The following is a 71,774-nucleotide window of genomic DNA, read 5'->3' as shown; positions in this document are numbered from 1 at the left end:
GAACAAGTCCAAAGACCTGCAGCCAGCCAGGTAATATACAAAGAGTGTGAGATATAAAGGCCTTGGAACACTCAGACCTAAATGAAAGGTCTCTATCAAACCCCTCCCCACTTAAGGTCTTAGAGAACTTTGAAGAAGAGGCAGAAAGAGTATAAGAGTCAGAGGGCATGGAACAAGAGAACAAGACCCTTAAACCAACAGAACCAACACAATACGAGTTCACAGAGACTGAGTCAGCATGCACAAGGCCTACTTGGTTTGCACCAGATGGGGTCCTAGAGCTAAAAAGCAAAAGTGGTCATAACCCAATAGCTCTCTCTAATTGATAGCCACATGCAAATGAAAATTTAGTTTTCTCTAAGAAGCCTTACTGGGGAAACAAAAGATTCTTAAGGGTAGGCTGCATGCCCTGCAGTGGATGGTTGCATGCCCTGCAGTAGATGGCTGCATGCCCTGCAGTAGACGACTGCAGGCCCTGGAGTAGACGGCTGCATGCCCTGCAGTGGATGGCTGTATGTCCTGCAGTAGACGGCTGCATGCCCTGCAGTAGACGGCTGCATGCCCTGCAGTGGATGGCTGTATGTCCTGCAGGAGACGGCTGCATGCCCTGCAGTGGATGGCTGTATGTCCTGCAGTAGACGGCTGCATGCCCTGCAGTAGACGGCTGCATGCCCTGCAGTGGATGGCTGTATGTCCTGCAGTAGACGGCTGCATGCCCTGCAGTAGACGGCTGCATGCCCTGCAGTGGATGGCTGTATGTCCTGCAGTAGACGGCTGCATGCTCTGCAGTAGATGGCTGCATGCCCTGAAAGCAAGCAAGCTCAATGACTTCTTTTGGAAGATTCTTGTCTCACAATGGTGTCAGGACACTTTTATTTTTCTTTCTAATTTTATCCTATTCTTATTTTTATTCATTAAAAAAAATCTCTCTATTTTACCCTACAAGTCCTTTGGGAACATACTATGGATTCCAGTTCAGTATTTTACGGGATTCCTGCATGTGTGAACAAGTGAGTCCTTACATCATCCCTGTTTCCTGCGCCTTCTCGTGGGCTCTTTTCCTTCTGTCTGTTTTGTTGTATTCCTATTCTGATGGGCTAGTTTTTGTTTTGTCTTATTTTATTTTTTATTATTACCTCCTAAAAGCTTGTTTATTTCCTAAAGAGAGGCAGAAATGGGGTGGATCTTGATGGGAGGGGAGGAGTAACCGAGAGGAGTAGAAGGGTAGTCTACTCCGGTAACCAGGATATATTACAGAAGAAAAAACATTTTCAATAAAAGAAAAAATTAGGTGTTTACAATCTCTTGAGATCATGAAAGAAAATGCTGTGATGATTCTGATTACAGGCTTCATGAAACTCACTGGGGCTCCATTGAGGAGAAGGTTGGGGTATGTATGGGGCTTAGACGGTCACCTTCTGGGGTTTGTCAAAGCTTTAACTGGTTCCAGGGTAGGCTCCCTCTGAATTCTCGAAGGGGGTCTTTGTCAATATAGTATAGTATATACAGTATAGTATACACAAGTATATACAACACAGTGTAGTATCCACAGTATAGTATACAAAAGTATACATAACCCAGTGTAGTATACACAGTATGGTATGTACAGTATAGTTTACACAGTATAGTACACACAAGTATACACAACCAAGTGTAGTATATACAGTATGATATGTACAGGTATACACAACACAGTGCAGTATACACAGTATAGTATATACAAGTATACACAACACAGTGTAGTATGTACAAGTATACACAATACGGTGTAGGATACACAGTTTAGTATGTACAAGTATACACAACACAGTGTAGTATACACAGTATAGTCTGTACAAGTATACACAACACAGTGTAGTATACACAGTATAGTCTGTACAAGTATACACAACACCACAACACGATGTAGTATATACAAGTATACACAACACAGTATAGTATACACAGTATAGTCTGTACAAGTATACACAACACGGTGTAAGATACACAGTATAGTATGTACAAGTATACACAACACAGTGTAGTATACACAGTATAGTCTGTACAAGTATACACAACATGGTGTAGGATACACAGTATAGTATGTACAAGTATACACAACACGGTGTAGAATACACGCGCCATCGTTCCTTCTTGTCACAAGATTGGGTAAATATCACCTTTGGTGTTATCCACAGAACATGCCTTCATTCTTGCATTGCTAGTGTGATCCCCAGAGTTCAGACTTTTATTTGGTCTGGAGACCCCTGTGCACACTGAGAACTACCAGAAAATGTAGAAGGCTACTGTTTTCAGGGATAATCCACATCTCTTGCACTAGGCTATCCTCATAAAATGGGATAGATGTTCTTGAGAGAGGGCAATGGTTATAGACCAGTCAAGAAAGTATTAAAAGGTGGCAGACATAAAGGAGTTCTTAGTGAATCAGGTTGTCCTGGGCTACAGTCTACTCTGAGATGACTCACTTTTAATTAATTCTTTTTGGTGTTTATATTGCTCATATGGAAACTGGGCTAATAATTAATTATATGAACCTCAGAGTGCAGCTGTGAAGATAGATGAATTAGTACTTAGAAATCAGATAGCAGCCAGGCATAGTGGACTCTCCTTCAATCCCACACTCAGGAGGCAGAGGTATGTGGATCTTTGAATTCAAGGCCAGCCTGGTCTACAGAGCAAGTTCCAGGACAGCCAAGGTTACACAAAGAAATTCTGTCTCAATAAAACCAAAAAACAAAAAAGTAAAGGCAAAAGTGGAATCAAAAATTGGATATCAAAACACTTGATAATGAACTCGGTGTTCAATAAAGATTAGCTACTTTTTTCATTAGAAATTAGTAGTATTTCATAATACTTTCTATTAGGTATTAGGATGTGGTTTAGGTGGCTATTCTGTGCTAGATTCCACTTCAACACATGCAAAATTTACACTACAGATGCAGAAATGAACGATTTGAACTGTAGGAATTTGGTGGGCTTGACATGGTACACCCATGGGAACCAGAAAAGGAACGTGATCAGATCCCACAACGCGAGGTGCTGTAGAGGGACTGGAAGGGCAAGAAAGTGAGGTGAACAATTCGGGCAGCAGACACAGTTTCGATTTCAAGATATTTGGCAGCAAAGGAGAAAAGCCCAGAGCCCTGCTCGAGGGAGGCTTCAGGATGAGTTTCCCCAAGGGCTGAGGTCCAGGCTGGCACAGTTGGTGTGATATGCCTTATCATGAACGTCATTCCTTCCCAGGGACACGGGCTGCTTCTTCTTCTTCTTCTTTTTTTTTTTTTTTTTAACTCTGGCCAAGAGGCTTGTAGTGAGAAAATTCACAAACCTGCATTTCCTGAGTTGACCCTAGAGAAAAGAAACAGGGAGAGATTCTTTGCTCAGACACCGCCTGTGGGTCAGTGTCCAAGGTCATGGAAATGCCTTTCCCATAGTCTTAAAATGCACGGTCATAATAAGCGCCTTCTCTCACTGAGGAAAAGACAGCCCCACCACGACCCACCAAGCCTGCTGTGCAGTACATACCTGTTTATTTGGGGGGCTGAACATAGCAATCTGGGTTTTCCTCTCTTAACAGCGCAAACTACAATCTGTTTCTGAGTGGTGTGTGAACACCTTGATGGCTAGGTCTCATGATAGGTTCATTTCTCTGGTGTATGACTGATGCATGGTCACAGACTTAAACTAGAAGTACTTTGTAACACAAGTTAAAAATTTGGTACCATGCATTTTTATCGGCCCATGATTGCCAGAGAAATAACACAGGCAGGAGAGTAATTGATGTTAGCCTCTGTCACTTATCTTTTTAAAGTCATGAGTCACTCTGGGCAAAGAAATATGGGGACGGCGAAGCTAAAGCCCTTTGCAGTCGAAAAACTCAAAGCGTGAAGATTTTTCAGCTGACGTTGACCGCTGGGAAACGGTAGAATTGGAGGGCTACAGGATTTGGCCAGGGCACCAACTTCAGGGACGTGTGGCAGGAATTATAGGTGATAACTTTTCTATGAAATGTGTCAACCAACCACTGCGCAAGTCATCCCACGTTCCAGCAACATTCTCTAGAAGGGGCAAGGTGGCAACGGGAAGATGATCAAGCAGATTAAGCAGTAAAACTCTCTTTGAGTGAGGTGAAAATGTGTCCAAAGTATATAGACAAGGAGAATATTAGAGTCAGCCAGAAGAGACCCAAGGAGCTCCGACTGTTTAAATAAAATTGCCATCTTATATCCACAATGGGCCAGGTTTTGATCCCAGTATAGCTCGGCAGGAATTCTTTGGAAAGATTCCTGACTCTAGAATTACTTGGTGAGCGTGAATTGAGGCCCTATGAAAACGATACTTGCTGATTTGACGCGACCGCCTTTAAACCACCTAATAGACAGAGAATTACTCTCCCTCTGGTTTCGCGTTGGCACAGCTCTGGGCCAGGTAAAGATGAACATTCAACAAATTCCAGTTAGACATGGAACTGGCTTCCCTTTCGGCTCAATAGCTTTAGTAAAGAAAAAAAAATCTCTTCAATGACTTGTGTATTTGTTCGACTACCCGAGCAAGCATATTAATGTCTACAGACTATGTGTGCTATGCAAAGCTGGCCACTTGAGCTACTATAGTCCAGCACAGGCTTTAAAACTCTGCAGGGAGTGAGGATGCTGAAGTCAGCCATGTTACTGTGTCTGTCACGGGCAGCAGATACCAAGGAAACTCATTCTGCTCCTTCCTGCTTTGCCCATCTGCTGTTTCTGTTGTTGTCACATTCTTTGCTCTGCTATTTTAAAATGTTCCAGTTAGCTTGGTCATTCCTTATGTTTTCCTCCGGGTTGGGAAGTAGTTGTCCTAGCCCTTAGTTTTCAACACCACAGACTCACTATCTACTGCAAACCTCTGTCTCCTTTTCCTTTATTTTCTTTTTAAAGCTTTTTAAAAGCTTCACCATCATTGTGTGTGTGTGTGTGTGTGGTGTGTGTGTGTGTATGCATGTGTGTGTGGTGTGATGTGTGTGGTATGTGGTGTGTATGTATGTGTGTGCTGTGTGTGTGCATGTGTGGGGGGGGTGTATGAGAGAAAGTGTGCACCTGTCACCGTGCACATGTGTGAGTCAGGATAACTTTCAGAAGTCAGTTCTTTCCTCCCACAGTGGATTCTGGAGGGTTAAGCTCAGGTCATTAACCTAAGAGGCAGGTGTTGTTACCCACTAAGCCATCTCGCCCGCCCCTTCCTTTCTTTGCTAAGTCCCAATGATATGGGGATAAATTGATGGGGACTTAGTTCACCTTTATTGCTACTATGGTTTGAATATTGGATGTCTCCCTGGAAGTGCATGTGCTAGATGCTTAGCACCCCGGTAGTGATGTTGAGGTGGGGTCGAGTGGGTTACTCTCTCACTAGAGGCTCTGTTCTCCCTAGCAGGTGCTACTTTAAGTCACACCCTTTCTCTGCTTCCTCACGGGAGATGTGGTACTTCCTCCCACAATGCTCTGCAACCTGCTGTGGGGCTCTGGCCAGAGCCTGTGCTGTGCTGTTTGGACTTAGAGCCTCCAAAACTGTGAGTTTGATCAGCTTCTTTATCAAATTAGCCTGTGTCGTGTATTTTATTGTAATGATTTTTAAAATGGACCAACGTGTGCCAACATTCAGGCCACAAACAGAAATGCGGAGCAACTTGTCTAGGCCAGCGTATTAGCTGCTTTCTCGCGGCTGTGACGAAACACGTGACAGGAAGCACCTCAAGGAAGGGTTCAGTTTGGCTCCCAGTTGTGGGGACAGTCTCCCAGCAGCAGGAGGAGAAGGTGGCTAGTCCCAGAGGATCTGCAATCAAGAAGGGGGAGGTGAGTGTTCGTGTTCCTCTGTGCTCCTTCTTAGTCAGTATAGGACCCCAGCCCACTCAATGATGCTGCCGACACTCCAAGTGTGTATTGGTTGGGCATTTCTCAATACCCTCTTCTAGACAAAAGCCAGCTGTGTGATTCCATCGGGAGGCTAAATTCCATCAAGTTCGCATTAAGATTAACCATCACAAGTCTCTGCCTTGCTGACCTGATGCCTAAGAATCTTACCCGGCAATTACAGCTTGGCAACCTTAGAGGTCAAAATCTCATTTATCCTATACTGTAAAATGAATTTGATCCAACTGTAAGATTCCTATAGTATTGAACAGTCCAAACCTGATTCAAAAATATGAAATCTCTGAGATTCAAGGAACTCTCTTAAATGCGAATTCCTATAAAACAAACCAAAAAAGTCACATGCTTTCAATATATAATGACACAAAATAAATGACCCCATTCCAAAGGGGAGGAATGGAAGAAAACAAGGAAAGACTGGGTTGAACAAAACCAAATCCACTCAAGGCAAACATAAATCTTGCAGCTCCTTGCCTTACATCTGGAACACACGAAGGAATCACCCAATGGCTTTGGATATCTCTCCCTCTCCAGTCTTCCCCAAGAGCACATATCCCTTCTCTCTTGGGCTGCTACTCCATGGCTGCAGCTTTCCTTGGCCAATAGCTTACAGTCCTGCCTTCTCTTACATCCTGCAGTTCCCATGGAAATGCAGACTTTGTCTTCTCAGCTGCACAGAATGGGCTTTCAGAGCCTCCTTAAGGCGTATCTGACCCTGGCACACATGCACACATTGCCCTAGTACCCGTTGGTGGCTCTCTAGAACCCTGGCACAAGATTCCATGACCCCCTTGCTCTTGAATGTTCATGCTCACAAAGCCAGTATCATGTGGACAGTTCTCAGTTTAGGCACTTGCCTTGCAATGGTTTTGCGTTTTCACAAAGGATCCTATGGGTGGGTAATGCCCATAGGGCATCTTTGTAATTGTCCCAAAGCAGAAGACTAATTCTTTTTGATGGGATGAATCCCTTCAACACCTGCAGCTGCAGTTACTGCTACTCATTTGGAACTTTAAACTCATTCATTCTTCTTTCCTTCCCATACCACACACTTCATATCTTTCTGTTCTGTCTACTGTGTGCTATCTATCTATCTATCTATCTATCTATCTATCTATCTATCTATCCATCCATCTATTATCTATCTATCTATCCATCCATCTATCTATCATCTATCTATCTATCTATCCATCTATCTATCATCTATCTATTTATCATCTATGTAGTATCTATTTTCTGTAGTTCTAGATGAGAGCAGTAAACAGAAACCATGACACTACCTAAGTATTATCCTGTTTTTAAATTCTCTCCACAAAACATTAGACTATTAATTTTGAGACCAGCTTCACTAAAGCTTTCAGAACAGTCTAATGCAGCTAGATTATTGGCCAGAAGATAACATGAATGACCCCTAACTTAGTCTCTTATAGTGTTCCTTTCTGATACTGGGTCTGTAGTATACATATTTTTCTTGACATTGTGGGCTTCTAACCTCCCAGCCAAATGCCTTATTAAGTTCTGCTTACAGCATTCTAGATTTCTCTATTTTTTAGATCTAAATTCTTCCACATTCCCTTTAAAAGCCAAATGATTGGGTTCATCACAGTAACACTGTCACTCCTAGTGTCCTATTGCTGTGACCAAACACTTTACAAAAGCAACAGAAAGAAGGAAGGAAGGAAGGAAGGAGAGAGGGAGGGAGGGAGGGAGGGAGGGAGGAAGGAAGAGAAAGAGGAAGGAAGAAAGGAGGGAGGGAGGGAGGGAGGGAGGAAGGAAAGAAGGAAGGAAGGAAGGAAGGAAGGAAGGAAGGAAGAAAGAAAGAAAGAAAGAAAGAGAAAAAAGCCCGACCTCCCAACATCCTGAAAATACCCAACCAGTTGGGTACAAACACCAGCCAGTAAATGGCCCTTGCAAGGACCTTGCTGCTGAAAGCCAGTTTTAGGATGGCTACAGTTGTGTCTCTCCCCAGATTATGTTCTACTGTGGAGAACCGGAGTGCAGGAGTCCTGGCAGGTTCTGAGCACTGCTATTGACGTGTTAATATGTTTGAATGAAGCAGACTCTGCTAAGTGATGATTCAATTGTTTTCTTTTACTCCCCTTCTCCCCCTCCTCCTCTTCTCTCTTTCCCTCCTCCCCCATTGTTGCTTTTCCTCCTCCTTCTCTTCCTACACCTCCTCTTCCGTCTTCTTCTTCTCTCCTTCTTCGTACTCATTTGGAAATAAATCCTATGTATTGTGATGATGACATTGCATTATAACTCATCACAAATCTTTTCACAGTCAAAACAAGACTGTTAAGCACATGGCCAACCTGCAAATTTCAAATCTCTCTGGAAGAAAGAATGCTGCCTGGCCCATCAAAAGCCATGGTATGGTTGACGTAAGTGTGTGGACCATGGTGTGCACCCCCGCCAATGGAATTTCTAATGAGGATGACTTCCTGTGCTCAGGGAAGTTTTAGAGCTATCTGGCCAATCCACTGTCCCGAAAGGAAGGATTTAGTCCCATCTTCTCATCCCACAGGGCCTGACCTATCCCTGCTTTTCATGCCGGTCCTCCAGGTCCAGGCAGCATCACTTAAAGGAACAGAAAAGAGGGCAAACACCTGAGCCTGGCTGTGTGGATACAAGGGACAGACAGACTCTCCCTCGGGGCAACTCTGTCAGTGGGGATTCCCGGATGTGATCGCTTGAAGCAGCAGGAATCATTGAACGTTCAAGCTTCAGCAGCCTCAGAGAGCCAAAGACATCAAAACATCTCCACCTCTGGTGTCCCTGAGTCTTCACGACTGTCACTACATTTGGTGGCTCTGGCATCCAATACCTCACTTCCTTTACTTATGGCTTTCCGTACTTTTCCCGTAGCTCCTGTTAGCATGGCCCGTGTTAGCTCTAAACCTTACATTTTTAAGATTTGCACCACTTCTGTTTCTCGGCTTCTAACACCCTGCATTCCTTTGCCTGGCACTCCCAGTTCAAAACTTTCTTATTGCCATCGGTTCTTTCAAACTACCAACCTTAGCCAGATTGTGGGGTGATCTTGTAGTCCTAGTGACTCAATAGGCTGAGGAAACTAGAATCAAGAGGGCAGCCCAGGCAACTTACCGAGACTCCATCTTAAAAAATCAAAATGACTTCGACACTTTTCACTTAGTCATTTAGTAATAGCGCTTCTTCCCAGCCCCTCACTGTCCTTTCCCCACTGTGAGCCTCTGGTTCGTTGTGGTGTCCTGTCCCTCCCAGGCCCATTCCCAGGCGGAGCTGGCCAACACAAAATAAACATTGTTTCGTGGGCCTTTTGTTTTGTCTTATTTTGTTCTGTTATTTTTCCCCCCTTTGGTTTCTTTGTTTTGGTTTTTGACTTCATGACATTTGTTTTGTTTCTGTTATTATAAGATAAGCATAAAGTTGGGTGGGCAGGGATCTGAGAGATCAGGGAGAAGTTGGGGAAGGGGAACAAAATACATGTGTGAAAAAATGAATTAAAATAAAACATACCCTCTTCTCTCTGGATTCCTGTTCCTAACCATCCTCACCTGGAAATCCCCAATTCCGTTTCAGCACTGCTCCGGCGACAAGGGGCCAGGGCTCCAGTCAGAGAAAGGCCAACTGTGTTGCGTTCTCCTCCTTTAAGCTGTGACCATCATCAGCCTCAGGTCAGCCACCTGTGCACCCGATGACACCAGCTCATCATCAAATGCAATGAGGTCTGGAACCTGGAGGCAAGCGCTGAGGCAGAGGCCGCGGAGGGGTGCTCGCCAACGCTTGTTCTGTCTGCTTTTTCTAGACCCCAGGACCACCAGCCCAGGGATGGTTTCACCCACACAGGACTGGACCCTCCCTCATCAGTAACTAATTAAGAAAATGCCCTACAGGCCTGCCTGCAGCATGGTCTTCTGGAGACCTTTTCTTGATTGAGGTTCCCTCCTCTCAGATGACTTCAGCTTGTGTCAGGTTGACATAAAACCAGCCAGGGCAGAAATGCTCTGAACACAACCTCCTCCTCTAGGCACAGCCTTGGAATCTTTTCAAACAGGGAGAAGTTCTGAAAGGGATTGTCTATGTGTGGGTTAGTTTGTCAACTTGACACAATTCTAGAACTATCTGAGGAGAGAGAACCTCAACTGAGAAAATGCTACTATCAGAGTGGCCTGTGGGCAGGTCTTTGGGGGTGTTTTCTTCATTAATAATTAATGTGGGGAGTCCAGCCCGTGTGGGATGGCGCCACTAGCCTTGGGCAGGTGGTCCTTCATTGTATATTAAAAATGGCAAACTGAAGGAGCCGTGGAGCACGAGTCAGTCCGTAGCGTTCCTCCATGTTCTCCAGGCTTCTGCCTTGAGTTCCTGCCCTGACTTCCACGGATGACAACTGACTACAAGATATAAGATGTACTAAAACATTTTCTCCCCAAGTTGCTTTTGGTCATGGTGTTTATCCCAGTGGGAAGCAAACCAAGACATGATGTCTGCTTGCTCATCACTCCCTTCCCCCTCAGCCCTCTTGGCTAGGGTTTCTCACTGTCACCTCTCCGGACAAGGTTATCATCACTCCCAAGTAGCCAACATAATCTCTGAGACTTCTCCTCCCAGTCTGGCCTCACTGTATCTCTTCACACTTAGGGCCGCATGATTCCATTGCTACAGCGGCATGATTTTACAGAATTTGTTGACATTTATTTCTATTAACATCCGTAGAGCTAGTGTTAGAATTCCTTTCCTGCAGTTTAGAAAAATGAGAGGCTGCATGAGTTTCCAAGAATCATAAACCAATTAGTAGCAGAGCTGGAAATGAAGTAGCCAGCTCGCAGCAGAAGTTTCTTGTGTTTCCCCGGGCTGCACTGCCTCTGTATCAAAGACCCTCATTGTCCTCAGGTCAGGAGTCTCCATACTCTGTGAAGCCCACCTCACATGCTTCCTTTCTCTGCTTCTTCTGCTAGAACAGCGCCCCTTCCTCCTTCAGCTTCCTCCTGAGCATTCTTGTGTGTCCGGCTTTCAGACCCATGCGTCTGTTTCAATAATCGCCGCCCCCAGGACCTTCATCTTTCCTCCTCGGTGCATTTAATGCATCGGTTACAGGCATGCCACTGTTTCAGAAGTCATTCAAGACAGGAAAGGATCGACCTAAGACAGTGGGGCTCCCTGATTAGACTGTGTATTCTTTACAGATCATATGCTCTTAGGGATAAAACAAAACAAAACATAACAAAAACCAAAACAACAACAACCACAAAACTTGGTATACTCTGTGGCCCTCCAAAGCTCCAACTGCTCTTCCTTGAGACTTATTGGGTCATCCTGAGTAGTACACCACCAGCCCTGCCTTTGAGGACGTGAGTAATTTACAATGCATGCAAGGTAATTCTGTGTAGGGTCAGGGCTGTGAAACCAGCGCATTCAATGGCTACCTGTGGATGTCTCAGGACTGATTTCATGCTCCTGTACTTTTGATAACTGATCTTGTTGTGCTCAATGGCTGCCCTGGACTGCTTTGCAAATATTGGTCATACTTGCTCTTCGATGTATTACTGGGAATTAATTAAAAACAGTTCCATATTATATAAAGGCATGAACTGGCTCCACCATTTTCATAGTCACTTTAACTTTGTATTGTGTACAAAACTTTGTATATATGTAAAACTTTGTATATATGTTTTAATGAACAGTGCATCAGTGATGTTAGGCTGCCACATTCTGCCTGTGCATGCCCACAGGCTGATCACCACTACCCAACTGCAAGCCATCCATTTGCTGCACACAAGCGTGGGACACAGGCACCACACCTTACCTACACTTTACACACTGCGTGAGTATGGTGCTGAAGGCATTAGTAAGAAGAGGTAAGTGGGGTGTGGATGTTAGAGTCAATGACACGACTGTTGTGACTTTGCCTTTATATTTCCTGAATGGCACAACACACTTTTAGGTGTCTGGGCATCCCCCCCTCACAAACCAGTGCACTCCCACCCCAAGACCTTTATGTTCACATTCCCTTCAGCCATGGAAGTTATTTCTGCTGGAAATTTATTCTGTCTGGGGCTCTGCCCAAATTCCTATCCTTAAATACATGCCCTTCTGGTTCCTAATGCTCTCCACCCCCAATGTATGTTTGTTTGTTTATCTTAACTTATGGTACATAGATCCACTGAACATTGGAGTGTGTAATATCTTTCTATTATTGTTATTTTGATTATTTTCTATTATCCTCAGCATATAAACATCACAAGACAGGGTGTTTTGCTAATTTCTCTAGCTACTGCATTTCCTAATGAACAGTCTGGTATTTCTTCAATGTGTGTATGACTACTAATGGAGATCAGGATTGAGTCTTGGCTTTAACGGACTGTGTCTTAAATCTTTCTTTTTCCTTGCTGTAGGCAACTTCTTTAATAATGGAAGCAAAGCACTCATGCAAAGCACCCCCTCTGCTCTCTTTCTCACTCTCACGGACCCCGTCTCTTTTCTCTCTCCCTTCCTTCGCTGCTTCTCTCCCTCTTTTCATGGTCTCCATGGCTGCCTCTCTTCCCTGCAAAGGCGCGTCTGTGGTGCAGAATCCCTGTGCGCTCTGCCTTGTAAGGGGGTTTCTCTTCCTGCCTGAAAGACGGGAGACGTGCATTGCTTGCCCCTGGGGTGACTATGGGCCAGCTGTCCAGCCTGCTGCCCAATCTACTGCCTAGGTGCCACCGGCAGGTGTGCATGACTGGAGACCTGCAGGTCCCATCAGAGATTCATGATAGTCTCTTCCAGCAAGGCCACACAAACCATTTCTCCTGGAGTATATCGCACTAATCACTTTCAGGCCTTGCCTTGGATGTCCCTGAGGCTTCCCAGGAACCATCTGAACATGCATTCCCTTGAGAGTCTAGTTCAGGACACAAGAGCATGTTGAAATTAAACTGCCTGATGGCTTTCGACATTGTTATGCGCAGGTTTCTGGGGCGATCCACACTAGCAGTGTAATTTCTATTGGAGGGCTGGGGGCTGTGTTTGTCTATCATGTGGAATGGCAGGAAGGGAAACTCATATTGATTTTTGCAAATGTAGGCTTTTATGGTCTCCAAAGAAATGAAAGAAATCAGAGGTTCTGTTTGCTGTTGCCATATGGAACCTAGTGCGAGAAAAATTTACCAGCCTGCGAGCCGGCAGTCCCTGGTCTTAAATCTTAGCTCTGGATTGTGTTTTTCTTCTTACTCATGGAGATCCCTTAAACGTTTAAGTGGGGGGCTTGCTTGCCTGTCCTCTGTGCTTTACTGCAGATACCCTCTCTGGATTAGGCTGCTTACCTCCCTCTAGCCATGAATCTTTCCCCTTGACACACGCATTTCTTGCGGGAAAGTGAGGTCAGGAAGAAAAACGTTAAGTTGACTTTTCTGTTGACTGCCTGGGGAGTGGAGCATGCTGGTGACAGCCTGAACTTTGGTGTTCCGGAGCAGACCTGGATGAGGCTCTCGTGTTCTCTCCTATCGCTATAACTGAGACAAGTTATTGAGGGAGGTGGTACTGAGGAGTGTTTAAGAACAGGGGTTTCCAAGCCTGACAGCTTAGGTTTAAATCTTGGCTCTGTCACTTCTTCTATGGCCGTGGACTGTTGGCGTCAACTCTCTGGGTATTAGTTTCCTCTTCTTTAAACAAGTGTTTTCTTTCCCGGATGAAGAACAAGCCAAGTATTGTATGCCGTAGTTACTTTTCCTTTCTGCTGTGACAAAATACCGTGGCAAAAGCAACTTAAAGGGAGAAATAGTTAATTCTGGTGTACAGTTTGAAGACACAGTCCCTCATGGGGCGGGGAAGTCCTGGCTGCAGAACCTTGAGGCAGCAGGTCACATTGCACCCACTGCTGCTCAGCCCACTTTCTCCTCTTTGTTTACGCCAAGACCCAAGCCCAGGGAATGGTACTGCCCACAGTTACAGCATCAAGATAATGCCTCACAGGTTCAACCAGAGGCTAATCTGCCCTAGGTGACCTTCCTAGGTGTCCTCAGAGGCCTGTCTCCTAAGTCATTCTAGCCACCATCATGATGACAATTAAATGAACCATAGTTTCAGTCATCGGAAGGGTGGGAGAAGCGGCCTCCTGTAGTGAGGGGCTGCGGGCAGGCCTGCTTTTCATCCTGCCCAGCTCCTGCACGGCTAGCTTAGTCCCAGAAATAACAACACACAAATTGTATTCATTTAAGCACTGCCTGGCCCATTATCTCTAGAGAGTTAGTTACTGACTAACTCTCATATCTTGATATTAACCCATTTCTGATAATCTGTAGCACCACGAGGTGGTGGCTTACCGGAAAAGATTCAGCATGTCTGACCTGGTGGCTGGCTCCATGGCGTCTGCCTCACTTCCCTTCTTCCCAGCATTCTATTCTGTTTACTCCGCCTACCTAATTTTCTGTCCTATCAAAGGGCCAAGGCAGTCTCTTTATTGACCAATGAAAATAACACAATAGACAGATAACCCTCCTCCATCAGCCTCCTGCTGTGACTGACAAACAGCTTTAGGCTGCTCACCTGGAGGAAGAATACAGAAATCATATTACTACCTACAGAGCTAATGGGAAACCTGGTGTAGAAACTAAGCAGGTGGAAAAGATCAGGAAAGAAAGAAGGGGAAAGAGGACCTGAGAAAGATGAAGAGGAGCAAGATGACGGTGTTGAATAGCTTCCTGCAGTCTTCCCCTTGTCCATAAAGAATTTAATCCCCTTATAAACAGCTCTCTCTCTCTCTCTCTCTCTCTCTCTCTCTCTCTCTCTCTCTCTCTCTCTCTAATGCAAAGCCGAAGTACAAGGTTATGTAAGTTTCTTTCTCCAGCCTGTAGAGTATGGTTCTGTATAGTTAACACATTCCGCGTGTGTCTTTAGGTGGCCATGTCCTGGCACTGTTTTCAGTAGCCACTGGCTATCCTTGCCTGGGAAAAGGCATGAAAATCCAAGGCGGGTTGTTAGTGTACAGCACGTGTTAGCTACATGTAGAGTCGGGAGTCTCCTCCCTCTTAGTATTCTCTGATATAGTTTATACGCAAACAACCCTTTTGTGACCTGAATACCATCTTGTAATTGCAAAAATAAATTGCCTCTCTTTTCTTGACATTCTGAATGCTTTTTTAAAAAACCACAACTTTTTATTAGAAGAAAAAGAAAATGTGGTATACATACACAAGAGGGTATTATTCAGCTGTAAAGAATGAAATCATGTCATCTGCAGAAAAAGACACATGGAGCTGAAGACCATCATGTTAAGGAAAATATCAGACTCAGAAAAACAAATATCACATATTTTTCTCATATGAGGAAACAAAATCTTGAAAGAAAGAGAGTAGGCTGTGTAGAAGGGAGACTGCTTGGGGGAGAAAAACAGGGCAGGGGGCAATGATGGGCTGCATAAAATTGATGTATAATGCGTATGTGTATGGAAATATAATGAAACCCATTATTTTATACAAATAATATATGCTAAATAAAAAGAAAAGTATTCCATTTCTTTTAAAATTATTGACATTGTGATGGGAAAATCCAGCAAGGAAGGGGAATACTAAACAGAATTACAGTCTGTCATTAGACCAGTGAGAGATAGAGAAAGGAGATTCTCTTTTAGGGACCTTTTGGGGTGTGGGTTCTATGAAGAATAATACCTAGAAGCCATCTGCACAGGGAGGGAGATCTGAGGGTCATGGGAGAACAAGGCTTCTAAGTGTCAGAGGAGACAGAAGCCTCTGGAGTATCACTGCAGAGGTCCTACTGAGGAAGGGGGCAAGCAGCTAAGGTGTGGGGAGGTCATAGAGTCACTGCTGTTTTTAATCTGTGAAGTGAAGGTGAGCAGGAGAAGCTGAGACACGGCTGGGGCTGGGGACTTGGCTTAGAGAGCCTTACACAGGGATGCTACTGTCCCGTTTCAGAGAACCGAAGAACATCGGTGCTGGGACTCTCCATGTGGGAGTCTGTGGCAGTTGCTGCAGGCACAGGTAGGGCTAACAGGCCTTGGGTAAGGACTCTACCGTCCTGCCGTAGTCTGTTGGATGGGAAGCCTCGCGATGAATTCTCGTCCCCTTTCTCAATCACTAACTCTGTAGAACAAATATAGCTTAACCCCACTTCCCTTGCCCCCGGTCTTCATATAACACGACAAGCCGCATACCGAAACTATGAGGCTCAAACGCGTTATAGGAAGGAGCGCTTGAATGGCACCCAATCAATGCTAAAGACTATTTGCTAATTGAAATTCATAAATAATGCGTGGTAGGTAGTCTTGATTGTTAACTGGACACACCTGGGAAAGTGGAGCCTTAGTTCAGTTTGGGCAACATAAGAAAGGTTGCCGAACCTGCACCTGGGAGTGGCTAGAAGTAGCGTTCTCCAAAGCTTCTGCCTCGGTTCCTCCTTAAGAGCCTGTCCTGACCTCCCACGATGATGCCTGGTAGCCTGGAAGTTTCAGCCAAATAACCACCTTTCTTCCCAAGTTACTTTGAGTCAAGGTAGGTTTTTTCCCCTCACAGTGCTGAAAATGTATTTGGGATACAATAACTGTGCCCACTTCAAAACCCAGTGTGCGCGTTAGGCATTTGGCGTCATGGTTGACATGGAATGCACCATCTATTGGCTGGTGTTCCTGCTAACCTATCCAATGCCCCAGAACTCAGGAAGAAAGCCAGAGAGGGAAGGCTAAGGTGGATCTTAGGGCGTTTTCCACATTTTAATGAGCCTTCTGACTATGAACCCCTCTTTTGTGTGATGGTTTTTAACTGTCAGTTCAACCATCTAGAGCTACGTCAGGGAGAACCCCAGTGAGGGACTGCCTAGTTTGGTTAGCCTGTGGATGTGTCTAGCGATGTTTATCTGGATTGCAAAGAATGGAGAGCCAGCTGGACATTGCTATGTGATCATGCGTCTCATCACCGCTGTCTGCTCGCTATGGCAGACGCTCTGTGAGTCGCTGCTACACGTTCCTGCCATCTTCACTTCCCGGCATGGGTGGCAATCTGGAATTGTGAGCCAAATAACCATTTATATTTGGTCAGGGGCATTCTATCACAGCGACAGTAAAGGAAAAAAATTTAAACACTGCTGTGTTTCCGGTTTAACTTCATTTTGAGTGTATCTGTGGGAAAAATGTATTTAAGTATTACTTATTATTACTACTTATACCATCTATAATTTTCATTTATGAAGAAGCAATAATGCCTTGGTCCATCCCCACCCTCACTGTTGGACAAAGTCTTTGTGTGAGGCTGTTTGAGGCAGAAGCATGAGAAATGTGGTTTCCTGATACCCGAATATTCTCTTTTCAAGCCACATCTTCACGATACTTCCAAAGCTCAGATTTCCTGCAAAGTCCTACATAAAGTCTGCATCTTTGGTGCCTGTGGAGTTTAGACTTCATCTTTGGGACCTTGAGCTAGCCTGAATCTTCGGGACTTTGGAGCTTAGTCTGTATCTTTGAGACCTGTGGAACAGAACTTTGGGAGAGAAGAGAAGATGAACATTTTATGAAAGAGTAGAAAAGAAACCAGAGATCCAGGTGGTTCTGGTGTACAATACCTCGACGCTGTTACTGGCTTCCCTCCAGGACAATATGACTCCCAGACAAGGGGCTTGCTTTCCTGGGGAAGATGCCGGCTCTACCTCATTAACTGCTGGTTCCAGCATTACTGCACTTCTCTGTCTTAAATCCCAACAGGTGAGCATGAGAGTCGATACCACTACTGTTCCTGAGATAGTGGCTTTTTCCTATTGCTCAGACAGGAACTTGGTTCTCATGTTGAGCCTTAACACTGTCCTCTACACAGAGTGCCTGTCCACTGCCTTCTACATAGCTAGTTCCATCTCATCAAACAGCCCAGAACAAATGTCCTCTCCTCAAAGAGGTCCAGCAGAAGCGGCCACCTTAAAATTTCATTACACTAGTTCATTTTACAGCTCATATAACACACACTGGTATATGTAATTATAATTTTTAATATTTTATAGCAAGTGGCCTGGAACCTGCTATATAGACCAGGTTGGCCTCAAACTCACAGACATCTGCTTACCTCTACTTCTCCCAGAGTGCTGGGATTATAAGTATGTGCCGCCATACCTGGCTGGCAGTCATGTGTTTACACAGTGATGATTCTGGCGTGAGCGTCAGTTTGATGTGTGTCATGAGTCATTACTCAAAATCTGCCAGGAGATTTTCCACCATTCTCTCAATTTAACTTACATGCAATATATAATAGTATATACTGTAAATACATCCTCCTCCAGAGGGCGCTTCACTGCGACGACCGTAGCATATCACAGCCTGAGGGGCCTGGGCACATTCAGAAGACAGATACATTGTTTGCAAATTCATCCATCTAAATTGAAGGGAATTATTTCCAATTTCCTCTGACCAGCTGACTCAGTTCTGTGACGGAGGTGCACCGAGGCTAGCAATGAATTACTAGGAGTGCAGACTGCAGCGAGTGCTTCCTTCACAAATATGGCGCACCCTTTTCTAGTTTCTCTTTCACTCACGTCTCATTAACCACATTACGCTCCCTGAAAATTCTCTCAATCGCGCCTTAGTCTAGAGAAATGAGGGAATGCTTGGTGGGAACAGTGATGCGCAACAGGAATTGTTGATTCCGGGAGAGGTGAAGGATGATTGTCAGATCTTTAAACATAACAACCCAACCAGCACATTTTTGTATGGTGTTGGTACGGTAGATCGATTACTCAGGGCAGGGGTGTTGGAACTCTTCTCAGCCCAGACAAGACTGGGACTGGGACCCTTTGCAGAGCCGCCTAAAACACCAGTGCCTTCAAGTGCTTCGCACGGCGAAACGGTGGTGTTGCTGTCTGAACGCCAGAGGGCGCTGCTGTCCTGCTTCTGGGATCATGGCTGCAAGTCTGCTCAATGTCAAGAACCTGACAGGTCTGGCATCCTGAAATAAAGCCAAATGTTTTAATCCAGACGTGAAGTACTTGGCCTTTTGCAGTACATTCAGGTCGTTATCAGGGAGCTGCCTCAGAACCCTCGCAAGTTTGACTTAAACACCTCCTAAGGAGCAGAGTTTTCCGGGTGGAAGAGCAGGTTCTAAGCAGAAGAAACACCAAGCCTTCTGTGAGGGAGTCAGACAAGTCCAACCAGACGCTGTTTTTGAACTCTGCCTCAAGAATTACCTCAGAAACACGGGTTGAAGCTTCATCCTCTGAAGCGCCGCAGACAATGCCACCCTCAGGCCACAGTCTCCCACAGGCTTGTGTGCTAGTTTTTGGTTCCCACCTGAGGAGAAGCGGTGGAAACTTCTGGAGCTAGGACTGAGCTTCGGGAAATTAGTCACTTGATGGTGGTAGTGGGGGCATCTTTGGTGTTACACCCGATCCACAGTTCCCGATCCACAGTTCCCTCTCTCTTTGCACCTCAGTGCTCCAGCAGCCATGAAGGCCTTGCTGCCCAAGGACATGGGACCAAGCCCACTATGGACTGAACTCTGTGGAACACAGGCTAACTGAATCATTCCTACCTTAAGTTGCATATGTCAAGTGTTTCTCAAGAAGATTTCTCCCTGACCAATCCCGTTCCCAGAACCTCCATCTTAAGGACAACTGTGTATTGGTCTGGGGTCTTGTTTTGGGAAGGTTTCCTCTTTGTGAATTTGGCCACAGCCAGAAGTAGGCTATAGAGAAAGCACTTATTAAGAACGTGAAAACTACAACATGACTCTGTGTGTGTGTGTGTCTTTGCACTACAGCTTTTCTTATTTTGTAAATAGATTAAGTTTATCACAAATGAGACGCGCAGACATATCAAATAAGGTCTTAGCAGGATATTCATGAGAAAACATTGGTAGTGGTTGTTTCGAAAATAACATCACATTTTTAAATGAATTAATCTTTTTTTGGTAAAGGGCCTCACTCCACAACCCTGGCTATTCTTAAACTCATTCTTGTAAGCCAAACTGGCCTCAAACTCATGGAGGCCAGCCTGCCTCTGCCTCCTTGAATGCTAGGATTAAGATGTGCGTCACAATGCCTGGCTTAGTTTTTAGCTTTTAGTGTGTGTGTGGGGGAGGGGGGGTTGCACCATCACATGCCTGTGGAAGTCATAGGATACCTGGCATGTGTCAGCTCTCTCCTTTCTCCAAGTGGCCCTGGCACACAATTCAGGTCGTCCCACTTGGCTAAGAATGCATTTCCTTGATGAGTCATCTTGCGGGAACCCAACCACATTTTAAAAATTATTTTTATTACTTCTTTTATTTTTTGAAATCATGATATGATTACATCATTTCCCCCTTTTCTTTCCTCCCTGCAATCCCTCCTATATACCCTTCCTTGCTCTCTTTCAAACTCATGTCTTGTTTTCCCTTAATTGGATGATACACACACACACACACACACACACACACACACACACACCCCTAAATGTAACCTGCTCAGACTGTGGAATGTTACTGATATGTATGCTTTCAGGGCTGAGCACTGGTATTGAATACCCGATTGGCATGCTCCTGACTGGAGAAGATATCTCTCCTGCTCTCAGCTTCTCACAGCTGCCTCTAGTTCTCTGTGTCGAGCTGAGTCCCCGTGGGTTTTCCAATGTTCATTTTCATCTGCTTTCATTCAAACCACATTCTTTAAAATTCACAGTTCATGCTGTTTGCCCATTGCCACTTAATTAACAAACACTGGTTCTTGCCACTGTGAGCAGATACATCCTGTTGGCAGATGAACTGAATATGATCCTCACTTTGGTGTGACTCCTGGTCTTGAGGGAGGTAAATATACATAAAGGGAGCTGTGTCAAGAGATAAGGACTGGGGTGTCAATAGTGAGGCTGAGACAAGGAGAGCCGAGTCATTACAGAAGGATGAAGGCATTGCTGCCCTTCAACAGTTCTGCAAACAAACAAAACGTCCTATCTGACTGGCAATGTCATACGCGCAAGCCAGGGTATCCCAGAAACTGAAAACAGAATCTTGGGATCAAGAGTATTTTTATTCCACGTGACTGAAGTCCAACCAAAACTGCTCAGAGACAAGGGGTCTGGGAAGATCCACAGGTGAGCGGCAGCAGGGATTGGGTGCCATTGGGTGCCCTTCTCCTTAGGAGGTGTGCTCTGTCCTCTCCTATGGGACACCAACCTTCTTTAGAGGCAGCGCTTAAGGCTGCTTACAGCTCTTACCTGACACCTGGTCAACTGATCCATTACAGAGAAAAGAGGCCATCTTCCTTGCGGCCATTTAGAAAAATGTTGGCTAAAGGTCTTCCTTGACTTTACTGTCTGTTTTCCTCCAGCCTCTAGACCAGCACTGAAGGAGGATAGAAAGTCTTGCATGACCACCAGACACTCCCTGTGGTTGGGCAGGAGTGAGAGAGTGGAGAACAGATACAAGCCCTACTCTCTGATCCATGATCACACACACACACACACACACACACACACACACACACACACACACGAGAGAAAGAGAGATAGAGAGAGAGAGAGAGAGAGAGAGAGAGAGAGAGAGAGAGAGAGAGAGGTCATCAAAGGGAGTAAATGACACTAAGCCAACAAAGCAGTAGGAATACCACTGGAGGTCCAGACGAAGTGGAGAAAACCAGAAGATTCCCAAGGTATTAAATATTGGACACACACACCATATCCCATGTTAGCAACTCTCATTGAGCCTAACAACTGCTTCTTAAAACTTCTCCTTCAAAGACCTAATGTGGGTTTCAGTTGATCCCTCAGGAAGAATGAAGAGAAAAATAAAAGCGTAGTGGAGAAATGCGCAGGGTTTTTACATTTATTTTATTCTGTTGTGTGTATGCGTGCTTTGCCTACATGTGTGTCTGTGTGCCTCATGCATGGCCTGAGGAGGAGATGGAGAGCTTCCATGTGGTTGCCAGGAATCGAACCTGGGTCCTTTCCAAGAACAGCAAGTGCTCTTAGCCACTGACCCAATTCTCCAGCCCCTGTGGTTTGGTTTTAATTGAGTAGGGTAAGACGAAATCTCAAGTTTCATGACGACTGTGTTTTATTGACCAAGAGAGTTTTCTCTTAGCATCTGCGATCTGTCTCTGAGGACATTATCTTCCTGGGAAGAGGCAAATGGATAGGCCTCTGTATGTAAATACAGGCACCCGTTGACCTTGAGCAGTGGGCAACTGCTGTGGCTTGTGAAGAGGTTCATCCCATTCCCCAAAATGTCATGTGTTGAATGTGTGGTTCATAGCTGGTGGCGTCAATTGCCAAGAGATAACTGGATCATTAGAGCACTCAGGCTGTTTGGTGGTTTGATCCTTTGTAAAACAAACATCATACTGAACAGGCTATTGGTTGAAGAAAGTAGGTGGCTTAGAAGGACACTCTTGTCCTGATCCCTTCTCGTCCTGTTTCTGCTTCCTGGCTGGCATGAAAGGAACAGCTTTGTCCTCCTGTGCCGGCCTGCCCACAGGATGTTCTGCTTCCCCATAGGCCAGCAGTGACGGAGGGAGCCAACAGGGATGGAAACCTCCGAAACCATGAGCTAAAATAAACCTTCCTCCTTTCAATCATTTCCCTAGGGCTGCTTGTCACTGAGATAGCACATTGAGTAACAGCAAGCTCCCTGTGTCTGGGCAAATATGTTCTTGCCACTCCCCTTAGTGAGTCTTTTGAGAAGAGGCCAAAGAGTGTGATCAGGGCTAAAGCAATTTCTTGATGCAAAAGAAATACGACTCGCAGTCTTTCCGTTCTAATTAAGTTCTCTCTGACAGGTTGAGATGCACTTAGCTAAAGTTCCTGGGCAGAGAGGACCCCCAAGGGCTTGTAGAAAGCTCATATAAAGGCAAAGGCAGGTAGTTTATTTTGGCCCAGTGTATACGTGAGTCTGGGAGCCCCTCTTGACCCTGACATCCTGTTTGAAAGGGCAGAGTTGAGACCAGTGGATAGTAAAACATAAGAGAGAGGAGGGGAGATGGACTCCCTTGAGTTCAGTAAGTTTTGATTCTTGAACCATTCAGCCAAAGGTGGGAAGCAGAGAACTAGAGAAAATGTATAGTCCACTCCAAAGAGTATTTGATCTTTTTGTGTGTGTGTGTACGTGCGCTGAGGATTAAACCCAGGGCCTTACTAGGCAAGTATGCTACATGCCCTGGTCCTAATTACTTGATTATTACAAACGGCTTGAGACATAAGCCCTGGGAAGAAGAGGTGGTTCATCCTGGAATCGCTGTGATGAGCTCCAAGAACATAATTGTCCACCTATGACTTGGAGCATGGACCGTTGAAATCCATTGTTTTCAGAAAGGACTTCTCAGTGTGGGACTGAAGGGGCTGCACAATGGGGTTAGCCTTCGAATCTTTCCAGTCCTTGCTGAGTTATTTAGCCGGGACAGTTTAAGAAAGATGGCATCTGTCTACGTCTTCTGCTCAGAGAACATCTGCACATACACCAGACAGGGCGGGCTCGTCCCTGAAGAACTTGTAACAGTCAGAAGCTGAAATTTACCTTTGTGGGAATGTAACTAGGAGTGTATGGGCTCAGCCACAGCTGCTGGTTTACGAGGTTTTCTTCTGCCGTGATGAAGGAACACAGGTGATTGCCCCGACCTCATCCCGGAGCGGTGGTTGTGCCGCTGGTACCCAGCTAACACATCACTGGTAAACAAACAAGAGTGTGCCAAAGAGGCCTGCGGGTTGAAGCACATGTTTCCTCACTCAGAAAGCTCTTGAGACATGTTTGAAACATTTCAAGGTTTTAAAACTAGTTTCTGAGTTTAGGATATTCATTAAATATCCGTAAGAATGAGAATAGGACATGTGCTGTTAGAAACAACCCCTCAGAAAATCTGGCTGTGTCCATTTGGCTCCCACAGATTAAACAGCATAGTTCTTAATATTCAAATTTCTTTTTTTTCTTGTTGATGCTGCAAATCCAACCCACGGCCTTGTGCACATGACACACACTCTTCCATTGAGTTATATTCCCAGCTGGATAGCATATTTTATATTCAGGTTAATGTGACTTCTCCAGGAATTTAGCCTGATTCAAAGGAAAACAATAAGCTTTCGATTTTAGCACATTTGCAAGAGTCCATATTTGATAAGAGTAGGCTGGTCATGGTGGTCGACTCCACCATTCTAAAAGGCATTGCCATGTGATTTATGTCTCCATGACACCGGTAGGAGGAGAAACCAAGAACTGATGCAATCTATATAATAAAAACCCAGAATTAAAACAAAAACGTTTATCAGGAGGGAAGGGTAGGAATGGAATCAGGAAACGGAGACTGGGGGAAGAATAGAGCTGGCCCCCAAGGTCCAAATGAGGAGCAGAAGGAGGGAGAACATGAGCAAGGAAGTCAGGACCACGAAGGATACGTCCACCCACTGAGACGGTGGGACTGATCTAATGGGAGCTCACCAAGGCCAGCTGGACTGGGAGTGATGGAGCATGTGATTAAACCAGACACTCTGAATGTGGCTGGCAATGAAGGCTGACTGAGAAGCCAAGGACAATGGCACTGCATTTTGATTCTACTGCATGGACTGACTTTGTGGGAATCTGGTTTGTTTGGATATTCACCTTTATAGACCTAAATGGAGGGGGGAGGACCTTGGACTTCCCATGGGGCAGGGAACCCTGACTGCTCTTAGGACTAGAGAGGGAGGGGGAGATGAGGAGGGGGAGGGAAAAGGGAGGCGGGGAGGAGGTGGAAATTTTTAATAAATAAATAAATTAATTAATTAAAAAAAGAATAGAGCTGGCCGATGTGATCATGGAAGTGTCTCAAAGAGGACTGTTTAAAAACAAAGACCTCTAATACTGTGTGTGAGCTGACCAGTGAGACACGGCTGCCTGGCTTCTCTCCACCTACAACGCAGCTCGCCAGACATGTCAGCCTGTACACTAGGCGAAGCAGAGGCCAAGGGGATGCCAGTTACATCTCAGGCAAGGTCGCCATGTGAGAAGGCCACTGGAAGAAACGCGGGGAGGAACAGGATGATGGAGTAAGGGGAGGCTCAGGGAGATCCTCCTTCAAGCAATTCCAAAATGCCAGAAACAGGGTAAGTGATGGTTTCCCGTCGAAGTCCAGACTTGGAGAATTAAATATTAAAGAGGAGTCACCAGTACCCAGACAGTTGGCCATTGACTCACAAGTTCTCCACGGCGCTCTGTAAGGATTCCCGCGGATTTCGTTCACTAAATTCATTACAGTTGTCCAGCTACCTGACTCTCAAGCAAGTCAGCTGCCCTGGAGTGCTCCAGTCCGAACCGAGCACGTCTAGACCAATACATTTGAAACATAGCAAACGGATGAGCGCAAGCTGGAAATACCAAGGTGAATCTTCTGTCTACATATTTGAGTTATAAAAGAGTCTGGATGGTGCAGTTTCCACGAAGACGTCTCCCTGCTCTTTGTGGGGGAGAACGGCAGCTTGAATTAATTGGCCTCCGTGGTTGCTTCTCTTTCATCTCCAGCCACGGAAGAAAGATAACCACGGGGCTGTAGTGATTAGCGTCATCAGGGCGATTTGCTAAAGGTAAACCTTAGCTGGTGGAGTCCCAGGCTTCTGTAAACATTCTGTCGGTCTGCACATTTTGCAGGCAACCTTTAAGGAAACAGCAGCTTGTCTAACAGGCTCCTTGGGGTGAGCGCTGTCCTTGGAGGTACCGGCTCCAGCCTTTAATCCCTCTTTCATTTAAGCTGATGCCGCTAATATTTTTTCAGTCATCCATCATGTGGTCAGCGCAACCTGGCCTATGGACATTTGAAAGCTCTGGTGAGGGCCGGTGGGCTTAACAGACAAGATGATTACCCCTCAAGAGACTGGTAGGTAGCTGTGAACTGCCTCCTCCTGCAGCCGCACAGCGCCCGTGATCTCTCCGTGGAATCACACCAATGGCTGAGCTAGGTGAGAAGCTGGGTAGAAAGAAAAGAACTTTGCTGGAACATTGTCTCAAAAAACAAATGAAACAAAACAAAACAAGACCAAAAGGACTTTGCTGGTGGAAGTGTTTACCTCAAGGAAATCAATGTTTTCCAGCTTCTTAATTTCTAGCTATCTGTAAGCTAAAAAATCTTGGGACAGTCATTCTAAAGAAATCGTTAAAACTAGTTATCCACTTCTATTAGTAAGAATTTCACAAAGTCAGGCAGGGTGGCACAGACCTCTAATCCCAGCCCTGGGGGAGGGGGTGGCAGGGGCAGCAGAGGCAGGTGGATCTCTGCGAGTTTGAGGCCAGCTTGATCTGCAGAGTGAGTTCCAGGACAACAAGGGCTACAGTGAGAGGCCCTGTCTCAAAAGATGAGGGGGGCACTCCAAACATAGCACACATGTATGAAGTCCGACTTAATAGTTTTCAAGAGAACATCCATTTACATACAAAGCACACTTGTATCCCCCTCTTCCCTTCCACGTCAGAAGTTATCAGTCACCGCACAGCAGCAGTTAAAGGATGGACCCACCATCTAACCCAACCCACAGGAAGACCTAGAGCGTTTGCCTCAACAGCAAAATTAGTCATTAACTAATTAACCCTGCCCAGCTGGGCAGGAGCTAGACAGAGCATCTTTCAGAAGCTCTGCTATGCGCTCACGCCTTCTCCTGGCATGTCCGGTCCTCCTGGACAGATTTATTATGAACTTCAGCAAGGGCACCCATCCTACTCCTGGACTGAACAGGAGCCAGAGGCCTGGGTCAACTGTGGGGTTCTGTGTATGGCCTGACTCTGGGCTTCACTTCTCCACTTCAAATAATAGGTCACAAGCTGCTTCTATGTGCCGGTCGGTGTTCTAAGTGTCTTACATATACATCCCTGACTTTAATTCTCAGGGTAGCTTGTGAATGAGACAGGGACAACGTTGACCCATACAATAAGTGAAGATTTGAGGCCAGGAAGCCTGCAATACGCAAAGCATCTATGGTGGTGAACCAGTATGGGAGTCTGAACAGCATGGACCACTGTCCTGCTTGGCCAGCTTGGGTCCAACTGAACCCCACAGTGTCTTAGGCCTTTCTCTGATCTGTGCTTCTCCTTGTCACTGTGGTTAGGAAATTCTCTGAATCCAATACTCCTAAATTTCTCTTTCCTGTGGTTGTTTTGCAAAAAAAAAAATGTCCTGTGAAACTCATACTTCAGTGGGGCATATACTTTTTTTAGGAAAAAGTATAAAACTATATGAAGGGGTTTAGAGTTTGGAGAACACATGAGACAAAAAAAGAAAAACCCACCAAAGGAGGTTCTTTTTCTTTATTCCTCACATCTCCATGCCCCTCACTGCAGGACTCACCAGGAGCTATGAGAGACAGCCACACCTAAACTTTCTGTCACAGAACATTGTATGGAGAAGACCGGTAAGCCAGAAACCTTCCAGATGGGGCTCATGTGTCCGCAGGATGTGTATTAAGAGAAGACACATGAGGCTGTGAAAGGGTCCACAGCTCTGGTTCTGTTTGGGAGCAGTGGCAGATGAAGCTGGGGTTGGACTCTTGAAGGCCTTGAACACCAGGAGGAGCTGAAATGCCATTTTAAACTTATAATTTCAGTATTACCGTATTCTACACCCAACTCAATATCCTTAGCAAGGTGTGTACTGCCTAATATTGCTAAAATATGAGCTAACTTTTAATACAGGGTCAAGTTGAATAAATAGCTGTGATATGAATCTTAAAAAAGATGAGTCATGGGAATTGTGGTGTTGACTTGGGCTCAGGCACAGAATGCACCAATGAGGGAGAGGATCAGCATTCATGGTTTTACACAAATATCAAATGACGATATTTCTTCTTTTCTTGTGAAAGAAGTAGATTTTTCTCTGCCCCCTCCACCAAAGGCTACATTTAAATAAAAGAAAATATAGATTTGTTTCAAGTGGCGGGAATTATTTATTTCTTAGCTGAAGATGCAAGGTTCGCACCCACTGATGCTTAAATTAAGATCGATGTGGCCATTGAGGCTGAGTAGGAGAAGATCCACAGGCCTGCTCAGGCCTCTCAGAGTCGGGTGGTTGAGCATGACCATGGCGGGTGAATATGTGGTGGGGTACAGGACAGAGTGCAAGACCAATGGTTCATGTCCTGTAGAGAGGCAGATTTGAGGGGGCAAGGGCGGTGCGAAGCTGGCTGAGGTGGGTGGCCTACTTGCTGCCCAGTGTCATGGTGATGTTCAGGCCTAAGCTTCTGCCACGGCCCGTGCCTGGGTCTGTGGCCCTGCTGTATCACACTCTGGATTGATGTCTGTGGCTCCTATCACCACTGATGGCCAAGAGGATTGGGCTATACAGGTTGGCCCTGCTCCTCCCTGGCTACCACACTCAAGACAGCCAGTCCTACGTCTTGCCTGGGGAGCCCAGAGCTGACCCTGTTAGCTGGGCTGCAGGTGAGCCCGCACCGAGGGCATGAGAGTGAAAGAACTGGCCTTGCCTGTCTCATATGGGGATTAGGGTGAGGGAAAGATGATCACCACCTCCCCCACACACACCTTGTTACCTGTGGCAGATGAGAGAGTTGACCCTGCCCCTCACCAGCTTCAGCCCTTGGGAAAGTAGGCCCTGCATCTCACCTGGGCAGCACAGAAGTGCGGGAGATCTGACCACACCCTTCATCTGCCATAAGGTGGTGTGAATAAGGAATAGAACTCCCCCTCTATGGCAGGTGAGAGATCTGTAGGGGTGCGTGACTTTGCCCTGAGGTCGAGAGAGCAGGAGAACGGGCCCGCCCCTTGCTCCTTGTTACATAGGGTGAACTAGCTAGGGCAGTGGTGGGGAGCTCACCCTGTTGTTGAGGATGAAGGAGAGTTGGTGGGTTGACCAACCCTGCAACCACGTAGGCCCAGAACCAGGGTTGTCTCCTCAGATTTTGGGATGAGAGATAACCATTGTATACAGCCGGGCTTGAGTCTGTTCCTGAGGACTGGGGCAGCCCCACATTCCACCCCAGTGACTGGTGTGCTCCGTGAAAACTGGCAGAGATTAGAACCAGAAAATTCTCCAGGACGGATGAAAGGAACACAAGGCGGTGGGTGCTACCTGACGTCTATCCAGACTTGCCTTCGTCTTTGCCTTGACAGCTGGGCAAGGATTTTGGCAAACAGAGTCCTGTAGAAACATGCAAAACAACCAAGGTTGCTAAGAAGAGAAAGAAGAAATTAGGGGTGAGTCATTGCTGCTTGCCACACGGGATAAAAAAGGCAAGAGAGAGTGGCAAGGATATTGGTAAGATCATGTAGGTTGATAACCACAACATGTGTGCCCTGCCCAGAGAGACACATCTAAAACTGTATATTGCATGTACATATTTAACCATTATAAATATCAAGCGTGTAAATTTCTGCGTGATATTTGCTTGACCCAGTGGGGAACACTTAAAGTTGCACATTGCCATTGAAATTCTTAATTTGACCAGAAAGTGAAGACACACAAGGGTATACTCAATTGAAATGAAAGCAAGAAAAAGACCATGGGTCCTAAGCTCTAGACTTGAATGTGGGAGCTTGACTCAGTCCCTTAGCAGTTTCTTGGGCCATAATGCCTCATGTGTAAAAGAAGAGGCTGGGCTGCTGGATCCTCACAGTGCTGGTCAACCCTAACCAGCCTTGACTGTAGCATTTATATGGGGGGCATGGAATGATCCCAATGCAAAGACTATAGCTGAGAACACATGCAACTTGCAACATGGCTAGGCCAGTCCAATCAAGAATTTATCACTTGGAGCCCAAGACTTTGGGCTATATAAGAGAAATTAAAATATACCTGCTTGGGTGGGGTAGATGGCTCCGGCAATAAATTGCTTGCAAGTAATAGTCAGATCCTGACTTTAGTTCCCAGCATCCACATAAAAACTGGGTGCTTCCCTGGGTGCCTGTAATCCTAAAATGGAGGAGGCAGGCAGACAGGCAAGCTCCAGGGACTTTCTAGCCAGTCGGCCTAGCCTAACTAATAAGTTCCAGGTCTCAGTGAGAGATCCAAGCCCAAACATCAAGGTGTTTAGCTCTTGAGAAATGATACCCTGAGGAATGACCTTTAGCAACCACATGTATGCTTACACATTTACATGTACACCCACCAGGACACAAGCATGTACCACATACACACAAATACACATGCTTCTGTGCTTTTAAGCCTGGAATTAATTCTCTCCTGTGTAGGTACTGAGTATGAATTGAGAGCGAAGAGAAGAAACATAAGTGATAATGTTAGAGAGGACAAGGAGGAGAGCACATTTTTACTGGTGAGGATTTTGTTCTTGCTTTGAGCTCTGCTAAGCACTGAGCAGGTGTAACATGAAAAGGCTGGGCCTGCTTGTTGGGGTTTTCTATCCTGCCCAGTTCTCCACAGTTGTTTAGCCCCAACAAGAAAATAACACAGAGGACTCCGTCAGTTATAAAGCTGATTGGCCCATTAGGTCAGGCTACTTATTAGCTAACTCTCACATCTTGATTAACCCATTTTTCTGATCTATGTTAGCCATGTGGCTCAGTACCTCTTTCAGGGGGACAGATCACATCCTGCTGCTTTGGTGATCTGGGCAGGAGTAGGAGGAATCAACTTCCTCCTTCCCAGAATTCTCCTGCTCTCCTTGCATCATTTTCACTTCCTGTCTGGTTTTCCCACCTACACCTCCTGCCTGGCCAATCAACGTTTATTTAAAACATGATTGACAGAATACAGACAATTTTCCCGCCCCAAGCAGGGCACATCCTGTCCAGAACCAATAGAATAGCTTTTCACACAGGGCCTAGAGACTTCCTCTACACATTAATCTTCCACTAAAAAGAAAGTCATTCAGTGAATTTTAACCTTTACCGAAATAGTCTTATCTAACAGAAGAATCAAAATCTGAGTTGAGGATACTTCACATTCATGTAGTTGGAGGGGCGAAGAAGGGTCGGGTTTTAACCTCAGCCAGGTTAATGAAAGTTTCCCTTGACCTTTGTGTAGCTAGGTAGAAAGCCACGTGTATTAACAGTCTGTTGTGAGGATAGAGCCCAAATGGTCAACGAAGAAATAAAACACTGCTGCCTTTTCAGCACATTATTTTAACAAGTGGACATTTCTGCCTATTTTGTTTTAGTTTATTTTAAATTTTATTGTTAAATTAATGATGCAAAGGAAAAACATCATCGATGTGGGATTCCCCTCTGTGTGCTGTGAATGTTTTATTACCATTGATTAATAAAGAAGGTGCTTTGGCCTATGGCAGTGCAGATTAGAGCTTGGCAGGAAAACCAAACAGAATGCAAGGAGAAAGAGGGCACAGTCAGGCAGATGCCGTGTAGCTGCCAAAGGAGAAAGACACAGGAACTTTTCTGATAGGCCACAGCCTCGTGGTGATACTTAGATTAATGGAAATTGGTTAATTTAAGATGTAAGAGATAGTTAGAAACACACCTGAGCCATTGGCCAAACGTTGCGATTAATATAGTTTTTGTGTGGTTATGTGGGTCTGGTAAGCTGGGAAATTAAAACATAGTCTCCTTTTATACATCACATACTAAACTGACCATATTCAAAGACTACGGTTAAACTATGCTAACATATGGTTAGCATGGTCATTCAAAATGGAAGCTGTGACGTTTCACATTGGATTTCACCCTTTTTCAATCAAATATACTTCGAGACACTTATCCACCACCAAAATTGAAAAATTCACAACAGAGTTGAAACTAGAAAAGCAATCAGCTTTGGATCCCTTTTCCTAAGTCATGTTTGTTCTTCCGCAAGTGGGTGTTTTTTGAGCTGGGTTCTATTAAACCTTCATACTTTCTGTTCATTAGAGATGGTGACTCACTATGAAGCCCAAGCAAGCCTTCTAGCCTTGACTAGAAAAATGCTTGCCTCAGTTTCCCAGTGCCGAGATGATGGGTATGTTCCTACTTCCCAGCTAGAATGTGATCTCTGTCTGTCTGTCTGTCTGTCTGTCTGTCTGTCTGTCTCTCTCTCTCTCTCTCTCTCTCTCTCTGTCTCTCTTCTCTCTCTCCCTAAGGTTAGATACTATTTCAATTTGACTGTCACAAGCATTTTAAAGTGCCCAGTCATGCATCATGGAGGATGTTGCAATGTCAGACACCACCATCACCACCCACTTCCAGAACTTTTTCATCTTTCCAAATTGGAGTTTTGTGCCCATTAAACACTAATTCCATGTTCTCCCTCCTGCAGCTGCTGGCAACCAGTAGCCTTCTTCCCATCTCTGTACTTTGTTTTCGAGACCAATTTATTACAGTTTTTAACTGTGATATTTCATAATCTTAGCATCTGAGAAGCAAAGTCATGAGTAGAAGGGTTTTTGAGTCAAGGTAAGGTTTACACTTACTTTTCAAATGCCTAAATCATGTATTTTATTCATTTCATATAAAATTTCAACCATTTTTTTCAGAGTTAAAGTATTTATCTTATTGTTAATGAATCTGCGACACTCCTGAGTTTATTTTTAATGACTCTGGGAACATACACATTGAAGTACTATTTAAAGGGCAGGTGGGCGGGCCTTTGGTGCAGGGCTTTAATCCCAGGATTTGGGAGCCAGAAGCAATAGAATCTCTATAAGTTTGAGGCCAGTCTGGTTTACATACAGAGTTTCAGACCAGGGAGGGCTTCATAGGGAGAAGCCAAACCAAAACAAACAGAAAAGTGCATGCATTTAAAATGCTACGCCAACCATTTGTGATAAATAGGGTATATTAAAATTTGTCAGTGCAGGCTTTTGGTCTAAATAGCAGCACAAAATATATGCTTTTTTAGTTTGTTTGGTTGGGAGCATATCACACTTTCGAGAGGGAGTTGCTCCGGTGAGTCCTCCCCACCCCATTCAAGCCCAGTGTGTTAAAAGACAATACAGCATAAACGACATAGGCTTTGCTCATTGAGCTAAGGCTATTCAGAGTTCTGAAACAAAAATAGGTTGTGAGGAACTGATAGTCAATGTTGAATTCTTAGTCATGTAAATAAACCTTAACCTGAGAAGGTCTATTTTCCCAGAGCCCTAGTAAATAGACGTTTTAACAGCAATCTCATGTAAAGTAGCCATGTGCTTGTAATTATCCAAACATTGTAGATCCCCTGTGTGGAATTTCACATCTTTATTGCTTCTATTTTAATGTTTACAAAGTTGGTAGTAATTTCTCAGACCAAATCTGATCCTAAACAGGAAAGACAACTTCCTATGTATTTGTAATTTTTCGATGCAAGATTTGGCAAGGATCAAACCATTCCTAGAACTTAGTCATTTTGACTTTCGTAAGAACCCTGCATGCTCATTTGAGAAGGTACTCCATCCACCCCACTGAAATATCCCCATACCTATTAGCAAGCGGCAATGTGGTTTTAATCTAGAATATTTGGACAGACATAAAACATGTTGAATCATTACAGAAAGACAGTGCTGCCACACATTCACAGGGAAATACAGTAAAACTCCCTGTGTCAAACAAATTTAGCCTTTTACAGAAGTTAGTTACCAAAAGCCACATTTTAAGAGTAAAAGGAAAACTAGATCAATGATAAGAATTTTAGATGTAATTTCAGAGCAAAAGTATAAAGACCGAGGGAGGCTAAAGTTAACAGAGAATGTTTAGGTATTTAAAAAAAATCAAAATACTTGGCTACCTTACTATTATTATTGTACTTGCATCGGTGTGAATTCACGCTCATTGCTCAATCTAATCTTTGATTTTATGTATGGATTGCACTGAGAGGTTTCATTATGACATTCTTATGTATTTCGATCTAATCTGCACAAAGCACGGAGCACTTACATATTTTCTCCTCCATCTGGGTTGACAAAGCTTGTTAGGAATTGTTTAAATTTTATTTTTTGTACTACCATAGTAAAGTGAGAATGTTTTGAGTTTCAATAGCCAAGAAGTGGCTGAGCTCAATCTTCGAGTCCCTTCATCTCCATCGCAGAGGAGACCCTTGCAGTTGGCTTCATTCTAACATGCCCCCCCCCCCCCCCGTCTTCCCCTTCAAGTTCAAAGTAGACCTGACCACAGATGTTCTCAGAGATCAGTCTGAGTTAACCATTTATAGCTTTGAATGTGTTCAGACTTTTAAATCCACCTGGTTCACATGGGGGAATAAAAATTATTTGCTCCTTAGGAATGAGAATCATTAACTGGAAATAAGATTTTCGACTATCCTTTTTCCTTAAAGCTCTTCCTTAGCAGTCAAAGCATTTTTTGAAGTCCTCGTCAGCTCACTTATCCCTACTGGATGGCGTAGGTCAATCTGAGCATGCGTCAGGATCATCGCCGCCCCTCTGCCTTGCCGTCATCGGGTCCTGTTAAAATGAAGATTTTTGGGTCTCAGTGTGGGTTTCTGACTGAGCAGACCTTTAGGGAGGCGGTTTTTTTAGGAGGGAACCTTTTGGCAAAGCTGGTGCTTCCAAGTCAGGCCTGCCTGTTGAGAACTGCTGGAATGGGCAGGCTACAGCAGGATTGACTGTCACGTGACCTGCAACAGACCAACCGGAGTGCAGGGACAGCTTGACCTGACTCCTCCATAGAGACGTTGTCTTTTTTTTTTTTTTTTTTTTTTTTTTTTCAGTATCCAGAGGCAGCGCTCCAATTTCCCGCCCATCTCAGGCTGCTGCCGACTGCCAGGTGCTGCTCCCCAGAAGTCCCGATTCCTCCTTAACCAAGGACTGTTTAGCCGGGAAAGTAGGAGACCAAGGCTCTGTAGACTGTCCTCTAGCACAACTCCCAGTGCATCTCATTTAAATTCTCCAAATCATTCTGTCAAAGAAACTGTCAAACATACAAACGAAAGAAATGCACTAAAGCTGTGCGTGTCGGCTCACATTAAAATCTCAGCACTTGGAAGAGTTGCCATGAGTTCGAGGTGCACCTGGGCTACAGAGAGAGAGAAAAGAGAGGGAGGGGGAAGGAAGGAAGGGAGGGAGGGAGGGAGGGAGGGAGGGAGGGAGGGAGGGAGGGAGGGAAGAAGGAAGGGAGGGAGGGAGGGAGGGAGGGAAGAAGGAAAGAAAGAAGGAAGGAAGGAAGGAAGGAAGGAAGGAAGGAAGGAAGGAAGGAAGGAAGGGGTCAATCACATCGTATTTATTAGCCTGTGCGAAAGATTCCTGGATTTTAATAACGAAATGGAACAATAAGATTGTATAAACTGTGTAAAGCAAGGAAATCAATAAGGCTCCTGTCTTCCGGCTTAAGTTGAGATGTTTTATGATTTATTTTTCCCCTCTCTCTTTCCGTCTTCCCTAAGGTGAACCCAGACCGGAGCTTCCCTCCAGCTGCTCAGAACTCACCATTCTTCATCTCTGACCTGCCCCAGGGAATGCTGGCCTCACTCTGCACCAATAGCTTCTATTTTTCTTACTATTTTTTAATTGAGCAGTTTGGTGTGTATATGTTCTTGTGTAGAATGTGTGCTTGCATAGCTCAGGTATCCACCTCAATCACTTTCTGCCTGATTCCTCTGTATATGTGCGTGTGAGAGCATCCACACGTGTGTGCACTTGTGGAGCAGGGGTCCTCACACTTCCGTGCGCTCACACATGTGAAGTCATGTCACTGAATCTAGACCTTTGGTGCCATTGTTTTTACAAGAGGATCAAACTCAGGTCCTTATGTTTGTCTGGCGAGCATTTTGTAGACTGAGCCATTTCCCTGGCTCTCATTGTCTGCACTTAAATTCTTTCTCAAAGAGTTTTAATATGTATGTACAGGCCCATGTGAGCTCATGATCATTCCGTGTGCAGGAGCTCAACTGAGGAGGCCAGAGGGCATCAGATCCCCTGGAACTGCAGTCACAGGTTGCTGAGTCACCTGGTTGACCTTGAACATACAGAGGTCCACCTGTGTAGACCAGGCTGGTCTTGAACTCACAGAGATCCACCTGCCTCTGCCTTTCAAGTGCTGGGAGTAAAGGCGTCCACCACCACACCCAGCCTCAGGAAGTGCTCTTAATTGCTGAGTCATTTCTCAACTCCTTCCTACTTTTTTGGGGGGAATGGGGGTTTCGAGACAGGGTTTCGCTGTAGCTTTGGAGCCTGTCCTGAACCTCATTCTGTAGACCAGGTTGGCCTTGAGCTCACAGGGATCCCCCCTGCCTACTCCTGATTGGCCTTGAACACACAGAGATCCACCTGCCTCTGCCTCTCAGGTGCTGGGAATAAAGGCGTGCACCACCCGGCTACTTTCTACTTTTTTAAGAGACGTTTTCTAAGATAGCATTTTATCAAAATGTCAAAAAACAGAGTAAGGCAGGAATGTTCAAGTTGAAGAATGTGAGACACACCAGGCCTATCTGTTAATCCCAGCGCTGGGAGCTCTGGGAACACAAAGAAATTGAGTTTTAAATCCACAGGTATCTACAGTCATCTTTGTAATTACTTTCTTTTAATCAAAACTTACCTATGTTAACTCTCATTTCTTTAGGGTCATTTGCAGGAGACCGACTCTTACTAGGTCGACAACTCATCTGTTCATTCAGAAGGGTGTGATAGTAAAACATGAGTTCAGATCCTGCCGGAGAGTGTTTATGTTTTAATCCTTTCTTCACAAAAGCAGTGCCTCAAGGAAGCGAGTCCATTCATACGGTCATGGAGGTCCTTCCTGAACCCTTCCGGGCACATTTCCAGGCTCTCTTAAGATGAGGGTTCCTTTCTACAGGGTGGGACTTACACTACCATACTAATAGGTCAGGCACCTTTTAAAAAGAAATTCCTTTCAAATAATACTTCAAAATATTAAATAATTAAAGGGAAGGGTGTGTTGGTTTCCATTGAGTCAGGATCTCATCATGTAGTCCTGGCTGGCTTGGAACTTCCCACGTAGACTGGGCTGACCTCAAATTCTCAGAGAAGCCCCCTGCCTCTGCCTCCTTAATTACTGGGATTAGAAGCTTTTATCACCCTCGCCATACTCATTGGGAAAAGGCTCTTTTCTTTACTTAAGAGAAAATTTTCTCCCTGGTTCAATATGAAATAATCATTTAAAAACTGTAAGAGCACAAATTTAAGATGGTATTAAATGTGGCAATTTTATCTGCTTTTGATATTGTATTTCTGTGTGTGTATATATATTATATTTTATATATATGTATAATCCATTAATTTTGCCAAATTCTACGTACGCTTTAAGTGTGATCTTCCAATTCATTTAAACAATTTCTTTAAAAGATATGAATTGGGGTCAGTTAATAGTTCTTGATCAAGCAGTTTTGTCTATGAGTAGCAATTCTCCCAGTGTCCACACGGGGGCAGGAGATACCGTAGATGTCTGCAACTGGGTGCAGGAGACTGAAGCTGGTATGAAGACTATCAGGACCAAACCCTCACCAGAACCTCTCAGTGCAGGTCAAAAACTTCTCACTGTTTCAAAAGCTTCCTCCCAGAGGGAGTTGCCGAAAAAGTGATCAGAGAATCTAAGACTAGGCTGGGAACTCAAAATTCCACAGCAGCATTTCAAAGACTCACTGTATAATGTGGAAACCTAAAGGCAAAGCTGGCAATAGTTTGCTCCTCACAGTGTTGCTATCACAACACACACGCACATGCACACAAGCACACGCACATGCACCAGGGAAGGGGGACTGAAGCAATGGCCTTACAGAAGCCTTGTTAACACCAGGTGAATTTCTGTTTGAAGTATACTAGAAATAGGAGGTTTTAACTATAGGAAACGTTGGCTTAGGAGTCTGAATGGCTTGGCTCCTGGTTCTATTTCTGACTTGCCTGTGATCTCCAGCCCTTGGTGTTGATTTGTCTCACCCGTGAATGAGCACTACAGCCTTTTTGGCAAAGAGAACTTTCTTCATGCAGATCCAAGACTGGTAACAATGAAACAGTAGCATCCACCCTGGGTAATCCTACAGACAGGAGCCCACCCACGTCCTTTGTGGTCCGGTCTTCTGCCTTTCCACACGGACTGTCTAGTCAGTTGAAGGGTTGTAAGCCACAGGTAATGGGATTCCTGCCTTGCATTACTTTGCTTCCTGTTTGCTGGTTACTCGCAGTGGCTAGTGACTGTGGGCAAAGTAAGTGGCGATGCAGGCTACCTTCACAAGCAAGAAACATGCTTACTAAACAAGAAGCATCTCATGGCTCGTCATTAACAGACCCTGTGGTACTAGAAATGAAAATAGTGACAACATAAAACACAAATGGTCCTTTCCCAGAGGGAAGGGATGCAGACAAACCACAGGAGAATGACATCCACTCTCCTGGTCAGGGTGCAGGAACAAGGGGCAATGCTGACGACAGGCAGCAGAAGCACCCAGGGGTGCAACTGGACAGAAGGAAAGATGAGGGCTGAGGGGTTGGCTGGTGGATTTCAAAAAAAAAAAAAAAACCAAAAAACAAAAAACAAAAGATGTTGAGAAGTCGCATGCAGAGAGAAGAGGAAGGAAGGAGATGCATTTGGTATTGATGTTAAGCACCAAGGATACCCTCCCTGGATAACAGTGCTCTGACAAGGATGTGTGCACCAAAATGAAGGAGCATGAGGAGCGAGATCATTTTGTAACAGTGGCTAAATATCTGCCTAATATTATTTAAAATTTCTGTTCCACTCTTTTCATGCCCTTAAGCTGGTAAATGATAATAAGTCATCTGAATCGTAGAAAGAGGAAGGATGGAGCTAAAGTAAACACCTTCACATCCAAGACAGACAGACATGAGCTGACTAACCCTAGCCGACATACAATGGGTTGGCGAGCAAGAGCAATGACCCGTACAGACTCTGGAGCAGTGTGATCTTGGGCCTCAGTTTCCCTACCTGTAAAATAGAGACAACATAGCCTTTGTCTCAGGCTTATTATGAAGATGAAGCGAAAACTGTCTGCAAACGTCATGGAGCCATACCTGGCGCAAAGGTTCCCTGTGGACGTTTTGCCATATCGAGGCGTGGAGGCGGGTGTCCAGGGTGAGAGGCATGCCTCTGACCTTAAGTCAGAATAAAGGTAAGCAAAACTGCCCCTGGCAGCTTGCTTTCAGGCCTTCAGGGTCCCAAAGAAGGGAGGACGGGAAGGCAAGGGGCGGGGCGGAGAACCCACGGAGAAACAGCCACCTCAGATCAAACCAAGACACAGAGTGTCAGAATCACTCCTTCCTGGGTCTGTCCTTGGCTGAATGACCTTGGAAAAGTCACTTATCTTTCAGTCTTTTTCCCCCCTTTCCTCATTTTTTAAATCCCTGAAAGTGGTATGATTGCGGCGGGACGTTTAAGGTTGGTGCTTGAGCACCCCATAGGGACTACGGACAACTTCTGTCCAGAGTGCTGTATGAGAGAAGCAACCCTGCGCGGCCAAGTGTAGCAGCGTCCAGGCTCCGGGAACCCGCGGGGCGGTGGGCGGGGAAGACACTGGGAATCTGGGGACAGATAAAGGAAACTCGTGATGGGGTGAGGCTGGACTGAAAAGAAACAGATTGGGGTTGAGCTGCGAAGGGAGGGGTCTGGTGGGGGAAGAGAGGGTGGGAAACAGAGACTTGGGAGGCACAAGAAGAAACACAGGCAGGCCAGCGGCGTTGTGGGGGGCAGGGGGAGATGTATCTAACAGGAATGAGAAGGAACTTGAGGAAGAAGGAAGTCCTGAAAGCAGCAGGAAAACGGAAAGGGGAAGTACGGGTGCAGAAAAAGAGGGAAGCCAAGCCCCCAAGGGGCCCGAGAAACCGGGGATCACAGGAAAGAGAAAAGAAGCAGCTGCGCCAGACGTTGGGGTCTGCGAGAGAAGAGACTCGGGCCTGCAGGGAAGCGCAGCATCTCTGAGCACCGCTCCAAACTCTGAAGACTGGTGGCCTTTGCCTGACCTCGAAGGTCGGGAATAGACGCGGGACGTTGTGGAAGGCAGCATCCTACGGAGAGAATGAGGTTGTGCAGGACTGGCCCCTTCGCCTGCCCTCCTGGGCTCAAGGTTGAGCCTTTGGCGGGGGCGGGTGCTAACGCCAACTTGGGGGTTGAAGTTGAAGCGGAGGGGAGAAGGTACCACCACCGCGAGCCAGCGCGCGGCCGGCAGCAGAAGCACCCGCTCCGAACCAGCTCTGGCCACCGCCGCTGCAGCTTCCCGGGTTCCTGGATCCCCGGGCCGCCGACTCCCAGGAAAGTACGGGCTACTGGCGGCAATGGCGTGCGGCGGGGCAGCGTTGCGGAGGGTGGGCTTCTCCGCCTTTGCCAGACGGCCCCGGTGCTGCGTGCGGGCTCTGGCTCTCCAGCCGAGGGACAGCGGCGCTCGGTCCCCGCTCGCCCTGCCAGCGCTCCCGATTCCGCCGGGCGCTCGCTGCGAGCAGCTCGCACGCCTCCCGCGGGGGCGCTGCGCCACGCCGACACCCCAGCCCACCACCGCCCCCTACTCCACACCTCCTGCCCGCACTACCCGCCGCCCTCCCCCTCCCCGCCGAGCCTCTCTCCCTCCCCTCTTCCCCCCTCCCGACGAGGGGCGGGAGGGGGCGTGGCAGGGCCTCGGTTTGTGTAGCTGCTGCCGGGCTCCCCGCACTCGGAGTCTGCAAGAGGAACGCGGCCCCCGCCGCTGTCCAGCTGCTCTGTGCCTTTCGCGCCCGGCGCCGCCGCCGTCGCCGCCGCCTCTCCGGGAAACTCAGTCACTGGCTCGCCATGGACTCTCCTAGGGTCCTGCTCTTGGCGATCTTCCTCATCAGTTTCTTCTGGGATTTGCCGGGTTTCCAACAGGCTTCCATCTCCTCTTCCTCCTCCACGGAACTGGACTCCACCAAAGACGTGAGGAGCCGCAAAGAAGGGAAGATGCCGAGGACACCACAAGAGAGTGCGGAGGGACGAACGCCCCAGGAGCACCAGCCGAGGCAGAGCGAACTCCGGCTGCGGCCGCCTGCACAGTCTCAGGGACAGGAGCCTCCGGGCAGGGGCCCGCGCGTGGTGCCCCACGAGTACATGCTGTCAATCTACAGGACTTACTCCATTGCCGAGAAGTTGGGCATCAATGCCAGCTTTTTCCAGTCTTCCAAGTCAGCTAATACGATCACTAGCTTTGTAGACAGAGGACTGGGTAAGTGGCAAAGAAAGCGCCGGACTCCTCTCCCGCTGGACCTCCTCAGCCAGAGCGCTGCCGGGCTCTGGCAGGAGGCTGCTTTTGTGAATTCCCAACCCATTTTGGACACCTCCCCCTTTTTTTATTTTCGCAAGCCCAAAATTCCGAGTGCAGCTGCAGATTTGCTCCAGTCTGCAGTCCTCCCCTTACTCTCTCTCACTTTTCTTTTCTCTTTTTCCTTCTGTGTTTTCTCGTCTGTTGCCGAAAGCAGCGTGGTGGTCGCTGGTCTAGTAGCTAGAGGAGGAAGCGTAGAGGGAGGGACCTGGTGGGCAAATGATGGGAGATGGAGAAGGGTCAGAGAAAGGACTGAGGGACCCAGTGGTCAAAGCTCGTGAGGGATGCTGGCCCTAGGGCATCTGTGAGGGCATTAGAAAGCATGGAGCCTCCTGTCTCCCAAGGAAAAGCGGCGCAAGGTCGAGGGAGCAAGGGAAAGAGTCTAGGATCAGTGTGACAGGCAGTGCCTTGATCCAGCAGTCTTGTGGGTTCTCCTGGAGCCCTGTGCTGGTTGTGAGGGACACCAGTCCCGTAGGCATCTAGTCCCTTCCGGCACCATTTTTTCTGTTACATTTTTTCTTTTGCTTTTTTTTTCTTCTTCTTCCTATAATATCGCACACCTGATCGGTCTCAAGCCAGAGTCCACGGGACGGGCACAACCTGGGATCGCTGAAAGTGTGGGGCTCTTGGGGTTTAGGGTACCGCAGGAGTGCACGGATCCGCCTTTCTCAGACAGACTTCTCTCCGAGCGTCCGGGGATCCAACCCTCACCCCCTGCTCCAGGCTGGAAGCACCGGTCTATAGGCTTCCGAACTTACCCCTCTTGCTCTCATCACTGATCTACAACATGGCCAATGTCTTCTGATTAAACCTCAGATATTGGGGAAAGTTCCACTGGCTTCTAGAGAGGAAAACGTAATTCAGAAAAGCAGGAAGGGGAGGGGGTAGAAAAAAGGAAAGGACGGTGGACAGAGGGAAAGGTACCGAGAAGGTAAGAGGCGCTAAGAGATTCGGGCAGTCTTTGCTTGTCATACCCCAGACTTAGCTTCGCCTGTTCCTAAACCCGCAGGCTAAGGTTCAGTGAAAGTATCCAGAAACCCAAGAGCCCCAGAGCTGGGCAGAGGGACCAACTCAGCTTCATCTATCGCCTTAATGACTCTCACATTCTCGAACCTTTCCAGAGTGGGCTAATGTCCCCCTCGCCCACCTGCCCCAAGCCTGACTCGGTCTCCAGCCACCAGCCGTCCCTGGAAGCTGCTTTCCTTCTCTGCCAAAGTTCTAGCCCCTGCCAGGTATGCAGCTGCAATCTGAGGTCAGCGGGTTATGAGCTGCTGACAGGACCCGACGGCACATTAACGCCGCCGTATTTTATGACGATTTTAGGGATAATAAAGTCACCTTTACAAAAGCACGTGGCTTCTTCGTGTTGCTGCTACGAGGTCTCATACCTGGGTACTCCAGCTCAGCGCCAACGCCTTCCTACCTCTGTTTGCAGCGCTATTTCTCGCCCTGCAACTTCCCAGTTAACCTCTCAGTGTTTCTAAGACCGTCGCCAAGGGAGAGGTGATGGAAGGTCCGAGAATACTGCTCTAAGGGAAGAAATCCTAGAGGCCTAGGCTAGCAGGCGATTGGGTACTCTCTTCTTTTCCTGGGAAGTGACAAGGTCTCCTCTCCTACCCCAGGAAGGCACTCTTATTGGTTCACTACTCCCTGAAAGTTGGCACAGAACCAAGGGACACTGGCGGCTGTTCCAAAGTATCTATAGAGGACTTTGGAATTTCGGAAAGCAGGAAAGGCTGTCTCTGGGGCCCTTGGACCTGCAGAGACTCGAGCACTCATCAGCCCTTGTTTGTCCTCCGGTACCCACACACCTTGGAACCCTGCTGGGAGCCCCCCAGGCTCCTCCAACTCCAAATGGGCAATAGGGAGTGGAGGTACACTGTTCCCTGGCCATCGACGCCGCGAGGTCAGCAGGATTGTAGATTTAACCTCAGAATGCATGCACAGGGCTGTCAGAGGTCCCTAGTTAGGCGCACCAAGACCCACCGAGACGGTAGCTGTGAAGGTTCTCTCTCCTCCTCATCTTCTGAGTTTGAAGGAAACTGTAACTGTATGAAGGCTGCTAGGACACTTGGAAGGCTGTGCTGCTTGTAGCAAGCCGCCGCGCGGGTGTAAAGGAGCTGGGGGTAGGGAGGGGGGCAGAGAGGGACTGGAGGGGCGCGCGGAGGAGGGGCTGGATTGCTGGCTGCAGCCCCAGCTTGATAAAGGGAAAACCTCACTTTCCCTCTCACTGATTTTGATTTGATGTGTCACCGGCGGTGACCTCGGGTTGGACCTTCCGGGGCTTGCTTAGCCTTGGGCCCCTGATTGGAGTGTTTCAACTCAGCGATCTAATTGAGGGTTCATGTCATAACACATCAAACGGTGTCTAGTCTCCCGTGATGGAAGGGACCCACTAACCGCGCATCCCCGGCTTCTGGCGAGGACTTCCGCCCCTCTCACGCGGGGGTTCTTAACGTGCCAAACTCTCCGGCATCCCCTCCCCCAACCCCCAAGTGGGTAGGCAAAAAAGAAAAGGGCCAGCCAGGAGAGGAGCTGGTCGTGCTAACTTGGCGCCTTGCCTAGGGGAGGTTTAAATCGCCACAGAGTAGTAGGCTGGGATCCGAGGAGCCAGTGTCCCTCCAGGGGAGGAGCCTCGAAGTGGGCTCATAAGCTCCGAGAGACTCGTACAGAATTGGTTAAAGGTCTTGTTCACCTGAGAACTTCAAAGTTAAACCTGAAGCTGGTGTTTGGGTTTGGGAGGGCAGTAACAAGCCCCGCGCCAAGTGAGCAAAGAGAGTGGCGGTTCCACAGAAACACCGTGGCCTTCTCTACTGTCCGAGTGCTCCTCCCGGTTCCATTAATCCCAAGCGGCCTTATTGAGAGCTTTGAAAAGGCCCCGGAATGGTAAATAACAGTAGCCAAGATAGGTTGACCTTTCAGTGCGGGCCAAGTACTATGATAAAAGCTATAACATGAATGAGCGCTTTTAGTTCTCGGCTACCGTTTCTGCATTGCTTTAGAGGTGAACTAGAGAAATGGAGTTGCTCATGGTCACACAACTGATGAGAAGTGAGACTGGGGTCAGAGTGCAGGCACTGAATGCTAACGCAGGACGCTATATGGATAGGGTAAGGACAAGGCGCTTTCTAGGAACCCTGATGAGACACAGAAGTAAAAGACAAATAAAATTGAGATTTTCTTTCCGGTTTAATGTTCTTCCATAGTGCTTAAAGGTTCAACGAGTAGGTTCTCAGGGAATGTGGGTACAGGGGTCTGAATATGTATTGTGCCTGGTTTTCTCTTGTATTTATTTAGTAGAAGCTCAAACTACTTTGTGGATGATCCTTTAACAGGCTTTCACGTCGCACCTCAAAGTTTATTTCAGAGAAGTAGAGAAGAGAGGTGCATCTGTGTGTTGGTGGGGAGCTGAGACCAGGTTAAGCATCACGAACCCACAAAGACCACAGTCCCAGGGTCCTGGGGTTTGGTCAAGGCAGACAATTAGAACTGAGGAGAGAAGGTGGAGAAGTGGCGAGAGGGGAGAGAAAGAGGGAGCCTTCCTTGCAATTACTTGGTAAGTGCCACCTAAAAAAAAGAAAAAAAAAACTCTCAAGGATTCAAAGATGAAGGAAAAGAACAAAGCGAGTCTAGGAATACTTGTATGGGCTAGGTTTCCCAGAGACTGTGAATTAAGAACAGTTGGTAGTATTGCGTGTGTGCTGTTGTTTCAAGTCTGCTTACAGAAAGAAGATAGCAAAGAGCAGATAACCAAAGAGGAGATAGAAGGGTCTTTAGGGGCTGGATACCTTTATAGGTGAATCCAGGAGCGTTTGCTTCGGGTTGCTTACTAGTTTCTGTGGTTATCTTCAGTTCAAAGATTACAAGGAGGCAGGGGTGTGCTAGGCACAGACAGACTTGAGAGAGGGGGGGCATGCTAGAGCTTCCTTGCTTCCTGCTGCATTGTGTTGATGCAGAACCTTGCAGAACCCTTGCAGAACCGTGGGTTTCTGCGTGCAGTAATCAACACAGCAGTGCTAGCTCTTTTGCCTGGACCCTGTTGTAGTTGGCAAACGGAAAATGAAATATAAGCAGGGAAGTATTTTAATGGGGACGGAGGGAATTCGCAACTGTTAATTATTTGGTGACCTTGTATTCGATTTGTTTGAGTCCCTTATAAAAACACTAATTCATACCAGACGGCCAAGTGAGGAAGCTGGGCAGAAGGTTCCAATCTAGGCTTTATTTCCCCGGAAAGAGAGAACAGCCTTGGAGAGAGCTGGCTAAGCGTGCAAGTGTGTGTATTTGAGGGGTGCCAGCAGAGGACCGGGCACAGGGCTGGCTTTGTGGTTCATGCTGAAGGGTCTTCCCTAAGAGGATAAGCCCTGGGGGAAACCCTCCAAAGTTTGTCTTTCTCTTCAGGTTGTAATGATTCAGGTACATTTAAGGCCACAAACCAACCCATAGGCTTGTAGCTCAGCACCATCACTGTGTTCAGATGCTTAAGGCCACCAAAATGGAAAAGCAAGATGCTAAAAGGACCTAGCATCTGTGTGGCTAGTGTGCAGGTTGCAGGAGGATTCTTAGTGTGAAAGGCTTGCCAGACAACATCAAAGGTAACCCTCCTCTCTGGAGCCTTGAGGCTTTGGGGCTTTTGCCCAGGGTAAAATGGCTGGTGGGGGAGGGGAAGAAAAACGTGCTCAGAATCCTCCTTCGTTTCTGCACATTAAGTAAAACAAAATTCCTCTGAGCCACGGACCCTGTAGTTTTGTGGACTGTCCCTTTTCTAAATGGATCTTAAAATCCTTTCTGCCCAGAACACCTGTCCCTGGATCCTCTGGGAACTGGGAATGCCGGTCTTGCATGGAAAGGAAGCTTAGTATAACCCGGTTCCCTGGGCAGGAGTTCTGGGGTGATAGCATGCCTCTTCCATAGTACAGTGCCTTCTAAAGGATGTGTGTTTGGCGGGGGCATGATAGCAATATGACAGATACAGGAAGTTTTGCTTCCTGACAGACTGCAGCTTGCAACAAATGACCTTGGACAATCCAACCACTCCTGGGCGCTTTCAAGTATGATAATAGGTATTAGTTCGCTGACCCCTTTGCTATTGAATAACTTGGCACCAACTCTCATTTTGTGGGATCACTGAAGAGAATGGAGTCGGAGCTCTTTTGGTATGAAAAGCAGAAGTGAGGACCCAGCACAGAGACCCATTGACACTCTCCATCTAAACTCTGTATGTTTTTAAAGCTCCGTTTGGGTTTAAATACTGTCTTTTGATTACTGGAGTAGCTCCCAGTTGCCCTGTTGGGTCAATTGGTATTGCTCAGGGTGAAGAGTCAGTTCAACTTTCTCGGGAGAGGGACAGCAGGCGTTTAAAGGTGATTGGATACTGCCTCATGGGGAGAAGCTCTGGGCTGTGCAGTTAGAGGCTGGCGTCTGGGGCGGGGCAAGGCTTAAGGACCCCAGCGGGCAGTACAGGAGCAGAGAGAGGCGGGCCAACAGCACCAGTTGGTGCCCCGCTGAGAATGAGGATAGGGACGACAGGAGACAGAACTGGACAGGAAGAAGCTGTGTTCATGATTTGCCTCTAAGGGAGAGAGGTGGTCCAGTTGTCCGCTTCCCCGTAGACTGGAGCTTGAAAGCTCCATGGGGGAGGAAACTTGGAAAAGAAAAGAAAAGGAAAGGAAAGGAAAGGAAAAAGGAAAGGAAAGGAAAGGAAAGGAAAGAGAAAAGAAAAGAAAAAAGAAAAAGAGAAGAAAAGCCTCACTGTGGTTTGCAGCTGACACCAAGAATCTCATTTTGCTACATTGTTGAAAGGTAGAGCAAAATTAGCAACTTGTTGCAATCCAGATTCTTAATATCGCTTCTCAGCACTTTAAAGAACATTATGGAGGTGTCTCCTAAACAGGAGGCTTAGGGACTGGGAATGAGAGCCCAAAAGTCTGCATACCATCCTGGGCCTCTTTGAACCTTGGCCTTGACCTGCAACTACAGGGTTAGTTGGGAAGAGAAACTGCACTTAGCATCCCCTTATCTTCCTTCTTTTGAGCCAAAGCCCACAACTCTAGGACCTATTTCCAGTTCCAGATTCTACCAGGAGTTTAAGACTCCTGCAAACCCCCATCACTCCCTCTTACCAGGAGACCTGGTGTCGCTTCCACAGGGCGTTTTGTGGGTTCACTTCCTCACATGGGGGAAAAGCCTCCTCCAACAAGTCGACTTGGTCCTGGTCCTCAGAAAGGAGTTGCATCTTTGGTCTCTGAGGCACTGGTTGCCCCAAGCTTGCAGAGGGGAAGTGGGGCTGGAAGAGATGTCTGGAAACCCATTAGGCTGGTTTTGATCTGCTGTGCGTGCTTAAATTAAGATCTGAGCTGCTGTGTTTGGGAGCCCAGAGCAAGACACTGGTGAAAGGCAAAAGCCAGGGTAAGTGTCCTTGACCTTGGTTAGTCAAGTCTGTGACCAGAAGAGATTTTAGCAACTCATCTCCCACGTGTATGTTTCATCTGTCAAGACAAAACCAGGCTTTGATTGGCTATACTCAGTGTTCAGAAGGCGGCTGGCTCTTGTCCTTTGCTGCCCAGAAATGAGCAAGACTGAGTTTGGAGTTAGCACATTGTAAGGCTGGGCTGAGGATCAATGGCTGAGTTTCAGTCAGGTAAGAGAAGGCTCCCCTTCTGAGGTTCACAGTTTCCTACTGAAACAGATCTTGGTACCAGCATCGGAAGTTCTCTATAGGATCCAGGCAGGTGACCAGACCATTAGCCAAGGAGCCTACCTGACCCTGGTACATGTGAGGAAAAAAAGACATAAATCCACCAGACAAAAGCAGACACTTCAGAAATGGCTCCCAGATCATTCTGGGGATTAGAAAGGAAAAAAAAAAAATTGAAACACAGGGCAAGTTGAACTCTGAGAAGTTGGGCCAGTTAGAGTGTGAACAGTATGTACATACTGATACAGTCTAATAACTCCCAGAGTCAGCATACCACCATCAGGGCTGCAACCCAGGCAGAGTTCATCTATGCCTCCTTCCCTCAACATGGGAGTCATTTTGTTTGTCTGTTTGTTTTCAGGTACACATAGGCGGTACCCTTATCTTACCACCCATGACTAGTTCTGGGACAGAATATACTTCACAACGTGTCCCAAAGAGAAGAGAGTGCAGGCTCCTCAGGGCTGCACTTGTCCAGCCAGGGAAAGTTATGGGGGAATGCACAGGCTAACACTGCCTTGCTGCCAGGTGGAGACTTAAAAGAATGGTTCAGTCTTCAATGAGGTTGGAATGGAGGGCACTGGTCCCCTGATATTGAGGAGGAGGGTGTGTTCTAAGTGGCTGGAAAAGGTAGAGAATGGTCACTCTGACACATCCCAAGGCTGTTGTTGCAGGAGCCTTGGTTGTCGTTAGAACTCAGAAGGGTAGGGGCCAGAAGTTTGCCTTGTTACCCAGCGATGTTTCTCCTCGACTCCTAGAAATCTCGCAGAAAGAGCTGGACCATGACTCTTCAAGGACCCTGAGAAGATGATATATACACCTCTGCCTATTAAAATGTAGGCAGGGCTGAAGAGATGGCTCAGCGGTTAAGAGCAATGCCTGCTCTTCCAAAGGTCCTGAGTTCAATTCCCAGCAACCACATGGTGGCTCACAACCATCAGTAATGAGGTCTGGTGCCCTCTTCTGGCCTTCAGGCATGCACTCAGAAAGAATATTGTATACATAATAAATAAATATTAAAAAGTAAATAAATAAAATGTAGGCAACTGTAGTAAGGGTGGACTGCAAATTTCTACGCCCCATGTGATGCCCTAGGAGCCTGGACTCTGACCTTTATGAGGACCCGATCCTGTCAGATCTATAGATGATTCTCCCACTTTGTAGCTGAGGCACATGAGGCTGGGAAGCCTTGTGGTCAAAACACTATCACAGATAAGGGTTGAAATAAACTGTATTTGAGACTCTAAATGATCAGTCTCATCCCACACTGTCAGTAGTAACAGAGGTTGTAAAACATCTTCAGAAGTTTCTCAATCCTGTAATTGTTCCTCCATGCCCTGTGAGCTGCCACCACTATCTCCACTTTGGAGAAGAGAAACAAGGTTTTTTGGTTGTTTATTTATTTATTATTATTATTATCATTATTATTATTTGTATATTGTCTTCCCAAAGTCCTGGTGTTGGTAGTCTCTCAGCCCCACTGCTCAGGAAATGGATGTTTCTTGGAGACCAGGTGCCTAAGCATCCCCTGCAAGCGTCCCCTGCTCCCTAGCATGAGCAGTGAAGAGACACTGGCATCTTCTGAGGGTTTTCACCACACACAGAGATCAAGGGTTATTTAAGGTGGTGACATAGGAACAGGAGCTAAAGTGCCAGCGCCATCATTTACCGTTAGGATTCCTGGGTGTTGTCTGTAGTGAGCACCTTTCTCAGGGCTGAATTTAGGACAGTCAATTCATTTTTATTTTACTGTGCAGGATAATAGGCTTGCTATGACACCCGCACACAGGGATTAGTGACTCTGCTCTTCCTTGTCCCCCCTGCCCTCTCTTTCCAGTCGGTCCCTTCCATTTATATAGTCCTCTCTCAGCGTCCATGCCACACATGCATCTTATACTCCTGGCATTACCTTTCCCCGCTTATCTTTTTTCCTCACAGCTGGGATTTTAAAATCTGTAATTTATAAGTTTTGGTTGATACAATATTTACACGTATTTATGAAGATTGCATAAGCTAAAGATTGAGATTGTGTCCAGCACATGTCTGCTATTACAACCATTAAGGTCTGGGTGGAGGGGGGGCTACAGCAGTTCTGGGGTCAAGTGAGAGAGATCACAAGAATTTGGTCAGTTATTCTCAATATATTTTCTTCTTCTTCTCCTTCCCTCTCCTCCTCCTCCTCCTCCTCCTCCTCCTCCTCCTCCTCCTCTTCTTCTTTTTCTTCCTCTGGTATGAGTGCTCTCTCTGCTTGTATACCCACATGCCAGAAGAGGGATTCAGATTTCATTATAGATGGTTATGAGCCATCATGTGGTTGCTAGGAATTGAAGTCAGGACCTCGGAAAGAGTAGCCAGTGCTCTTAACTGCAGAGCCCCCAAGACATTTTCTTAATGAGAATGTTTAGCAAAGGGCCAGGGTTTGCAAGAATGGGATCTCATCTGCTCAGGAGGTAACTGTATCCTGAGGGCACAGTAACTAGATCAAGCATAGATCGCCTGCCTGCACAGGCCTTCACAGACCACAGGGAGGGACTTCCTGAGCCCACCTGAAAGAGTCTAGTTTGAGAGATTCTGACACTTAAGGTTGGTTGCTGGATCTGATGCCCCTCAGAAGTGACTCCATCACAGCCATGAAAACTGAGCTTGGATGTTTCCCATCTTATAGAGAAAAGCACAATGCATCCTGGGGAAATTGCAGCCTAGTCAAGTATGGCTCACATTGAGGACCAAAAATAAATGGTGGCAGGCTTCCCCTTCCCTCTCCTTCCTCTGCACCCATGTAGAGGAGTGTGTCCTAGGAACTGGAGGTTTCTCTTGGAACTAGTGTGATGTTACCAGCTGCAAGATACTAAACTAAGTCTCGATGTTCTGAAGTTTATCCTTGCAAATGAATATAAAATAGAGCAAAACATAAATACTTGGTGAAGGGGTCTGAGAGGTCATCAAATTTCTGAGAGCCACGAGCCCTGTATAAAAGCACACAAAACTGCTTCCGGGTCTACATTAAGCTGGGGGCCAGGGAGGAGGCTTAGTTTGGAAGAGTTCTGGAATATTCTTAGCAAAGATAGGCGATTGATTATCTGTGCATTCCAGGACCTAATCCTACTGAGGATGCGTGATTGGGGAAGGCCACATAGTCCGAATCTTCTGAACTGTAGACTAGCTACTGGTTCTGTGCCTCTCAAAGAAAGAAGACACGGTCAGGCAGATGGAGGAGGATGCTGGAGTCTGACCAGCATCCATCCAAAGTGCCGGTTAATTTAGAAGATGAGAAGCCAGTGTGCAAAGGGCGTACTGATCCTTTTAGAAGCACACTTTCACTCATGGTTTTGGTCACTGGCAGGAACAATTCCAATTTCAGTCCTCAAGAGGGACTTAAGCCGTCTGAGGTTCCAGCGATATCGTGGGAAGACATAGTTCTCATCCCTTCCTCTCTACAAGTCTCAGTGTCTTAGAAATGTGATGAGGGTTGCCTGGGAGGCAGCCCCTTAGGGAGAAGTAGCTGCGGGTACTGATGGAGTGTGCTTCCTGGTGATCTGAGCTCAGGCTGCTCCACCTTTTCCTCTCCAGTTAAGCACCTGTCTTTAGAATCTTTCTTCCGTTTACTGTGCCTTCCTTAGCCTTGTGCACTTGCCTAAGAAAGTCTGTTCCCATAATTGCTCCCATCCTGCCTTTTTTATTAAAAGCCTTGTCTTCTTATATTGATTCTGACTGAAACATATTTTTGATTAACATCTTCCTTCTATTTTAATTTTTAAAACTTCTTTACTAAGAGCTCTTGATAATGTAACCATATTACTACAGAGGGGGAGATAGGAGGATGGAGAATTCTACTCTAGACTGGACGACAGTGGATACCTTTTCACAGGCACCCCACATGGGAAGTGCCTGTATGAGGTTTGCCTGTTTTATTGTATTTTTGCCAATTTGCTACCTGTGAAGGATTTCCTTCGAATACATCTGACTCTTCTTCCTCCTCCCCTTCCTCCTCTTTTCTACTAGTCTTCTGGGGGAAAAAAATGAAAGGAGCAACAACAACAATCCCTGCAGTTGTATTTTCAAAGCTTTACGAGTTCAATATTCAAGAACACAGAGTTGACTGAAGTGAGAACTGACAGTTGCCAATTAGTTTGCTGCAAATGGATGCTTCTTGTAAGGAGGGGGACGCTTGTTCATCCTGGCCACTCAGACCCGAAATAATCACACAGAAACTGTGTTGTTTAAATCACTGCTTGACCCATTAGCTCTAGCTTCTTATTGGCTAACTCTTACATCTTCATTTAACCCATTTCTATTAATCTGTGCATCACCACGAGGTCATGGCCTACCAGCAAAGTTTTAGCATGTCTGTCTCCAGCAACAGCTCCATGGCTTCTCCCTGACTCCGCCCTTTTTTCCCAGCATTCAGCTTAGTCTTCCCCACCCAACTCCGTTCTACCCTATCACGGGCCCAAGACAATTTTTTAATTCATTAACCAACGGTATTCACAGCATACAGAGGGGAATCCCACATCAGCTTCTTGTGGTGAATTACTGACCATTTTTCAGTTTAGAGACTAAAGCAGAGAATTCATTTTAGGAGAGAAAGTGCCATAGACTTAGAAACCAACAGTGCACATTTATGCAAGGAATGGAGTTTTCTGATGACATCGCCCATATTTATATGAGATTTACTAGATGAGGGGTGTGCAAGGCAGTACAAAGGGTCAGCTTCCTGGTCTCAGGTGGCTGGGCCAGGCTTTAGGTTGCCAGGCCAGCTGGTCAGGTGTTTGTGGAGTAATTGTGCATGGTGGTTTCTACATTGCAGACCTATGGGATGTTCCTTCTTGGCTGTGTTTTCTCTACATAGGGCTCCTAAGCAGGTTCAGACGTGAGGCAAATGTGGTCTGAAAGGGATCCATAGAGAGCAGCTCCCTTCTCGGGTCCTCTGCTTAGGAGTCAGAGACTCTGGAGACATGTTGAGAAGGTATGTGGATAGAATTATCAAAAATATGAGAGTGGTTATACAGACAGAGGAGCCTCCAGAGATGGTGACATGGTCTAGTGGCGGTGTCTTGGATCCTGGCCCGCAGCTGTGTGCTTTGCTCTGTCTAACTGCAGTGAGTCTTCTCGCATGATGGGAAATCCAATCCTACCTAGGTCCGCGGTTCTCGGAGAGTGAGTCCCTGGGCTGACAGAGTCAGCATCATCAAGATGCTCTAGAAAGGTAGTCCCAAGGCTCTGCAGCCTCAGATGGTGTTTCTCCCTAACAAGTTCCTGTGAGATATTCTTAATGTTAGGTGTGTGTGCGTGTGCGCGTGTGTGCGCGCGTGTGTGTTATTAACAGCCACTGACCTTGACTGAGCTCCACGTTCCCGAGTCACAAAATTCTGGCCTTTACTCAGTTTGATGGCCCAGGCAACTTCTTTACCAGGCTGTGTTCCCAAGAGAGGAGCCTACCTCTCATGTGTGTGTTTCCCTGGGATGCTGTGACCTATAAACTGGGGTGACTTTACGTATTCAGGTAGGACTCCTCCAATCATGAGGTATGTAGTAGGAGGCCTCTTGTTTGTTCCCACCTGCTCAGCCCCGAAATAATCACACAGAAACCATATTATTTGCAATACTGTTTGGCCCACAGCTTAAGCGTATTTCTGCATAACTCATATCTTAAATTAACCCATCTCCATTAATCTGTGTATCACCATGAGGCTGTGGCTTATCGAGTAAAGTTCCAGCGTCTGTCTCCAGCAGGGCTACATGGCTTCTCACTCCGCCTTCTATCTCCCAACATTCAATATAGTTTTCCCTGCCTAGCTCTACTCTGCCCTGTCACAGGCCAAGGCAGTTTCTTTATTCGTTAACTAATAAAAGCAACGCAAGACGGAGGGCCTCCCACATCAGAGGTGGACTTGTACAAGAAGAAAGGGGAACAGACAGAGTCTGAAGGTCACCTTTGTGTTCCTTCCTGAGTCCTAGAATAGTCTTTATAGGATAGTTTAGTAAGGCAGTTCACCAGACAAGGCTGAAGAATCTAAAGATTTTTTCAGGTCTCAGTTTTGACTCAGTTGTGCATACTAACCATTTATTAGCTAATTATTAGAAACAAAAAAGGGTAACAAAAGAAGGCTGTCCACTCTGTGCTGCAGGAGAGAGAAAGAAGAGGTCACTATTGTCTGTACCTGCCTGTGTTCTCTAGCCAGCGACCAAGTATATCAAACTATGAACACACAAATGGAATTGATTTCCCAAGAGAGGTCAGGATTTATTTCCAGCAAGCTCTCCAAACACAGTTTGGTCTGTATCCCCCATCCCTTTAGCCCCAAGCACTCTTGGTTGCTTCTAGAATTCTGTATTTGACACACAGTTCCCAGGTAATGGGATTCAAAGCCAAATGCTCAAGCTTTGGAACTAAGTAGATCTAAGTGTTGCCCCCCTACCTCATTACTTATTTTAGAAAATCCATCCCCACAAGCCTTGTTTTTTTCCATTATAGAAATGGGAACAGTATTTACCTACCCTATCAATTTGTGCACAGGATCAAGGTTCGAATTGTGTCATCCCTCACAACGTGTAGCTGGAGCAGCGTGTGTCTGCAGTGTGTCTTTCTCCTTCCAGACTGAGCAGGGCAGTGAAGCCTAGGGTGACAAGTACAGAAATCTGGGAAGTGGCTAAGCACCACTTAGGACACAGCTTTCTAGGAAGGAGAGGAATGTGTGTTGAATTCCCGCTGGTTGGCTTGATGGTCTTGGCTTCCATAAATCAACTTCAGCAGCTTCCCCCTTTTCCTCCTCTCTAACCCTTCTCAGGGCTCTCTCTCAGGTGGAGGCCTGTGCCTCAGACGCAGCCAGCCAGCAGTTAGCCCAGAATGCTGGCTGGGTGTGGCTCAGGTTCCAGAGCCAGCATCCTTGGGTTATGTGTCCCGAGGTTCCATCTGGACAGGCAGTCAGGGCTGGGCTGGACTGGGTCATACTTTTTCTATTGAAACGGATGCAAACTTTACTAGCTTCTGGGGAGAGCAGGGGGCTTTGGGGATTCTTGGATTTGCTGGGTTGTAAACATTCTATGGGAAGGAGGCCCAGGAGAATCTGCTTAGCTTTCCACCTTGCACATTGAAGTGATGTTGGCTGCATGCACAGATGTGCCAAGAAAGGAATCTAATTTTCCCTTCCTTCTAAAGAATTTGCCTTGGAATTTAAAGTCCGCCTGTCTGTATGTGTCACAAATGTCTTTCTCTCACTTGTAAGCAAGGAATGAATCTTTGGGATTTGTTGCAAAACAGAACATCAGATTGGACGGTGGGGAAAGGGGCGGGGCCTGCTGTGGCCTGGGACTAGGTATCCCTGGCTGAGGCTTGCTCTTTCCAGGAATTCCCATTTCCCGTGTACCAAAGATCTCCAGGGCTGTAAGGCTGGCGTGCTAGTCTGTGCACCATCCCGTCCCCACTTCCAAAAGCGGCATCACGCTTTCATCTGTTGGAAGGAAGGAAGAAAAAGATTGGAAAAGAAAGGAAGAGGTGACACAGGAATTCTTCCTTCTGTCTGCATCCTGCCTGGCCTAAGAGCCCCAGCAACACTGCCTGGAGGGTAGGAATATGACCATGGCCTAGCGGGTTTGTAGAATGACTGTGCCTGCAAATCACAGCTTCACAACTAAGCACACAAAAGCTTCATGCTTGGGTCCTGTTCTTAGATACCGATTCAATTTGATAAGCAGACACTGACACCTGAGAGGCAAATTGAAAACCACTGCTGTACAACTTTCGCACCTATTGACCTGTGTATACTCTAGGTCCATCACTCGGGGCTCTGGGTCTGTGGTACAGAAGGACTTGCTACCGTCTTGTCTTTGCTTCTGTGGACTGACGAAGGGTGTCTGGCGGTTGGGAAAGACAGACCCTGTGACAAGCATAGAGGGGATAATTGTAGATGATTTCACGTGCCAGAAAGATGACAAGCCAAGGCTCTGCGACAGTGGCCCAGTAAGGCTGCTTTGGGTCAGGGTGGTCTGGAGTAGCCTACTGGAAGAGGTAATATCTGAGCGTCAATGATTAGAGCCCATGCACAGTAGGGCTGGGGGAGGGCAGCCCAGACTTGCCACCACAAGGACATATTAGTGGTTACACAGTCCATTAAAGGGGGAGCCCAGGGAAGCTGCCTTGACGGGGCATACAGACTTCTGTCCCAGGCAGCAGCTGAGCTGAGGTGGGAGTCCCGTCGGGGTCTGGTTCCTCTGCAAGCAGTGTATGGTCCAGGCAGTGAGCCTGGAGGTGGTTGGGCGGCTGAACTGGACTCCCTAGCTGCCTGCCCCCACCTTCCCACTTCCTCTTGGGGACTGCAGAAGAGCACCGGGCTGATCTCCCGGTAAGTGAAACTGACTGTAATTTTTTTTTATCTCACAGACGATCTCTCGCACACTCCTCTCCGGAGACAGAAGTATTTGTTTGATGTGTCCACGCTCTCAGACAAAGAAGAGCTGGTGGGCGCAGAGCTGAGGCTTTATCGCCAGGCGTCCCCAGTGCCCTCGGGGCCACCAGCCCGACGGCTGCACGTGCAGCTCTTTCCGTGTCTGTCCCCTCTGCTGTTGGACGCCAGGTCCCTAGATCTTCAGGGGCCAACTCAGGCCGGCTGGGAAGTCTTCGACGTGTGGCAGGGTCTGCGCCCTCAGCCGTGGAAGCAGCTGTGCTTGGAGTTGCGGGCAGCCTGGAGCGAGGTGGACGCCGGGGACACCGAGGCGCGAGCGAGTGGTCCCCAGCAGCCACCGCCTCCCGACCTGCGGAGTCTGGGCTTCGGACGGAGGATGCGGCCGCCCCAAGAGCGCGCCCTGCTCGTGGTGTTCACCAGATCCCAGCGCAAGAACCTGTTCGCCGAGATGCGCGAGCAGCTGGGCTCTGCCGAGGCGGCAGGAACCGAGGGGTCATGGCCAGCGCCGTCGGGTGCTCCAGACGCCGGGCCTTGGCTGCCCTCGCCCGGCCGCCGGCGGCGACGCACCGCTTTCGCCAGTCGCCACGGCAAGCGGCACGGCAAGAAGTCCAGGCTGCGCTGCAGTAGAAAGCCCTTGCACGTGAATTTCAAGGAATTAGGCTGGGACGACTGGATTATCGCGCCCCTAGAGTACGAGGCCTATCACTGCGAGGGCGTGTGCGACTTCCCGCTGCGTTCGCATCTGGAGCCCACCAACCACGCCATCATCCAGACGCTGATGAACTCCATGGACCCGGGCTCCACCCCGCCCAGCTGCTGCGTTCCTACCAAATTGACTCCCATCAGCATCCTGTACATCGACGCGGGCAATAATGTGGTATACAAGCAGTACGAGGACATGGTGGTGGAGGCCTGCGGCTGCAGGTAGCGGTGCGGGGCCGTCCGCCGCCCGGGCCAGGGACCGTGGAGGGAGGCGTGATTGCTGAGAGGCGGAGCAGGAGCTGGCCTGAAGAGGCCACGAGTCGGGGACATCCTGGAAGTAGAAGCAGTGGGAGAGGAGGCAGCCCAGCCCTCCCCGAATCTTCCACTCGCCAACCCAGAAGCAGTTAAGGGTTTTTACACTTTGCCTGGCCACCCTGGAAAGACTAGACAAGGATTGTTTTCTTTTTCTTTTCTTTATTACTATGGCTTTGGGTTTTGTTGTGTCTCCTAGATTTTGGTAGGAGATGGAAGGAGGAGGAGAGATGGGTATCTGTCCTCAAAAGTTCCCTGGATGAGGGTGGGGACACGGGAGGGAGGAAGGAACCAATCGCTTTTCTCCGCATCTCGGACTTGTGTGAGAAAGTGGGGTCTTTGTGTCTTTCCAGCTACGTCATAGCTGACGCCCTTGACTTCTGCACAGCGAGTATCAGGAGAGCTGGTTAAAGGAGTAGGGAGTAGGGAGGGATCCTGCCCTTCGAAAGCCTGAGACCTGAGCCCAAGCTGCTGCCTGCTCTCCCATGAATCTATCAGCTCTTCTCCTGGCCTCCGCCAGTGCAGGGAACTGGGAGTTGCCACTGCTGTGGACGCAGGTCTCCGGATGCCTTTACCGTTGCTGGTGGGGAAAGGGGTTGGTATGGATGGAATGACAGGAATTAGTCCCTGTGGAACCCCGTGAAGGATAATGAGAAACCACAAGGCCCAGCTCTGACCCGGTGACAGGGAGCTGCAGTACCCAAGGCTCCAAGGAGCCCACCCCAAAAGATCTTCGTCATGTCTGTTTCTCATTGATTTTCTTTAAACAGAATTTGTCAAAATTCCAGCACTTCCTTTTAAGGGAAAGATTTTTTTTTTTAAATGGCGAGGAGTGGGAACTCTGTAATTAAGGTAAGAAGGAAAGAGGAGGGGGAGGAAAGGACCTAAGAAGTGGACTCCCGATTCCATCAGGAGGGGAGATGATGGCCCCACAGGAGGATGGAGATAAAGGGCCAGGCCCCAAGCAGGGGAAGGATGAAAGGGCCAGGAGCCTCTGCCTCTGAAGTTTCTAAAAATTAAGACCCCTCCCCTCTTTCTGACATTCCTGAGAGATTACCAGCCAGCCATAGCCCAGGGCTCCCCCTAGAGAATTGTTTTAGATTGTAATTACCAGTTAGGGTTTTTTTTTTTTTTTTACATAGTAATGAGATACTGTGAAGAGTCAAGGGTTACACTGAGCTTGAGGTGGAAACTGGGGTACAGGCCTCAAGGAAAGAAACCAGAAGGAAGCAGGAGATACCTGCTCCCAGGTAGTCAAGACTTCTCTCCTTCCCTCAGTCTGGACCAGGATTATTTTTAAACATTACCCAGGTAGAGACCCTTTGAGAAGTGGCCTCTGCCTTGTTTGTGGGATAGTTTAAATGGAGAAAGGTATGTTAAAATTTGCAGAAGGTTTTTGGGGTACCCCGGCTGGCTTGTTCTCTCCCTATCTGAATCTGTTGCTTGTCTGGGTCAGAGATCTACAGACTGTCAAGGAAAGGGTGGAAAGGCTAATACATGGTAATATAATGAAAAGAAAGAAGAGACAAGACTTGTCCAGGAAAACTAACTTAAATGCACATTTGCTTTGGATGCACTGTTGTTCTGTCGAGGCTGTATATATTTGTTTATTTAAGGTGACTGCAGATGCAAAGAGAAGACATGCAATCATCTTAATGTACAAAACGTTATATGCACTCAAATGTTATAATTTCTAATATTTTTAAAGTTTATATCCGAGTTGTACAAAGTTAAGCATTAATCAGATATTTCGTTCTTTCATAATGTTATCGTTTTCTTAAATATTATTATAAAAATTTAAATCTGTCTAATGGAGAGCTTTTTTTGGAACTGTCTACCTCACTATAATATAAATTTTGACAACACTAACGTTGCCAGAGGTCGATTGATATCCAAAACATTTTTATGAAATACTTCCTTAGATGATACAGAATCTGGTTAATGCCATCTTATTAAACTCATTTTTCCCCTGAATAACTGAGCCTGGTTTATGTGAATCTATAGAAATCATTATCAAAGGATATTATTGTCCCCAGTGTTTTGTTCCAGCACCAGACAATTGGAAGACACTATTGTTTTAAAGGCCAGTGGTATGAGCATTATTTTTCTTCAAAACTGTCCAATAACTGTTGAAATAGTTTTTTTTTAATTCATAAAATTAAGGTCAAACCCTGGCGCGCTGTTAACACCATTGACAAACCTGAGCCCCATCACACAGTCTCCAGAATCAAACCCACAACCTCCTGCGGGCTGAGCTTGTGCTCGGCAGACAGTTACATACAGTTACTCGCTCCGCTCAGCTCCTTTAATTACTGATTACGGCTCACAGCTACTATTATCACAGGCAGTACAGACAATGTGTTTTTTGTTTGGTGTTTGCTGCTCATCGGGGAACTCTTTGGCAAGTTCAAGTCTGAGAATTCTTCGTGAGTCAGACACACAGCCCTGTTATATACACAGGGCTGTTGAACCTGTGTTAACCCCAACCACTCAGAAACCCCACCAAGTAGGTATCATTTTAAACTCTTTATTCAAGAGTAACTGAGGTGTGGAGAACTTAAGAAGCTTGCCTTGACCATCCGGTCAAGCTGTGGCTGCTCAACTCAGTCTTCTGAACCAAAGAATCCAAAGATACTCTCTTTTTTAAAACGTATTTTTTGTGTTTAAAAAGATTTTTTTTTCATTTTACATATTAATCCCAATGTCCCCTCCCTCCCCTTCTCCTGAAGAATCAATAAAGTCTGGTACGTTAAGTTGAGGCAGAACCAAAGCCCTCCCCATTGTATCTAGGCTGAGCAAGGTGTCCCTCTACAGGGAATGGGCTCCAAAGAACCAGTTCATGCCCTAGGAATAAATCCTGATCTCACTGCCAGTGGCCCCGCCAACTGCTCAGGCCACACAACTCTCACCCACATTCAGAGGGCCCAATTCAGTCCTATGCAGGTTCTCCAGCTGTCAGTCCAGAGCCCGTGAGCTCCCACTAGCTCGGGTTGCTGTCTCTGTGGGTGTCCCCATCATGGTCTTGACCGCTTGGCTCATATCATTGCTCTTCAACTGGACTTCGGGAGCTTGGCCCAGTACTTAGCTATGGACCTCTGCATCTGCTTCCATCAGTTGGTTCTATGATGACAATTAGGGTAGTCATCAATCTGATTACAGGGGAAGGGCAGTTCAGGCACCCTCTCCACTACTGTTTGAAGTCTTAGCTGGGGTCATCCCCAAAGATGTTTATCTTTGTCTAATGTTGCCCATACGTCGGCATGAGAATGCATAGTTAGCCACAGTGTTAAAGGACTGGCGATTGGAAGCTGCTGGCTGGAGCTGCCACACAGGGCTAGCAGCAATGTTTGCGGCAATGCTTGCAGTCTTGTAGCACGTTGCCCCAACTGGTTTGCACATGGTGACAGCTCAGACAAAGGCAGCTGAAGAATGCTAGAGGAGTTACACTACCCAGAGTTGCTAGCTTTGGCAGAGATCCTTTAGGTCATTCCTAGGCACTGGCATTTCCAAGATGTTGCCACTGCCTTGGTTGTGATTTTTGTGGGTTCTGGTTATCAAAATAATGATCAATTTACAAACAGGATGTTTCAGAAGATTGGTTATAGAGAAGGGTGGTTGGTTATATAGAATTAAACATTTCTCCATGGAATCAATGTCAATGCAGGTTGTTTTCCAAGGAACTGAGAATTCTTTGTACTTCTACCAAATACCTCTGACTTCCCAGTTCCAGCCCCAAGCCTTACTTTATACATGTCCGTCCCCTCCTTTTCCCTTTCTGCACAAGTTAGATTTCATTTTTCTTATTAAGCTTATGCCTTAACTTGTAGAAGCTAATTGAATTATCCAAAGATGTAAACATACCTTAGTCCTTAACATTAGTGATATTTGCATTTTAAGAAAAACCTTGCTTCATTTGATTTCCTCTGAAAAATAATAATAGTAATAGTGAATTCTGGGCAATACACTAGAAACTTCCGCGGATAAACCAGTTAGTCATTGATGATGCATGGATGAATGGAGGCACTTGTCACAGGGAAATTTTTGTGTAATGAAAAAATGAATTACGAACATTTTATTCTATCCTTGTCATGGGGAAAAGGTCTCATCATGTAGTCCAGGCTGGTCCTGAATGTATTCCTTCCCCAGCCCAATAAGGTCTGTGATGACAAGCACACGTCCTTCCTGTGGTTTCTTGAGCGACATATTTAATTTTAGTTTCCACTGTATAAAGGCAAAATATTCAACAGTGACTTCTTTCTTTAAAAAGTGGCTTTTTTGATCCTTGTTTTGTTCACGGCTGTATTCCTAGCATTCACTGCCACATCTGACATCGAACAGGCACTTAAGAGCACTAAATGAATGTGTTCACAAATTCTGTTGACAAATCTAGTTGCAGCAATCACATTCAAGCAAATGTCTGCCTAATATCTCTTCAACACGAGTTGAATGAGTCAACTTTTCTTCTGTTCTAGAGGATAGAGAGCATGACTCAGTGTTCGGGACTATGCACTGCTCTTTCAGAGCCTGAGTCCAGTCCTGAATCCATGTAGTGTGGCTCACAGTCTCTTGTGACTCCAACTGCCTGGGATCCAACGCCCTTTGATGTCCTCCAGGACCATTTGTTCGCATGCGTGTGCACACACACACAAACACACACACACACTAGGACCATCTGTGCACACACACACACACACTTTAAAAAATATTAAAAGCTAAGTAATTGTAGTTAAAGGTTTAGTTAATAAATGTCCCTTCAATCTTGTAGATTGTTTTTTTAAAAAAAATCATATAATCCAATTTTATTTTAAAATCCTTCAGTGTTTTTCTAAAAGGAGAAAAAGCAAAATAAATACTTCTTATATACTCACAATTTTCATATAAATTAATAAAGTTAGTTTCTAAAAATTAAACAAGCCACTTTATATGGTTATTAGAAGTTACAGTAAGTATTCCAGTTCTGTTTGTATCTTTTGACTAGACACCAGAAACCCGATTACTCAATTACTCTTTTAAAGTCACAAGAGAGGAAACCCCTTACATACTTTGAGAACTCCACTTCTTATACACACATATCACTTTATAAATGTTTTAAGTACCAAATATATGCAGATCATCCCATTTCAAAAAACATTTTTTTGGATTTAGTATGAAAGTATTGATATTTCGATATCACCTAATATTTTTTACTACAATCTGAAATTTCTTTGAGTTAAAAACATTAACCAGCTAGTCACAGTGGTCCATGCCTCTGGACCATGCCATTCCATCACTCTGGAGGCTGAGGAAGAAAGAGAAAAGAGTTCAAGACCAGGGGTTGCAGAGGTGGCTCAGAGGATCTGACTGCTTGCTATGTAAGCACGCGGACCCAAGTTCAAACCCATGCATCTTTCACATGAAAACCAGCCTATACCCTCAGCACTCTGGGGGCTGGGGGACACTGCTGCTATAGGAGGATTGGCTGGGGGGCGGGCTCTGCTGCTGTAGGAGGTTTGGCTGGAGGATGCTGTTGCTGCTGTAGGAGGATTGCTGGGCCTTGCTCTCCAGTCAGCTTAGCTAGAGAAACATGGAGCTACTGGTTCAATGACACACACTGTCGCAAGGGAATAAGGCAGGGAATGACAGAGCAAGACACTCAAATATTGCTTTCTGGCCTCTGTATGGTCAGAACATGTATAAACATATACCACGTGCATATGTACACACACACACACACACACACACACACTTCAAAACCAGCTTGATTACAGATCAAGACAGTGTAAACAAGCAAGCGAGCAAGCGATCAAATGCAGACTCTGCCCAACTAGTCCACTACTAAAAAATTAAAATGTCACAAAAAAGCCCAATTCAGCACACAGTGGCTGCAAATCTGCCTGAAAATTTGGTCAATTAAAAGAAGTGAATTTTCTCTCTAGTCAACAAATCAAGTCTTCTCTAAAAGTCACTAAAAGATCAAGTACCCTGAAACTCCTGTCTTTCAGTAGTTTCTCTCTGAGATTTCAGACAGACGGCTTAACTTTTTTTTTCCTGTTTTGAATAACACTCCACACGCAGTATCAAGAGGATAGCTAATTTTCCTCACTGATTAATTGACAATGCACTTCTTAGACTCTTCTAGGGTTCTTTCAGAAGGTTTTACTGTATTAAACTAGACAATTCTTATACACAGTTCCTCCATACCTCTTTTAACTTTATCACCAAATTTTCTTAATCATAATTCCAACCTTCCCCTTATATTTTTCCCTGGAGAAGACCTACCAAGCTCACAGATATTAACATGAAAACTGCCTGCTTCCTGCTCACTTCCTGCCTAGTTTTATGGTCTCCATCCTAAAGCTGTAATTGTGAAAATATCGTCCTGTACTCACGAGTTCAGCAGCTATTTGGTGACTTACCACTGTGTGGCAAGCACTGTTCAAGGCTCTGGGAAACATCCCTGTAGAAGACAAGATCAAGAAAATGCAAATCTAAAGCTGAGCTTCCATCATTTCCCAGGCTCCTAGAAGTCACCCCCTCTACCTGCATCCTGAGTGTCATGGCTTGTTCTTTCCAGCTCATACATTCTTTCAAAGTTCAATCTGGTTCCTGCTTTATTCCTTCCTTCAAAAGTTCAGAGGAGATGATAGGCCAAGTTCATCAGAGAAAATGGCACACGGGGCTGCCCTATCTCTCATCCTGCCTGTCGAAATCACTCAGGCAACCCTGGTAACCTACAGTGGAGTATTCACTTGAATGTGTTGTGAGAGTCTCAAAATCCTGAAGGTCCAGGATCAACAGTGGAATGTCTTCCGTCGCATGGGAGAAGCGCAGAGAGGATTTGTTCTGAGCTATGTGAGCATCTCCCCTTCCCTGGCTACCGATACTAACGGGATGCTGGGACAGGGCCAGCAATGCTGAGGGAGATGTAGGGCTGTTCAGGGTTGATGACTTAGCTCACGCTTTAGCTACACAAGAAGGAGCTTCATCTCCCCACTTTAAAACCGCTGTTCAGAAGAAGCAGACTTTTCTCATTAGAATTTTTGGTTTAGGTTGAAACACAACTGTGTATTGACTTTAGGTCTCATCTTTTCTTAGAAATCTAATACTGAAGCTTATCAGTGCTGGGTTCTTAGGTACCTGGAGCCCTTGCCATTCCAGTGAACGAAATGAATTTTCCAACGAACAGTTAACAGTTGCCTAAGACGCAATGCTCCGTTTTTCTGTGCGGGGTTTCTCTGTACTGGTTACAAAGTGATCATCAGCGAGCATGTTGATAGTGGGGGTTCCCTACTGGCTGTGAGAATGACACAGGCTGTCCCCCTTCCCGGTTATAGACCCCTGTGAAGTCTGCTCTGAGCAGCCATTGCCTCTTAGCGAACCCCAAAGTTTGAATTTGGGTGTTTGTATCGAAGCTTTAGTGGCTACATGCTTTTTCCACATTTGAGGAGTCTCCATTGCTTGTGATTTAACCTTTCAGACTAAGGGGAAAATGGCGCTCTTGAGGAAATGGTGAATAAGCTCTGACCAGCGGTGGGGTCCTCCTCAGGCTGGGCTTTGCAGGCACACTAACCCCACGTGTTCTCTCCCCAATGGTATGAAACAGATCAAAGTGTTTCTCTCAAAAAGGTAAGCCCAGAAGGTAGCGAAAATCTCTATCTAGAAAATCTATATAGCAAATATAGTTCCGGTATTGTAGATATGGCAGGCCCTGGGAGGTGAAAATAGAGAATAGAGGGATAAGGAGGGAGGAGATGAGGGGGGGAAGGGGAGAGTGGAGCCTTTTAAAAATCTGACACCAAAACAATTAGGTTCTTTTAGAGTTGTGTGACTTAGGATGGCCAGCAAAGATGTTGACATACTGTGGAATCACACACACACACACACACACACACACACACACACGGACTTCAAAAAAATTTACAATGACCCAGTATAAAGATAGTACTCAAGCAATTATTAATTATATGATCATGACAATGATAAATCATAATGCATCAGCATGAAAATGTCTGTGGAGGCAAGAAGACAGCATTGGATCCCCTAGAGCTGGAGTTAGAGGCAGCTATGAGTTGCCTGAGGTAGGTGCTGGGAACTGCATCGTGATCCTCCGCGAGAGCAGCATACAATCTTAACAGCTGAGCCATTTCTCCAGACCTAACATACATTTTTGACTGGTGATGGAACAATATTAAAATGTCCATTCTAAAACATGATCCTGTCATTAAATAGTTGTGTATATCTTAGTTCATTTGCTGTTTGGCAGGTTCGGTGTTCAGCACTATGAATGAATACAGATTTAAATAAGACTGCTTCTGAAAGAGAAGCTGCTAACATAACTGCACAATGCCATCAACAATGTGACTGACCCCAAACAGCGTGCTGAAGACAGGGAGGCAGGTTTTCCTTATACAAAAGAATATGGTATGTCCTCAAATTTTTACTGGCCCATTTAATTAATTAGTTCATTGAATTTCCCATCGATGAAACAAGTTGCCAAGCTGAGTAATGGTGTGTGATCCCAAAATTATTTTTTTTCCATATAAAATTATTGGTGCCCTTTGAGAATTGTTTTGTGATATACATGGTATTAACCCTGCAAAGAGAACTCACTTAAACTGTATGTTTTAACAAGCTGTCTTGAAGGTTTGGGTGAGGTCACAGCAATTGGTCATTCTACATGACATTGGGACAGAGAACTCTGGAAACAGATTCTCATGTAAGCCGTAGCGGAAGACTCATATTGGCACCAGGGGCAGCTCCCAGGATCAAGTTCATCTGATTAAAACTGAAGCCCTGCAAACAACAGCGACTTAAAATTCTTTATTCCTCTCATAAAAGGTAAGAGCACAGCCTGGAGTTGGCCATTGCATTGCCGTGGCAATGTCTTAGTTGCCAGGGGGTCTTTTGCATCATTTGAATTACACGGTTGCGTTTTCAAGTTTGCCACATGGTCCCGAGTAGCAGCTGGAGGGCTGGCTGTCTCATTCCTGGTGGCCTAAGCAAGGACGAGAAAGAGGAAAGACAAGAAGGGGACACACCCCCGCTCAGCAAGGTTCTCTGACTTCAAGGAGTCTTCCTGGAAATCCCACCATACACACTTCCATCTCAGTGGTTAGCCTTTAGCCTTGGGCTTCAGTTGGCTGCAGAAGGAGAGTGGGCAATGTCATCTGTTCCCTGGTCACAAGATTTCTGTAATCAAATGGAGGCTCTGTGATCCGAAGAAAAAGAGAAAATGGAGATGTGTGTGTGTGTGTGTGTGTGTGTGTGTGTGTGTGTGTGTGCGGTGCTGATGATCTGAGAGTCAATAAAATTGGCCTGTATTGCCAGACTCCAAGATTTTGGACCCAGGGCCTAGCCCATGTGAAGCAAGTGAGCGACATCCCCTCACTCACCGGCTTTTTTGTTGTTGTTGTTGTTGTTGTTGTTGTTGTTGTTGTTTTAAGACAGAGTCTCTCTAAGACACAAAGACCTATTTTGGGCTTACTCTATAGCCCCAGCATTCCTTGAACTCCCAATCCCCTGCCTCAGCCACCACAGTTCCTGGTATGACAGGCCTGGGCCATGGCCCAGTTCTACAGTATGTCACAAAAGGGTTGACATCAATTGTCCCTGACTGTAAGCGACACATCAATGGGAACACAGAGAGAAGAGTCAGAACACGGAGGGGGTTTTTATTTTCTTTGAAACAAACCAAACCAATATATGCTCTTCTCAGTTATGAAGATGAGTTATCCTGGACAATGATTATTAATGGGCAATGCATTGCTAAGATACTGCTTTTTAAAATTACTGGGGAATCATGACCAAATAAGAAGGGGCAGCCCCTCTCACCCTGGGGAGCAGAGGGTCCATTGCTTACTGTGTTTCCAAAGAGCAGCATCAGTGAAAGGGTATGGGGCTTCCCTGGGACTAGAGGATGCAAACCAGCAGGCTGGGACATTATTTTTACTGTGTTGACACAGATGCATTTTCTTAAAGATTTATAAGAAACTCTGAATTTTTCAAAATACTCTGTTCCTTGCTCTCCCAAATTCCATTTTGCTTATGGATGTGTCGTCTACACTACAGCCTCACAGGGGGAGAACAGCCGTAGAAAAACTCTCTTTTCTCTGAGCTTTTACATACACAAGGAGCACTTTTTACTGAGTCCATAAATTACTGTTCACCAGTGAGTGTTCCCCAAAGGAACCGGTCTTCAGAAAAAAATTGAGAAATTGGGCGTGGAGGTGTTAAAGCACTGGGCACACGGGTAGACTGAATATCAAGAGTAGCAGGGTACCCATGACATCACCTGTATCTTCGCTATCTATCTATCTATCTATCTATCTATCTATCTATCTATCTATCTATCTATCTTCTATCTATCTATCTATCTATCCATCCATCCATCCATTCATTTACTTATTTATTCATCCATTTATTTATTTACACATTTGTTTGTTTTGCCAGTAGTCAGTCTGAAAGAGGTCAGCCTCAGGTGTCATTTATTCTCAATCAGAGTCGTCCATTTCCCCCCCCCACCCCCCCACCCCCATTTGAGACAGGGCTCTCAGTGATCTCTGACTCTCCTGTTCTCTAGGCTAGTTGACCAGGGAGCCCCAGGAATTCTCCCAGCAGGGGAGCTAGGATCACCAGCAAACACCACCGCGTGGCTTTTTCTCTGTTTGAAACGGAGCCGCAGGCATCTTCCCAGCCCTAGTCACTCATTTTTTGATTTACCACATTAAGTGCTCTTCACGCATGCCCTTCCCAACTTCCTGTATCTACCTGTGCTGTATCCCTAGTCTGAGAAGCTAAAGAAAAGGCCTGTGGCTTTCACCAGAGAAAGGTCCAGCTGGCTCCCTAGTAGGCCATCCGATCCCCACGCCCAGGGCAGTCTAACCACTGTGTAATATGGTCTCCCAAGCATCCCCAGAATCTGCTCCATCTCTTATCACCGACAAAGCCTTGGATTTGCTGGAGAAGAAAAAATGCGTGCAATCTAAAAGCGCTCCTCCAGTATCTGTTTTGACAGCCGAAATTAATTGTGCACTTTCGGAGCGCTTTTTGGCAACTCTTTCTAATGACCCGAACTGCCGCCTCCTTCCTCCGCGGCTTGGCAGGGCTCCGGGCCTGGGGCTGATAGTGGGCGGGTGGGACACGATCAACGCGGCCACCGCGCTGGCTGCGTCCGGAGGCGGGAGAGGACGCTGCTGCTCCCCACGCGCAGTGGCGGCGAACGTGGTTCGGTACACGCTGGCTAGGAGGCGCACAAAGCCGATTAAAGCAAATGTAATAATTGTCTTGAAGAAGAGCAGTTGCCGGGTCCTCGCCTTTGTCTTCCAAAGCTAGGGGAGAGCTCTTTGCTCACCCCGTGGGAGCAGCCTAGAGCCTGTATCTCCACGCCTTCTCGGGGTTGACCAGAAGAGGGAGCAGCTTCGGTGGGAAGAGAGAGTTCGCACTAGGGTCTGAGAATGACACCTAGCTCCCAGACCGCTGATTCTAAGGACTAACACGTGTTGAAGTAAACAACGATCAGCGAGAACAGAGAATATTAATTTGGGGGTTGGACAAGCTATAATAAGTCCTTTTAATTGTGTAGAAAGAAACTTTGATGAAACGTGCATTAGTTACTTGAAAGTCCCTAGCATTCTTGGTTCCGCTATTGTCCTTAACAGCATCCTGCTGACCAAGTCAGGTGTTTTCCATGCCTCAGTGTCTTCTCCGTGCCTGCTATGGTTTGTGTGCACGCCCTGAACAATCTGTGAGTAAAGGCTTGGTTCCAGGATGGAAGCAGAGCAGATCTTTAAAGGGTGGAGCCTAGTGGGAGTTCTCTCCATTAATGAGGGCGTGCCTGCAAAAGGGATTGTGGAATTCCTGCATTTTTTTTTTAAAGTCCCGGCTTGAGTTGAAAAAACTTCTCAGCCACACACAGTGTGTGTGTCAGTTCCTCTAGAGGTACAGATTATGCTTGGTGACACCATTCTGAAATCGTGAGCCTTCTTTCTTAGAAGTCCCCTGAACTGATACAGATGGTAGAATTTGAAACATACAGAAGGCATGAATTCTGGCCCCAAGGTGCTTAGAGGGTTCAGTGTCAGTGAGAGGCGTTATGAGGAAAATGCCAGCATTCCTTCCTCCCTGGCTTCTCTCTAAATAGCAGAGGATGAAAATAAACGGAGAAGTTAATCTGTCACTCTGGGTAGGGATAAATCCTCCTTCGAGTCTTCAGAGTCTTGGCAAGAATTTCTAATGAGGGTGAACTGAGAGTAGGATTTGATTGTGAAGAGAGAAGTAACTTTGAACTTGGGAAAGTAGAGATGCTCCTGACAGGTGAGAACTGAATGCAGGAAGAGACAGGATAACAACAACAACAGCAGCAGCAGCAGCAGCAGCAGCAGCAGCAACAACAGCAGCAGCAGCAACAGCAGCAGCAGCTGTAGCTGCGGCAGCAACAAATCTCTACTACTATCAGATAAAAGATGGGGACAAAGGGTTTGGACCAAGAAGTCTTGGTGTAAACTCTGGGAGGAAGAGTACGCATCCAAAGCTGAGACAGTAAGAACTTTACTGCAAAACGTTGAGACCTGAATGATCAGCACACAACGGAAATGCTCCTGGTGATGGGTCCTCACAGGGAAGCATCCAAGGGCTAAGAAAACAGTTGAGGAGGACAGACACACTGATTGTGTGAACTAGGGAGGGCCCCAGTTCGGATCTCCTGCCTGGGTGACCTCGTTCACAGCCTAAGCGTCCTTGTTTTATGAGCGGACGGCAACCGTGCCAACTTTCGTTCCCAAGTGGCCGGTGGCGAGGACTTGAGTTAGGAAGAAGAGGAGTGGAGCCTGAGGGCTAAGCTTGGGCACAGACTCTCCAGGGAAACCATCTAGGAAGAATTGTGGCAGATGTGCAAGAAGAACCGCAAGCAGAAGTTCCTGCTGTTCAGCTAAGCGAGCCTGACACCACAGGGGCGAGGGCTGGGGAGTGGAAGAAAGACCCAGCAGGAGACACACGAGGAGCACACAGGTGGGGGGTATTTAACTTGTGATGGGCAGAACAGGGAGGACAGATGATTCTGCCCAGGAGCTTGTGGCCTGGAGGGTGATGACAGCCACAAACATTTTTTAAAAAAAGAGATATTTTATTTTTGACTGTGTGTGAATGAACGTGTGTACATCAATACATATGCGTGTAGGTGCCCCGAGACCAGAGGCACTGCATGTTCCTGGAGCTGTAATTACAGGTGGTCATAATCTGCCTCCACATAGGTGGTGGACACTGGCCGTGTCTCCTCTGCAAGAGCAATGTGTGCTTTGAACTGCAGAGCCATCACTCCAGTCCCATCGTGAGCATCTTAAAATTGGGGGAGAAGCAGTAGGGAGCTACAGTCAGGAAGGGGCTTGTTCTGTTCCAGCATGGGGAGAAGGATTCCTCGGGAAAAACTAAAGCTGGTATCAAAGCCAGACACGGGCACACATCTTCAGCTCCTGCACTCAGGAGACTAAAGAAGGAGGACCACTGTAGTCCCGAAGTTTTGAGATCAGCCTGGGCACCACAACAAAAATCCATCTCAATAAAATATAAAATAAATGAATGTCGAGAATCGAGATGGTGGACGGAGGCCCTGAGAAGAGAACACGGGATTTGCAGTTGCACACGTGGTGAACGGGAGAGGGAGAGCATTGCTCTAGGCAGAGCAATGAGTGTGAGCCCACAGAGGGAGCTGCGGGCAGAGTCAGAGCATCTCCTGCACTGCGGCAGTGACTGTGGTCCTGCCCCGCAAAGCTGCAGCTCCTGAGCTATCTTTCATAGTTCACTATGCACAGCCGTTCAGAAAGGTGAGTGTTTTACAGATGTACCCCAAGCATGAGTATGGCCGGAAAAACACTGCATGTGGGGAGAGTGGATGGCCTGAAGGAGCCAGAGGAGCTGGGGGTGGGGAGAGAGGAAGAGGAGGATGGTGATGAGGAGAAGCAGGGAGAATGAATCCCTCACGTGACAAAATTCAGACTAGAGAGAGGAGCCAGAGTTCAGGGATACTTAAAAGGTCCATTAAATGGCAATTTGGATACAGAAGGTGAGGGAGAGCGAGAACTCAAATATTTTGACTCTGAGGAACTTGTTGGGAGGGCAGAGAAAGGAGACGGCCTCAGAAACAGAACTTCAGGGCTGTAAGAAATGAGTTTGGTGAAAGAAAGCAGAGACAAGTTGGGAGCGCTTAAGCCTGGAGGGAGGGTTTAGACAGAGTGAGAATCTGATGGTTAGGAGGGGACAGGGAATGGGAAGGAGCAAGGTGGGGGTGGGCAGGCTGCCAAGGCTAAATGAGAGTGGTTTTGTCTTGCTCCTAAGATGGATGGGTATATTTGGTTTTGATGGGGTTACAGAAACAGAAGGAAAAAGCTGATGAAAAATGAGGGAGTTTCTGTGGTCACCAGAGCAAGCAAACACTCCCAGCCGGTGTTACAGGTCTGGGCTCAGGCTTACCGCCAGCAGGTACTCTGATTCCTGGAGATGGTGGTAGTGAGCTGAAACCCAGAAAACACTAGGAGAAATCAGGAAAAGAGACATTTCCAAGGAGGCAGAGAGTAGGCAGAAATAAAAATGGAACTGGTGTGTTCCCAGGTCCGAGTCAGTAGAGGATGAGGGAGAAGGAAGGGAGTGTAAGGTTCAGGTGGGCATCAGGCGAGTATGCAGAAAAGGTAAGTTCCCATAGTTTATCTAGCCCATGGCTTCCAGAAGTGGCTGCTGTTTTGGCATTAGTGATCTAGGTGAGCTTTGTTCTCTTTTGGAGACCTGGTCTCACATTGG

At 46.5% G+C, this 71,774-nt stretch overlaps 1 protein-coding gene across 1 annotated transcript; it reads left to right on the top strand.

Moving 5' to 3' along the window:
• The first annotated feature begins 40,315 nt into the window (after positions 1 to 40,315).
• On the top strand, positions 40,316 to 58,138 carry Gdf6 (growth differentiation factor 6). Its single transcript, XM_048420654.3, has 2 exons — positions 40,316 to 40,799; positions 55,973 to 58,138. The coding sequence occupies exons 1-2, from the start codon at positions 40,391 to 40,393 to the stop codon at positions 56,920 to 56,922; spliced, it is 1,359 nt and encodes a 452-aa protein (XP_048276611.3). The 5' UTR covers positions 40,316 to 40,390; the 3' UTR covers positions 56,923 to 58,138.
• The last annotated feature ends 13,636 nt before the right edge of the window (positions 58,139 to 71,774 follow it).

Source organism: Myodes glareolus, chromosome 16, assembly GCF_982192425.1.
Source record: "Myodes glareolus chromosome 16, mMyoGla1.1, whole genome shotgun sequence".
Lineage (NCBI taxonomy): Eukaryota > Metazoa > Chordata > Mammalia > Rodentia > Cricetidae > Myodes > Myodes glareolus.
This window is presented reverse-complemented; position numbering and strand designations above follow the sequence as displayed.

Excerpts from the sequence above, each read along its gene's own strand:
- Gdf6 (XM_048420654.3), top strand. The coding sequence starts at position 40,391 with ATGGACTCTCCTAGGGTCCTGCTCTTGGCGATCTTCCTCATCAGTTTC. Across the intron at positions 40,800-55,972 it reads CTTTGTAGACAGAGGACTGG|ACGATCTCTCGCACACTCCT; the intron begins GTAAGTGGCAAA and ends TTTATCTCACAG.